Source organism: Phocoena sinus, chromosome 15 (assembly GCF_008692025.1).
Source record: "Phocoena sinus isolate mPhoSin1 chromosome 15, mPhoSin1.pri, whole genome shotgun sequence".
NCBI classification, from domain to species: domain Eukaryota; kingdom Metazoa; phylum Chordata; class Mammalia; order Artiodactyla; family Phocoenidae; genus Phocoena; species Phocoena sinus.
In genome coordinates this window covers 26,436,284-26,499,737 of record NC_045777.1, presented here as the reverse complement: position 1 = coordinate 26,499,737, position 63,454 = coordinate 26,436,284, and the positions used below count along the sequence as shown (strand labels likewise).

The window sequence follows — 63,454 nt, the reverse complement described above, 5'->3', positions numbered from 1 at the left end:
ACATAGGTTTCCAAATGGTGTAGAAAAATTACACTGATATTCTTGGTAAATGTTCTCAGCTAAAAGCAACAAGCAGGACTGGACAGCTCAATTTCCCCAGTGGATGGAAATGGAGAAGGGATGCATCGGGGCTGACTTAAAAGCAGCAAAATGAGGGACTTCCCTGGTGGCCCAGTGGTTAGGACTCCATGCTTCCACTGCAGGGGGCATGGGTTCGATCCCTGGTTGGGGAGCTAAGATCCTGCATGCCACATGACCAAAACAAAACAAGACAAAAACAAACAAAGCAGCGAAATGTAAAACAGAGCATAAACTTTCTACATACCCAAAGTCATACCTGGATTGAGGGAACCTCTAAAATTGTAGTGTTCTGTTATGAGTTCTTCTAATTTAAAGAGATGTCACCAGAAAACTACTAGAGCTAAACAATGAATTTGGTAAAGTTGCAGGATACAAAATTAATACACAGAAATCTCTTGCATTCCTGTACACTAACAATGAAAGGGCAGAAAGAGAAATTAAGGAAACAATCCCATTTACCACTACAACAAAAAGAATAAAATACCTAGGAATAAACCTACCTAAGGAGGCAAAAGACCTGTATGCAGAATACTATAAGACACTCTTGAAAGAAATCAAAGAAGACGCAAACAGATGGAAAGATATACCATGTTCTTGGATTGGAAAACTCAATACTGTGAAAATGACGATACTACCCAAAGCAAACTACAGATTCAATGCAATCCCTATCAAATTACCAATGTCATCTTTCACAGAATTAGTACAAAGCCCAGAGATAGGGGCTCCCCTGGCGGTGCTTCAGTTAAGAATCTGCCTGCCAATGCAGGGGACACGGGTTCGAGCCCTGGTCTGGGAAGATCCCACATGCCACGGAGCAACTAAGCCCGTGTGCCACAACTACTGAGCCTGCACTCTAGAGCCCACGAGCCACAACTACTGAGCCCACGTGCCACAACTACTGAAGCCCACGCGCCTAGAGCCTGTGTTCCGCAACAAGAGAAGCCACCACAATGAGAAGCCCACGCACCGCAACAAAGACTAGCCCCCACTCACCGCAACTAAAAGAAAGCCCGCACACAGCAATGAGGACTCAATGCAGCCAAAAGTAAAAATTAATTAATTAATTAAAAAAAAAAAAAAGAAAGCCCAGAGATAAACCCACACACCTATGGTCACCTAATCTATGACAAAGGAAGCAAAAATATACAATGGAGAAAAGACAGCCTCTTCAATAAGTGGTGCTGGGAAAACTGGAGAGCTACATGTAAAAAAATGAAATTAGAACACTCCCTAACACCATACTCAAAAATAAACTCAAAATGGGTTAAAGACCTAAATGTAAGGCCAGACACTATAAAACTCTTAGAGGAAAACATAGGCAGAACACTCTTCGACATAAATCACAGCAACATCTTTTTTGACCCACCTCCTAGAGTAATGAAAATTAAAACAAAAATAAACAAATGGGACCTAATGAAACTTAAAAGCTTTTGCACAGCAAAGGAAACCAAAAACAAGACGAAAAGACAACCCTCAGAATGGGAGAAGATATTTGCAAACGAAGCAACTGACAAAGGATTAATCTCCAAAATATACAAGCAGCTCATGCAGCTCAACATCAAAAAAGCAAACAACCCAATCCAAAAATGGACAGAAGACCTAACAAACACATGAAAAGTTGCTCAACATCACTAATTATTAGAGAAATGCAAATCAAAACTACAATGAGGTATCACTTCACACCGGTCAGAACAGCCATCATCAAAAAACCCACAAACAGGGCTTCCCTGGTGGCGCAGTGGTTAAGAATCCACCTGCCAGTGCAGGGGACCCAGGTTCCAGCCCTGGTCTGGGCAGATCCCACATGCCACAGAGCAACTAAGCCCGTGCTCCGCAACAAAAGAAGCCACTGCAATGAGAAGCCCGCCCACCACAACAAAGAGTAGCCCCCGCTCGCTGCAACTAGAGAAAGCCTGCACATAGCAACGAAGACCCAACGCAGCCAAAAATTAATTAATTAAAATTTATTTTAAAAAACCTACAAACAATAAATGCTGGAGAGGGTGTGGGGAAAAGGGAACCCTCATACACTGTTGGCAGGAATGTAAATTGATACAGCCACTATGGAGAACAGTATGGAGGTTCCTTGAAGAACTAAAAATAGAACTACTATATGACCCCACAATCCTACCACTGGGCATATACCCAGAGAAAACCATAATTCAGAAAAACACATGCATCCCAATGTTCACTGAAGCACTATTTACAATAGCCAGGACATGGAAGCAACCTAAATGTCCATCAACAGAGAAATGGATAAAGAAGAAGTGGTACATATATACAATGGAATATTACTCAGCCATAAAAAGGAATAAAAATGCATCATTTGTAGAGTCATGGATGGACCTAGAGAGTGTTATACAGAGTAAAGTAAGTCAGAAAGAGAAAAACAAATATCGTATAATAACACATATATGTGGAATCTAGAAAAATGGTATAGATGATCTTATCTGCAAAGCAGAAATAGAGACACAGACGTAGAGAACAAACGTATGGATACCAAGGGGGAAAGGGGTGGGGTGGGAGGAATTGGGAGACTGGGATTGGCACATATACATTATTGATACTATGTATAAAATAGACAACTGATGGGGACATACAGTATAGCACAGGGAACTCTTACCTAATGCACTGTGGTAACCTAAGTGGGAGGGAAGTCCAAAAGGGAGGGGATATCTGTATGTGTATGGCTGATTCATTTTGTTGTGCAGTGGAGGCTAACACAACATTGTAAAGCAACCATACTCCAATAAAAATTAATTTTAAAAAAATCTACACGCAGACGTAGAGAATGGACTTGAGGACACGGGGAGTGGGAATGGTAAGCTGGGACGAAGTGAGAGAGTGGCGTGGACATATATATCCCACTAGATAGCTAGTGGGAAGCAGCTGCATAGCACAGGGAGATCAGCTCGGTGCTTTGTGACCACCTAGAGGGGTGGGATAGGGAGGGTGGGAGGGAGGCACAAGAGGGAGGGGGTATGGGGATATACGTGTATGTATAGCTGATTCACTTTGTTATAAAGCAGAAACTAACACATCATTGTAAAGCAATTATACTGCAATAAAGATGTTAAAAAAAATCTACAAATTTCCTCAATAGGGTTGACCATCAAAATTTTTAGAAACTGGAACAATCAAATAAAAATAAATTTTAAAAAATAAAAGAAAAAAATATTAAAAAATTAAAAGATCAGTTGGTGAATCAAAAAAGTTAAGAAGATTCGGGGGCTCCCCTCCCTGCACCTTGCAGGCCCTCCTCCATCCCTGTCTTCCCAGCTGGTTCCAACTTCTCTTGCACGCCCCTGCCGAGAGCAGCACCCCCCCCCTTTATTTTGTGTTAAGGTCTCCCCAGGTCCTCGGGAGCAGAAGAGAAGCCCTTCCATGGGAAGGGACCTGGGTATGGTCATTCCCCCAAAATGAGATGGAGACAGCCCAAAAAAACTGTCTTAGGGGGTCTCAGGAGTGGGGCTCGGCTAAGCTCCTATACTAACAGGATCCCATGAGGGTTTGGACCCGGCAAAAGGAGAAGAAAGTAGAGTTGGAGCTAAAGTTAGTCTCCAAGAACACAGCACGAAACAAAACAATGTGCTATCCCTGCGGGCCCGGAGCTCCTGGTGTCTCTGCTCAGGGGCCCTGTGCTGTCCCCCGTTGCTGAGGGGGACAGGGCACTGGAGCAGAGGGGGCAAAGAGAGCTCCGCCAAGCTAGAGGACAACCCTCCCTCTCTGGAGACAATCGGAGAGGCAAATTCAACAAGAAAGCCTGTCTCCTCAGCTGTTTGTAAAAAACCTTGCTTCTTCAGTTATTTTGTTTCTGAGCTATCACTTTAAAGAAAATAAAAACAAACATGTGAGATCTCGGCAGGTGGAGAAAGGCCTCACGACCAGAAACACCCCCTCTCCAGCACCCCCAAGCTGGCCACCTAAAAACAAGTGGAGACAGGGGAGTTGGGTTCTGTGTGAGTCCCGTGACTGGAGCTCAGGGAGGTAGGCTTCTGGAAGGGACTCCATTACTGTCCCTGCCTTAAGTGCATGCCCAGATATGCCAGCGTGGCAGAGTTCCTGGGGTTTGGGGAGCTCTTGTGCATTGGCAGGTGGCCCACCTGGGTTCACAGGCAGTTCTTGAGGTCCTTATAAACCTGGGAGCAGGCAACAAGGTCGCTGGCAACCTGGGTGAAACTCATGAGAAGGGCGATGACCAGACACAGGCAGGACACAGACCTTCAAAAGTCAGTAGCAGGGGTAAGAAGAGCAGTGTGGTCACAAAGAATGCACTGCCCACTGCTTCATGTCCTTGACCTCACCCCATGCCCATTCTGCTAGATGCCCAACAGTCCATTAGCCTGGCCTGTGGTCCTGAGGTCCTGGAATGTCCAAGTCTGGCTGACCAAATGCACCCACTTCCTCTTGGGTGACAAGACTCAGCTTGCCACAGACAGGTGTGGGGTCAGCATTAAGTATGAAGCCTGGCATGCTGTGGCCTTGAAGGAGTAGGCCTTAAAGAGGCACTGGTCCTCCTAGTGAGGACCTGTGGGTGCCCATGTAAAAAATGGGTGGTGGGGCTTCCCTGGTGGTGCAGTGGTTGAGAGTCCGCCTGTTGATGCAGGGGACGCGGGTTTGTGCCCCAGTCCGGGAAGATCCCACATGCTGTGGAGCGGCTGGGTCCGTGAGCCATGGCCGCTGAGCCTGCGTGTCCGGAGCCTGTGCTCCGCAACGGGAGAGGCCACAACAGTGAGAGGCCCGTGTACCGCAAAAAAAAAAAAAAAAAATGGGTGGAAGGCCATGATCAAAGACAGGCCCAGGCCATGAAGATGATGGTAGTACCTGTCCACAGCGCTGGGTGCTTGGGTAGACACTGTGGCATGTGACAGTCATGTGGTGCATGGAGCCTACATGGAAATAGAAGAGCATGGCCATGAAGGCCACAATCTTGGAGCTGAGTCCACTGAAGTCCAAAGGGGTCAGAGTACATGGAACAGAAAGCAGACAGCAGAGTGCCATGGCTGGCCTAAGCCCAGGTCCCCAGGAGGCAGAAAGGAGTCTTGTGTAGGGGCCAGGTCCCAGGGCAGGACTTAGCCAGACTGGAACCCATAGGGCCTAGGAGGGGCCTCTGTGGGCCACCTTGCTAGGCCTTGCCTGGCTCTGTGGGGCCTATCCCAGAGCAGGTAGTACTGCAGGGGGTTGGGCCACAGGTCCTCTTTAATAATCTGGGCAACCCTGTCGGCCTCCGGGAGGCTGTGCTTTGAGAACCAGCTGAAGAAGCTGTGGATGGTGTCCCGGTTCCTGTGTACCAGAGTTGGAGGTTCCTGGCCCCAGTGCCAGCAAATGCGACTTGCAATTGACACCACCCGGCCTGAGGATCTGCACTCATACTTCTTCACTATCACCTTGTTCCGGAAGTAGGGGTTGCCCCAAAACTGAACTTGAACTTGCAGCCCGTCCTGGCGTGCCTGTGCTCCCTCACTTCCAAATTCATCAGGTAGCAGAGCATGTCTTCGCCTCGGGGGCTGATCACGGCTGACAGCTGCGGGTGGTTCAGGAAGGTGGTGACCCAGAAGCCAGGAATATTTTGGATGATGAAGCTCCTTCGGGCTAGGTGCAACCGGTGCATGTGCCCAAAGCTGCGCTCCAGCCGCAGGTAGGCCCTGTCTGCCTGGGCACTCACGGCCTCCAGCTCCCACTGGATGGCTTCCAGCGGGTCCACAACTGGGCCACCAAAGTTCAGGAGCCCCGGGCCTTGCTGCGCCTCCGCTCCCACCTCCAGCTTCTCCCCCCGCACCAGCTTCTCGGCCACCTCCATCTCCTCTCCCACAGGCTGCTTCCCCACCTCCCGCTCCGCCTCCTCCATGAAGATGGCGCCCTCCCCACTCGTCACTTCCTCTGCCTTCCCGCCGGCTCCAGCCCGAGCCTCCCACCCTTCTGCGCCACAGGTTTCTGGGCCCCCGTCCCCGAAAAGGCCGTTTTCTGGGCTCAGGCCAGTGGCCGCGGAGGCCGCTTCCCGGCCCCCCGGGGCAGGTAGGGCGGTCCCTGGGCGGGCTGCGGGGTCGGGATACCCGCGTCCCCCAGCCTCTTGGGCCCCAGACGCGGTGACCGGGCGCGCGGCGGTTTCCAGGCCCCCCGCACCCTCGTCTGCCATCACCTGCGGGAGCCTCTGGCCTGGAGGGGCTCGGGGCGCGCGGGCGATACTGCGGGTTCAGCGAAAGGGGCGGCTGGGTGGCTGGCAGCGACCCCAGCGGGACCGCGAGTAGTAGGCAGGGAGGCCCGATTTTCTCCTACGGGGCTCGCCCCGCCCCTTGCGCCCCGACGCTTTTACGGATGTGATTCGCAAGGGTTCCCCGGCTGTCTTGGGACTAGGCGCCTGGTGGAGCGGCAGGGGGCTGCCCGGTGGGGATGCGACTGCGGGCGCCCAGACAGAACTGGGAGTCGGCGGTGGAAATGGGGTGAAGTGCAGGGGTGTACCAAGCAGCGAACAGCTCTGAGCAGGCGCCCAGGATCAGGCCCAACCCCAGAGCCACCGCGCCAGGCAATTACTGTTCCCCGCATCTGCGGTGGACAGGTGGGAGTCGGCTGATGCCCACACGCGACTGTGGCTTTGGGGCAGCTTTCACAGGATAAATTACTCAGGCATATGCAGAGGACTCAAGAGGTATCCTTTGCAGCGGCTGACTAGACTGAAACTTGCATAGTAATTGTCAGGCACACAGAGGTGCTCAAAATATTTGTGGGGAAAGGCAGAAACAAGGTCTGAGTAGAAGGATCTAAGGGCAAGGGAAGATCCCAAATGCTGCCAACCAGGAAGCAAGTGGGCCTCTGCCTGGTTTCCCTGAACGAGCTGAATCTTCCTGGGCTGACAGGCTGAAGGGTGGACATGGCTTCACCTCGTCCTAGGCCTAGGGGCGACCCCTTTCTCTGCTCCAGACATTTCACAAATGTGAACTCTAGTCTGAAGTGCAGGATCTGTGCACAGATAGTAAGAGCCTGGATGGACCAGCCCCTGCAGCCCTGATCCTGCAAGTGCACCTGCGCTCCTGTAAGTGCACCTGCGCTCCTGTGATCTCAGCTCCCAAACTTGTGGCCCATGGAGGTCAATACACCCAATACCCCACCCGCTCACCTGGAAGTCCTTGCCACCTCCTCCAGAAGGCCTCCAGCTTCCTCCCATCCAATGGAAAAGATAGCTTTGAGCCCCCAGACCCACTGCTGGGTATGCATCCCCTAGAGGGCAAGGTGGATTCTCTTGGGGCCCTAGCAGGGATCCAACCCACTGGGGTGGACAGTTAGTCAAGTAAACAGAAGGCCAAAGAGATGAACACCCAGCCCACTGCCTTTGTACATAAAGCACCTGTTACACACATTAACACTTAACGTCCCATAAATTCTTGGGCTGGTCTCTGGAGTGATTTGCACTGCTTGGCTATGAACACTGGCTCCAGACCCCAGAAAAGCAAGCTCAGTCTGAGCCTTGGACAGGAGGATCTCAGTACAGAGCATGGGGCCCGGAATAGTGATGACTACCTTCACTGGAGACTGGCCAAGCAACATCAGGTGAAGCCATAATGGCCTTTCAAGAGTCTGTCTGAACCAAATGGGTAGGCACGAGTGTGGTCAAGGTTAGGTCCTAGCTCTGTCACTTACCAGCTGTGCACCTTGGGCAATGGATGACATTTTTTTCTTGGACAACCAGCATCCATTCCTCATCCTAACACTACCCCAAATTTCCTTTGAGAAACTACTCCAACCCTTGTCTCAGCCTTGTCATCACTGGCCTATAGTGACTGGTTTTGGGATGGCACAGAATGCCATCATGGCCAATGAGACAGGAGACGCTTATGTGAATAAAGGACTCCTCTCTCCCAGAAAGGGTCCCTCTCCAGTTGTGGTCAGCACTGTGTGAAAATGACTGGAATTATGGCAGCATTCTTCTCCTACATAAAGGGACAAACCATTTTGAAGGGCTGGAGGATGAAGTCACAACTGCACAAGATAGGGCAAACACAGGAATGCTAAGGCCAACCATGTTTTAGCTGCTGGATCAATATTAACCTCAAGACTGCACTTCATCTGGCATTTTCAGTGACATGAAATTTCACCATTTAAGCCAATTTGGTTTTTCTGACTCTTGCACCCAAAAATATTAAGTGGTGGCATGATGCCACTTACCTCAAAGATCTTTAATATCAAAGGGCAAAGTTTGTAGGTGCTAATGTGAAAGGTTGTTACTGTCTGCCCTATACTCATCATCCCCTTGGATGCTAAAGATGTCTGGATTCCAGTTCTTCTTCAAGCTCTCTCCTACCCCTTCCCAATCAAACAGGTTCACAACTTCCAAACACATCATTCAGAAGTTTTTAATAAACAACTTCATTATAAAAACTTTTTTTTGAAAATGTAATTCTGCAAAACATTGAAAAATCTACTTTAACAAAGATAGGCCCTGTGCATTTTCTAATGGCACTTATATTTTACAATTAAAAACCTTGTTTTATATAAAGCCAAAAATACTCCAAGAGGTTATTCACTGTGTTTACAAAGTGCTAGAAGGTTTTGTCTTGTATTTTTCTCTTTAAATAATCTGGCGTTCCGAAAGAGTGGCTCCAAAGCCTTGACCACTGGGAAGGAGGGAGGGAGGTGTATGAGAAGTGGTGTTTCAGGAGTTCTAGTGCCAAACAGTAGGAGGTGGAGAGGTGCACTATGGGGAGAACCCGCTAAGGAAGGAAGCTCACACCCGAAGAAACTGAACTGGAATGCTTCTTCCAAACCCCTCCATAGAGGCACTAGATTATGATGGTGGATCCTTCTCCTGTCACACCAGTACACCCCTTTCCCTCGCCACAGACCCTACTCTCCAGTGGTGAGGTTACAGCCAATTCCTTCCACAGCAGGTTCAGAGTTCCAGGAGAGGCCAGGGTGGGGTCCCAGAGGAATCTGGACTTTTCTGGCCAACACCTGCCTAAGGCAAAGTTTCTTATTACATAAATATCCTTGTTAAAAAGCAAAATATTGATCCTGTACAATATAAACTGTTAAAAAAAATCGTGCTTAAAAACAGCTCCTAGGTAAGAGAGGAGGTGGAGAGAGGGTGGAGAAAACAGCTACCAAAAAGAAGGGGGGTGGAGACTTAAAGGGCTACTAGGGGAAAGTTTAGGGCAGTGAGAGAATTTCAACTTAGGACAGTATCTACGAGCAAAAGAAGTAATCACACCTGCTTCCCAGATTTCCATTAACAAAATGCCATTGTAAAAGGGTGAGGGAAAAAACCTCATTGTTATTCCTTTCCCTACCTCTCACATTTCTAAGATGTGCACAGATCCTCTGAGCTGACACAACTGGGCATGCTATCCCCTGGCCCCCAGGACTGCACTCAACCCTGACCAGCTACTGTGCAGAGGGGGAGTTGCCTGCCACTGTTCAAGGCAGCTCATGCTGACAGAGGTTGGAGGTGGTGGGGGAAGGGAACATCACCCCTTTTCCTGGTCCCCGTTTGGTCTCTGCCAACATGCCGTGGCTCCTGTCCTGGGCAGAAACCCCTAGGCTCTCATGGCCTCAGTAAGGGTACTGAAGTGGGTTTGGTACTGAGTAGGATAAAGCTATTCTTATCCTCTGAACCAGGCCAATATGGACTTTTTTCTTTTTTTAAATTTTGGGGAGGTTTAAGAAATGGCTGGGTGTCTATGGTCCAAAAAAAAGGTGAAGGCAAATGTTCCTCTGCACCAGCAAAGTTCACAGTGATAGGAAAATTCCTTGTGGGTGGGAAGGGCACTGAAGGAAGAAAAGAGGAACAGGACGGAAGGAAGAAGTGAGAGGAGGAGGGGCAAGGCCCCAGTTATAAGGTTTTAAATAGTTGCTTTGCCTGTCCTATGAGTTTCCCGGCATCACTAATGGGGGAGAGTATTCAAGGAAGGGACAGGAAAGAGCAGGCAAAGAGGAGGCGACTCTTCTAACAGCCCAAGACTTTATATTCTGTGGCCAGAGGCCCATTTGCCTCTGTAAACGAAAGATGCAGGGAAGGTAGCAGGGCGGGCTGAGGGTTGCTGGGTCTAGTGATGAAGATCAGAGACGACAAGGAGAATGGCAGCAGAGTCCTGTTTGGATCCTCACATACCATTTCCTATATACGAGTCCCAATAACATGCACAGCATGCAGGAGGCGGCTGCGTACCAAGGGGACGCTTTTAAAAGTAAACCTTAATTAGTCCCTGGGACTCACTGAAACTAATTTTTAGAAGCAAATCACCTACTCTGATTCTAATCTTGCCAGACACCTTTATATCTGGTTTTGTCTTTTTGTTTTAAAAGGTATCCCAAACTAGCCTGCCTAAATTAAAACATGCTTATTCACTCCACAATGCTTCCAATCAAGGGCCAGGGAGCTACATTATAAGGCTTTCACCTCAAAGGAACAGTACTGGCCCGGGCTGAAGCAGAAGGCTGGGTCTTGGACCTGCTCAGTTCCTGATGATAAACCAAAGTGATTTCTAGACAGAAGGGGGAGGGGGGGAGGACTGGGAAGAGGCTGAGGCAGTTCCTCGGTAGTTTGTCCTGAAACCCTAGTGGAGAAGCCAGTATGAGGCACCTGCTGAGAGAAGCGCCCAGAAACTGCTGGCTGCATCTGTAGGAGTTAACAGTAAAGAGGTAGGAGTGTGTTTCTGAATCAGAGTGGAAGTGTCTCAAGAGGGCCCCACACTGGTGGTCCCTGAGCTGCCTCCCTTCCACGAGTGGGAAGAGCGAAGCCCATGCAGAACTGAGATGAAGCAGGGATGGGGTTCAGCTGGGCAAGAGCTGTGCTGTCTGTGGCAGGGAGCCCCACAAGTCAGAAGAACTAATCATTTGTTGCAAGAAACTTGCTGAGTACTGGCGGCAAAAGTGAGAGGAAGATGGAAGTTCTTTGATGGAGAGCAGAGAAGCCTAGGCACAGTGGGCCTGAGGCCATGGGACTGCAAAGTGGGAAAGAGGAGGAACACTGTAGAGAAGAAAAAAGTTTGGTATGGGAGGCAATGATGTACACCCAGAGATTAGGACTCAACTATCTGCCCAGTCCTAACTTTCTGAAAACTCTTCTTCCAACAATTCCACAACTTCCTGGAAAAGAGACAGGAGAGAGACAAATGAGGTCTCACCCTCTCCTTTGCTATCCACACCAGCCTAGAACCGGAGTCCCTCGTTCCAAGACTAATGATAAAAGCTCATGACATTCAGGGTGAGGATTAGAGAATTGGGGCGGGAGGTGATGGAAGTGGGCATGCCTTTCACTTCTTCCCCTCTCCAGTTCAAAAGGAGGATGAGGGGGTCATGATGTACTTGGAGAAAAACAGAATTGCAGACCTGTGAGAAAACCGCTCCAATCTTCTTGCCTGTCTCCTGTGGACTCTGCCGAGGAAGGCAGGAACAGACACAGTCATGGAAGATGGCAGAGACTGAAGCAGTCCAAAGTCAGTTTATTTCCCCACAGGGGAAAAATATGACCTCAAGTGAAGAGAAGTCAGTGAGACCCGAATCCGCCTTGTAAACAGGGCTCCAGTTAACACCAGGTACCAAATGGTTCCGGCTGGTGCCAACTGGAATGGACTGGTGGGAATGGATTCACGGTGTGTAAACAATGTTCACTGCAATCATTCTAAGGCTATACAGCTCAGCAAGGGAGGTGAAATGGTGTGTCTGAGGCGACTGTGTAAACGGTACCGTTGCTGGAAAACACTGAAAATGGAGGTGCTAGGACAGGAGGGATGGAGGTGATGGGGAAGAACAGAGGCCCTCTCTCCTGCCTGTTGGTTGGAAGCAGGTGATGGACCCGCTGCAGCAGGGCCTGACCAACTGCTGTGGGGTCTCCAGGCTGGGACCAGAAGACGGGATTCTTGGGCTATTTCTCTAGAGGTCATCCAAAGTAAAACCCTCTGTGTCTCCAAGAGACCTCTCCCTTCTCCAAAGAGGAGGAGGTTCTGATGCTTTGGAGAGGGAGAGGGCTAGGTGTGGCTCCCGATTCAGATTTAAAAAAAAAAAAAAAAAGTAAAAATACCTGAAGTCCTATTGTATGAAATCTTTTCATGGGGTTGGGGCTCAAGGCTCCTCCTGGAACTGATCCTGGAGCCCAAGCCCCCAAACCAAGTGCTCCATACAGATACTGAAATTTTTCTTTTTGAACTCAGCTCTGAAAGCTCAGCTGCCTTCATGGGGGATGCATATGGGGTAGATACTGAGACTCCCTGACAGAGCCAAGACTGAGCTGAGGTCCTCCTTGGGGCTACTGGAATGCCTGGTGGAAACGAGGCAGGGTGGTGGTGCTCAGGCCAGAGGTGAAGACAGGAGGCAAGGAGTGCAGAGGCCCAAAGTTCAGCGGTCCCCCAGCTCCCGGGGAATCTTGAGGCTGAGCTTGCAAAGTGGTGAGCAGGGGCTGCGCCTCGGCCTGGGAGTAGCCCATGACCAGGCCTCCTGTGGCCCCGGGTGGGTTACACGGGGGCAGGTTGAGAGGAAGAAAGCCCAGTAAGTGGGAGAAGTCCACATTAGCAGCGCAGAGGGCCTCAGAGAGGTTGGCGGGGCTCTTGGTGAGCAGTGCTTCATCTAGGAGGGCCGCAGCTGCCGCCGGCTGAGGTGAGGCGGGCTGGGGTTCAGCGGATGAGAGAGAGAGGCTTCCAGGAAGCTCCGCCAGAAAACTATCCACCTCCACTTTGGGCAATTTGTCGGGCAAGTATGAGGTAGATCCAAGCTGGTATTTTGGAGGAAGCTGAGCCGGGGAAGAGATAGGTGAGGACTCCAGAGGGTAGCTCATACCCATGGGCAGCGTGTTGTGCACCAGGGAGTGTGGCACGCCCGCACTGGGCATGGTAGGGATGTGGGTACCATACATGCCCATGGGCAACATGCCAGGGAAGGCCTTGGCCCCCATCACGTCCCGAGAGGCCATGCACAGCACAGGGCTCAGCTCTTCCTTCACGCTGACTGTGGAGCTGCAGCTGAGTAGGCCTAACATGTCCACTGGCTCTGTCTTGATCTTGAGCAGCTCTTGCGAGTGACTCTTCTTGACATGACGTGTCAGGTGGTCTTTGCGGCCAAATCGCTGGGCACAGTACTGGCACAGGAAGTCTTTCCGGCCTGTGTGGACCACCAGGTGCCGCCGCACATCCTTACGGGTATAGAACCGCCGGTCACAGTGGTCACAGGGGTGCTTCTTCTCCTTAGTGCCACCTGCTACCCGGCGTGAGTGGGCCTTCAGGTGCTCTAGCAGGGCCTGGGTACTCTCGAATGTCTGCAGGCACACCTTGCAGCTGAGGTCACCACTGCTGGCGGCATGCATGGCCAGGTGGCGCCGGTAGCCCAGCTTCGTATTGTAATTCTTACCACACTCAGAACAGTGGAGGGCCTCTTTGTTGGGGTCATGGGTCTGCAGGTGGTTCCGCAGATGATCCTTGCGGTGAAACATCTTATCACAGTACATGCACTGGTGGGGTTTCTGGGCTGAGTGAGTGGCCATGTGCCTGGAGATAGGGATGGAGGGCAGAGGAGAAAGAAATGAGATCACAAGGGCTGGCTAGACAACTGAGTTGTCCACTAACAGGCAACCAGACACAAAAACTATGGTACAGCCATGCAATGGAATGGAATACCATGCCAACTGTATTCTATAGATATCCCTGACCACCTGCAAAATCACATGTACTGCTATTCTTTGCAGCACTGATTTTAGTGGCAAAAAATCAGGAACAATCTAAATGTCCATCAATAGGGAATTGATTAAGTTATTCTATGTCCATAAAATGACTCAACTTTTTTTTTTTTCTGGCCATGAGGCTTATGGGATCTTCGTTCCCCGATCAGGGATCGAACCTGGGTCCTCAGCAATGAAAGCGCAGAGTCCTAACCACTGGACCACCAGAGAATTCCCAACTCAACTTTTTAAAATAATGGCAGCTTTATACGTACCACAGGTAACAAGCTCCTAGATACACTTAAGTCAAAAAACCCATGAGACAGAATACTGCCTATGGAATGGTATTATACATATGAAAAGAGGGAAGATATATGTATGTTTGCTTGTATGAGCTTAAAATATTTCTGGAAGGCTACACAAGAAACTGACAACACTGGCTACCTATGGGGGAGAAGAAATGGGCAGCTTTTATGGGTGTGATGGAGAATTTTCATTATATACCTTTTGAATTTTGAATGCATTTCCTTTGCAAAAAAAAGCGTATTTATAAAAATTTAAATGACACAATAAAGGGAAAATGAAATGTATCTAAACTTCCTGATCTGGAACAATATCCGAAGATATAGGGAGCCAAGTCAAAAAAGGAAGTTCAGTATAGTGTGTGTAATACAATCCCCTGTGAAAATAAAGAAGGAAGGGAGTACACGTTTGAATGTCTCAACAAGGACATACAAGAAACTGCCTTTGGGGAGGAGAACAGTGGCTTCGAGTGTGACAATTTGTTTTTCACTGCATGTCCACTGGCACCATTGAAATTGTTTGCCACACAAAGCAGCAACATTCAATTCTAGCATATGTGCTGCCGAAGCGAGCACAGCAGCAACACTGAAAAACTTTTCTTTAGTGATCTGGCACCTCAGTGTCCCTTGGTTTGCTCCTGCTCCTTTCTGTCTGGAAAGCAGCTCCGAATCCAGGAACTGCAATCCAGAGCTCCACAGTACATTCAGAATCAACTCAGCAAGACTTTGGAGTCCCACTGTTGGCAAGCCCTGTGAGATGTGTGATTAACGCTGTTCTCCCTAAGAGGCTGAAACACAGGGCAGCCCCACCCACCAGTCAGTAAGTGGCAGAGGCTGAATTTAAACACAGACCTTCTTGAGGCCCAGGTTCACTTAGGTATGCCACTGCTGTCTCTAGCACAGCACCCAGTGATTCTTATCAATCGCACCCATTACCCTCATGCTATGTGTGAATGCTCACACCTATGAGGGTTACTACTATTAACCTCCTGGGACACAACTGGCATGAAAACGTATGAGAGGGAGATGCTGAGTGATCCACAGTCTATTTCCCTCATTTTGAAGGTGAGGAAACAAAGGCCCAGAGAGGTTTAGTAATTCACCTAAAATACAGTGACTAAGGGTGGAGTCAAGGCTCCTGTCTCCTGGCCCAGGACCTTTCCTGTAGCCTCCCACTGACATTCAGACTGTCACTAAGAAAGTCTAAGAGGACAGCCCCAACTGGAATTCACCTAAGACAGAGGAGCACACAGAATCAAAGCATTCCTGAGGACAACAGAACTGTCATGAGGGCAATCCTGGCCACACGCTACCCTGTTACCTGTTTTAGTTCCTTCCTATCAACTGTTTCCCAGACAAGGAACTGAGGCTTTCTGTGGTCATCTTGTCCTTGTATTTACTCATTTACTGTCTGTCCCTGCTACTAGACAGTAAACTCAAGGAGGGCCAGCACCCCCATCTGTCTGGCTCACTATTCTGTCCGTATCACTGAACACTGTGCCTGGTATGTGGCAGGAGATCAATAAATAATAGTCAAGAGATAAATGACTGTGCATCAGGGAAGTCTACATTTTTGGTAAAGGGCATGTTCATGGTCCTCTGACAGAAAGGCAAGGATAAAATCAAAATTATGTCCGAGCGGGCCCCCCTCCCTTCAAAGCTGCTCTGTCATTATCTGCTTTACACCAGGGCTTTCACATTCCATTTCACTTTCAGTAGGGGTTCTTGGGCTTAGAAGTTTCAGGAAATCTTCCAACCCAGAGGACACCAGGGACTCTACAGAGACATAAGTAATCATCTGAGTGGCATGCTAGTTCAGTAGAAGAGGTACTGTAGGACCTAAGAAGCTGTAGACCTTGGGTGAGTTACTTCTCCACTCTGAGCCTGCACTTTTTTTTTTTTTTTTTTTTTTTTTTGAGCCTGCACTTTAAAATTTACAGATTGGACCTGAGGGTCTCCTTTTCCTTCTAAACTTCTAAAACTGATTCCTAATTTGGAGCTAATATTCTGACCATTACCTGACATAGGTGAGGAAAGCAGCACAGGCATACCTCAGAGATATTGCAGGTTTGGTTCCAGACCACTGCGATAAAGTGAACATCACAATAATAGGAGTCACATGAATTTTTTGGTTTCCTAGTGCATATAAAAGTTATGTTTACACTATACTGTGGTCTATTAAGTGTACAATAGCATTATGTCTAAAAAACCAATGTATATACTTAATTAAAAAATACTTTATTGCTAAAAAATGCTAGCTATCATCTGAGCCTTCAGCAAGCTATAATCTTTTTTTGTGAGAATTACCAAAACATGACACAGAGACATGAAGTGAGCAAATGCTGTTGGAAAACTGGGCCAACTTTCTTGACTGAGAGTTGCCACAAACCTTCAATTTGTAAAAATCGCAGTATCTGAGAAGTACAATAAAGTGAAGTGCAATACAATGAGGTATACCTGTATTGAAAAAAAAAAAATTCTATCTAGTTTGTTCGTGGCTATCCGATATTGTACCCATCAGATTCTAGTGTTTGAATAAAAAATACCACCATTATTTTTCAGTGAGTGACCTCAAACGGCTGACGTTCAGGGTACACTTATGGGACAAATTAACCTCTACTCTTCTGCCACAGATAAAGTCCCACACTCAGTGGAGTCTCTCTGGCTTTATCCTCTGGAAACCTCAGGGCAGGAAGAAGTATGGGAGTATCACCTACCTATACAGCTTGTACTTGGAGGCAAACGCCTTGCCACAGTGCAGCTGAGGGCAGCTATACGGTCTCTGCTCTGGATGGGGGAGGCTCTGAGGCCTCAGCTTCTCCCCATTTGAGAAGGGTGTCCCCGAGATTTCACATTGGCACTTCACTTGACTCTCCGCCTCCCGGCCCCGAGGCCTGGGAACTAGTTTCCAGCCCACTTCCTCCTCCTGCTTTGCATCTTGAATCCAGGGGGGTACGCTGGTGAAAAATGTGGTCATGGCAAGGCTAATGGCGAAGGGCCATGTTATTGAGAAAGCCTCCCCATCAGCTCCACAGGGCTCTGTGCTCTGTCACAGCCTCCAACGCAGCCTTCAGAAAACAATCTCTTCACCTGAAACATCAGAACACCTGGTGTTAGGGAGCCCAATACCATGAAAATATGGGCTCTGGAGGCAGAGAGATCCCCGTTCCATCCCAGCCCTTCCACTTAGAAGCCATGTGACTTTCAGCCAATTACGTATTTCCCTGAGCTGTTCCCTCATTTACAAAATGGGCTTAATAATCTCCTACACCATAAGGATCTTTTGAGGATTAAATGAGATAATAAATACAAAGCATTAAGCAGAAGGCTGGGCACCTAGTGCTTAGTGGTAACTATTATTACAAGTACCACCTAGGCTAATAGGAAAACGGGATAATCAGAGGAAGTAAAAGCCCTAGACTCCAGACTTTCCCTTCTAACTTCACTTTTACATCCTTTCCACTAAATTTAGAAATAGCGGCACCTCCTCCTCCTCTTCACCCTACCTCCTCCTCACTTTCTACAATTCTCCTCATAGAGGTGCTAAGGAGCAATAAAATGCCCAAAAGGCATCAGAGGAGAAAGAAGAAGCCATCACTCAGGAAATTTACACCCTGGAGAGTCAGCCCCTGCGCCAGATGTGTTCCTTAGCAGATGTGTTTCTTAGCAGCATATCAACATCAAGAGGTTCTGTCTGAGGAAGGCAACAGCAAACTCAGCATTTCCACTAAACCAGTACTGGTCCTGTCCCGCCCTCAACCACCACTCTGGGTCTCTCGGTCTCAGGGCCCAAACCATACTTCTTTAGCAAAGTCCGTTGAACACGCAACGTGTTGAGTGGTGCTGAGGATCCCAAAGACCCTCATAGAACACATGCATGTCTCCATTATGAGCAAGTAACACATTTGCATTAGAACTTAGACGCCATCACCAAACTCTGATTCTTTGAGAGTTCAGATCACATCTCTTTCATCTCCACACACCCAGCATCTAGAAAAGGACTTTCAACTTTCTTTTAGATGAATAAATCAGTCATTGAATGCAAGTGGATTCTTATTGGCTAACATGCTCAGGAAGTTCTGGTTTAAACTGAGTTCCAAAGTGGGGAGCCAATATCTTGAAGTCTGATGCTTTCTACTGGGTTGTGGAGTGGGGCGGGGGAGCAAAGGTGACACAACTTCTTTCCTGACTCAACTCAGAGGAAGAGAGAAAGGGCATTACCATACTGATTCTCAAAAGGGGGACAACAGAGCCACATCCACACTCACAAGCTCATCACACGAGATTACCAACCCCAATGCAACTTGCTATAACAGGGGGATTTCCTTTGAAGAGGTCATGCCAAAATTTGGTCATGAGGCTTTTCCATGTGAAGGGAGCAAAAGGGGTATCTGGGGATTGTCCATGAGCATCTGGGGAGGGCTCCAATTGCACAAACTAGCTGTGGGCCAAAGAATGCTGGCTCAGCTCATTAGCACCTGCTGCTTACAGTGACCATTCAACCAACAGGCTGGCCGTGAACAGAGATGATGGGATCAGCGGGTTTATGCCCGAGAGAGCTTTGCTCATCATTAACATAAGCTACGTCCTGTTCAGGAACCATTCCTCTTGTTGAAGAAACACTGCAATGTAATATGATAAACATCTCCCTATCACGAGTGGAGATTTGCCTAGAAAGATCTGCACAAAGGTGGCTGCATTTTGTGTGAGTCACGTGTTAGCACTAAAAACTAGTCCCACTTGAGCCTTCGAGTCATCATGGCATATTTGCCTGCTTCACGATAAACCTCAAAGGCCTCTGATGTCTGGCTTTCATCGTTTAAGTCCCCTCCTTCTTCCAAAGGGTGGAATTACCTGTTTATAATACCAGTGATTACTAGGCAGCTTGGAATTGGGTAGAGAGCGAGCACGAATTTGAACATCTCGTTTGAAGGGAATTTCCCCCACCTTCAAAGTCAAATTCTGCCCCACCCCCCGTCAATATGTGAAATCATGCACCTCAGCCTCCGGAAAGTTGGGAATGGCAGCCGGAGGGAAGCAAGTCACATCACTTTGGCTAATGTGAGAGAGGAGCCTAGCTTTGGAAATTCCACACAAACTCAGAAAGAGAACAGTATGTCCCCCACCTCCCACACGTCCACCTCATCTGTTCTCCTGAACAAGCACAAACAAGACACAGCAGTCTAGTATGCTGCTGCTGGAAGAGTAATGGGCTTCTAGGAAAGAGGCTGATGGTGGCTAAGAAGAGCTCTCAAGGTTGTACTGACAGAACCAAAGAAGGAAGGCAGCAGCCATGTGCTTGCCTTGATTTGCACTTAATGGGGCTATGGCTTTAGTGTTACCTTAGGAACCCTTCTGGAAATCTAGTTTTTCTCCCTCCGTCCCTTGTCTGCAAACTCCTTTCATCCAGGAAGATTCCTGGGCCTCTCCCACATTATCTGAAGGCCTATTCCTTCAGACATCTTCCTCTGCAAACTGTGAAAAAATTCTGCTTCCCTTTCAAAGCTGCTCTTCTGGTCTCATACCCTAACCTTAACAACTACAGAAGCTGACAGAACCTGTTCCCATAAAACAAACACAATCAATCCCTCCCAGTTACTGGTGTAACTCGGTATATTTTCATCCTAAGATTCCTTCTGGAGTCTGATATGAAGAGGGAGGTATTGTGGAAAGAACCTTGGACTTGCTATCAGAAGACTGCCACTTACTGGCTGTGAAACCATGGGCAGGTTATGTAGTTTCTCTGAACCTCAGTTTCCTCAATTTCTAAAATAGACATTTGTTCTCCTTACCTATAAAATTCTCATGGAAGATTCAGTGAAACACTCTTGAAATGTCTGACATAAAACGTGTAAATACAAACAGTGCTGTCTCTGAGGTCTAAACTGTGTCTCCCTCTTTTCCGCACGGGGCCTGAATAGTACTACTTTTTTTTCCTCCCTAGATGAGTCTTCTCAGGCCTCAGAGTGAGTTTCCTTCCCTTCCCAACATCTCCCCAGAATGCAGCCTTCCCCTTTTCCCTCACAATTAACCCTCAGCACATCCCCCGGAGCCAGTCCCCCTTACTTTATCTTCCTCCAGTACCATATCCTGGGCCAGAGTTCCCTCACTGTAGGAATCTCCTCTATTATTAAGGCCCCATACCCTAAATACAAATGCTTGCTAAAAACTCTGTATGGCCCTCTTTGGAAGCCTTTAAAAGAGACAAATCGCTTCCTCGTCTGTCTGTCCTCTGTTGTGTGCCATGATGCCTGCTGCCCTCTGATGAAACTATACTTTTTATGGTGTTACATCATCTCTATAGAGACTGCGTTCTTTCTCCATTATTAGCCTGTTTCCTCATCTGTAAAACTAAAATTACTTACCTCACAGGCTTGTTGTAAGGATTATTTTAGTCAGGTATGCAAAGGACTCAGCACAGGACTTGGCTTGCTCTAAGTACCCAACAAAAGGCAGCTATTATCTTTGCCTTTGTATAGAGTTGCATGTTCCCACCTTCTGCTGCCACAGTTGAATTCTCTCAAACCTCCCCCCAAAACTGTTGAGAAATAGCGCCCCTGCACCAAGGAAAGGGTTAATCTGTAAGTGTTCTTAACTAGAGAGACCCACAGAGGATTAACATCTCCACTTCAGTGACTACCCTAAAATAGCTTTTATCCCTGCTGCCCGAGAGCTACTTGGGGATCTGAAGAACTCAATTCAACACCTGCCGAGGAGGAAACACACCCAGGAACTTTCCTTGCGGTGGATACAATCTTCCCTTAAGCAGAACCCAAAATAGCAACTGGGAAATTATAAATAGACTTAGAGATAAAAAACAGGTCCTGACCTGGGCATCAGAAACGAATCCAAAAGACACTGACTGACTGGAGAACAGTGAGAAGGAAAGGGGGAAATGGGTATAGCTGCCCCCCACAAAACACACACACAAACACACATACACTCCAGAGTGGGGGGGTGGAGAATTAAATTACAGGGAGGCTGAAGCGTCTCAATGACTTGCATCATTCCAGGAGACATCAAACAGGATTAACAGGGGCTGCTAGTTCTTCTATCGGTGTAGATGGACCCTTTTTGGGGTGTCCTTTTGATTCATGATTTCCTCTGATTCCCGCTGCCTCCCACTCCTAAGGAGGCCTTGAGCAAATGGCTGCAACTCACAACAGCCCCATTTTCACCGAGAGGAAACCTGATTAGACACCCCCCCCCCAATCCCGTGGCCTCACCTTGGGCGGTAGGGTTAGCAACCCCAGGCGAGACTCTTTCAGAGTCTCAGGCAGACAGGTGGGAAAACACACAGGCCAGGTCACAGGAACACTTGCTGGTGAAAGTACCAACTCCCCACACCCGATGTCCCCTTATCTTGCACCTTACAAGTCCCTTTCCCCCACCGAGATGGGGCCAGGACAGGATTTGCAGGGGATAGCCTGTCTTCTGGTTCGTTTCTAGACCACCATACTGCCTGGGGGGAAAGGTTAAACGCCCCTGGGCTGGGAGGGCTGGGGGTAGACGGCTGCCAGACCAGGGACAGAAATTCAGGAAGAAGTCTGGAGGTCTCAGGAATGGAAGGGAGGGAGGAGCAAGTTATCTCGATCCCTAAGAGACCCCCACCCCACCCTCCGCAAAGAAAGAGAGACGGTGGGGGGTGGGGGATGGATTACATGGGCTGGAGAGTTAAAGTGGCTGAAGATAAAAGCGAATTCCCTGAATTTCAAGAGTCTCAAAATGGTACCGGGTGGAAGCTGTCTAGAGTTTGGGAGTACGATCGCCGAGGAGGGAACTATAGGTAGAAATTATTTGGGTTCCCCAGAACCAAATAATTGGGGGAAGCCTCAAAAGGGGTTATGTGGTTCTGGGAAATGAAACAGAGGAGAAAGAGCGAACTATTTGGAGCAGGAAAGGGGGTTATGTGGGTCCGGGTAGGCGTGTCTGAGAGAAGAGAGCAGGTGCAGCTTATCTGCGTCCCCCAGACCCGGGTCCCTGGTAAGATCAGCAGCGCGTTATCTGGGTTTCCAGGGAGCCTGCGGGGTCGGGAGTGGGGACCCCCCCCCCCAGGGCTGAGGCTCCAGGTCTCGAAAGGGAGGGGGCCAGCGGGGTTTCTTCAGGTCCCCCAGACCCAGGTATCGGGTCCGGGGAAAGTTTTCGTCACCCTGGGGCCTATCTGGGCCGGGCTGGCGCAGAGGGGGCCTCGGGTCGGGGGTGTGGGCGACCGCGCTGAGGGGCCAGAGATGAGGGGCGCTGCCACTCCGGGCGCCGGGCGCGCGGGTGCAGCGAGACTGCCTCCCGCCCCGCTCCCCGCCGTCCCCCGGGGCCCTCGCCCACACTCACCGCGCTCCGGGCCCCGCGCTGCGGGCCGGGCCGCGCTCGGGCTCCGCCAGGCCCTCTCAGGCCCCGGTAGTGGCGGCGGTCGGGCCATTGTGCGGTGCATTCTGGGAGCCGCACGAGCGGGCGTTCTGCCCGTGGAAGGGGCGGTGCCGCGGGCTCTCTATGGTCCCGCCTGCCCGCCGGCTAGAGCGGCCGGAGCGGCGCGCGGGCGGCGCGCGGGGGCTGACGGGAGCGGGGCGGACGCTCGCGCCCTTCCTTCCCTCCCCGCCTCCGAGCCGCGGAGCGCCCTGGCTCTGGGGCCGATATGGGAGCCGCCGCGTGGGCATCGTCGCCCCTGCCGCCGCGTGTGTCTCTCCTGCTGCTGCTTCTGCCGTTCCCGGGGCTGCCCGTGGGCTCCTGGGACCCGGCGGGTTACCTGCTCTACTGCCCATGTATGGGTAAGGCCTCCCGAGCCTTCTGTCCAAATGGGGAAACTGAGGCCCAGAGAGGAGAAGCAGTTTCTCTGAGGCGCCCAGAGACGCCTTGACAGGTCCAGGAAAGGACCCCAGCGCGGGGCAGGGCCTGCTCCTCGCCTTTCTGCCCCAGTTGCAAGGGCACCGAGGGGTGTCCAACCTTCCGTTTGGCAGATGAGAAAACTGAGGCCGGGAGAGGTTACAATGTGTCTTGCGCAAGGCCTAAGCCAGCCCCGAGTCCAGTAAATGGAGTTAGTGGGGCAGGACTTGATGTCACTGACCCAACGCTGGCTCTGGGCGATTCTTTCATTCATTCAACACATATTTATAGGGCACCTACCTGGACTGTGAATGCCTTGAAGGCAGAGACCTTGTCCTTCTTGCTCACTCCTGTGTCCCAGCACCTAGCAGAGAGCCTGACACATTGTGGCCTCTCAACAATCTTTGTGGAATGAATGAATGGATGCCATGCTGGGGATAACAGAAAGAGTCAGACAGGGACCTTGCACCTGAGGCATTCACAGGCTGAGGAAATAGCCACAGGCCGGGAAATGGGAAAGGACCTTCTAGGAAGAGTGAAGAACCACAAGTAACTCGTATCCAAGGTGGGAGGCAGAGGAGGGGAACTGAATATGGCAGAGGGGTAGTGAAAGGATCCCAGTGAGTGAGGCATTGGAGTTACCCCTTCACATGCAGATGGGAGGAAATAGAAGTAGAAGGTCACTCCTGGCTGATGGAACAGCAAGAGCAAAGGCATGGGGTGGGGATGGGAAGTGTAGAGCATGTTTGGGAAACAGCGAAGAACCTGGAGTGGCTGAGGCAGAAGAGGCAGGGCCTGAAGGGCCTTGACTGTCAGACCCAGGAGTCCAGACTTGATCCCATGCTGCCAGCTCCCCTGGCTCTCATTGGTGTCCTGGCCCTCCACACTCCTGGCTCTGCATCCTTTCTGAGCCTTGCATGCCCCAAGCCCTCGACGCCATAGTCCTCACTTCACCTGCAATATACCATCCAGGGCGCTTTGGGAACCAGGCTGATCATTTCTTGGGCTCCCTGGCATTTGCAAAGCTGTTGAACCGCACCCTGGCTGTACCTCCTTGGATTGAGTACCAGCATCACAGGCCTCCTTTCACCAATGTGAGTACCTCCTGCTGTTGACCCTTGTCCACCTTTCCCTAATCCTGCTCACCTCTGCTTGACCCCAAGTCTTTCTGTAGGCTTTACCTCCCACCCCTCTGAGTTTGCCCTACCTCCCCCCACCCCGCCCCCCACCAGAACTGTCTTCCCTGGCTAACTGGCTAACATTTATCCAGCACCTGTTGTCTGCCAGGCACTGTTTCTGAGCACTGCATCAGGATTAGCTCTTTTCCTTCTCATCACATCCCTATGAGGAAATGGGTTTAGAGAGGTTAGGTAACTTACCCGCACTCACACAGCTTGTGAGTAGTAGACTGGAATTCAAGCCCATGTCTCTCTGACTCCTGAGCCTGTGACCTGAACCTCCAGACTCCCATTTCCAGCCTTGTTTGGTCCCACCCGTTGGTCAGAGGTGATGGTTGCTATTATCAGTTCTGAAGGAGAAACAGAGGCACAAGTTGGTTAATAACATGTCCAGGGCCACAAACCGGAGCAGTCTGGCTCCAGCACTGCCTCTCACCTCATCAAGGGGTCCCTTAGCATGGGAAGCCCAGCATCATGTAATTTCTTGCATGTTCTTTATGTCTTCCACCAGTCCTGTGTCTGTCATTGTTCACAATGTAACTCCAGGGGCCTGGCAGTAGGAACTGAATTAATATTTAGTGAATTGACTTTGAAAGTTTTTAATAAACTTCAAAAAAATTATGTTTAGTATGTACAAAACACTGTACTTTATTCTTACAGCCTAAAACGTAGGTTTTATTTTTTCCTGCACATGCCTGTATTTAGAAAGTTTAAAAGCCAGAGTACCTGAGATCATAGCCTGGCTTGGCCACTTACTAGCCGTATAGCCTGGGCAGGGTACTTGACCTCTTTGTGCCTCAGTTTCCTCATCTTTAAAACAGGCTGGTAATGTTGTTGCTACCTCCCTCAGTGAGTTAGTGATTGTGGAATGCCTCCCTCTTAGGATCAGCTGAAGCCATCAATTGAAAGTGCTTAGGACGCAGGGAGTCCTTAGTAACCGGGAGCTGTTGATGCTCTGACTTTTTGTACTCACTGTTATAGTTTAGACCTGGCCCGTTGGTCTCCCTCTGGTTTGCTTGCCTTCTCTCACCTTGCCTTCTCAGCTAGGAGTCTTTCAGAGTCTCCACTTCTTGCTTTCTACGGGTTACTCAACCTACCCCAGTTGGGCTCCCCTTCCCCACTGAGACTGTTCTCACAGAGGCCACTAAGGACCTCAGAATTGCCAAATCCAGGAGTCATTTCTCAGTCTTTATCTCAACTGACCTCCCGGTGGCACCTGGCCCCACGTGCCTCTCTCCTTCTTGAACTTCCTACTCCCCTGGCTTCCAAGACACAGCCTGTTCCTGCTTCAGCCCAACCTATCCACATTTTCCTCTTTGTGCTGCATCAGGGGCTCCTCTCTCCCCACCCACTGTTTAAATGTTGGTGCGTCTCCTCTTTCTGTTTGCTTATTAGCTGTGTGACTTCAGATGAGTTACCTAGATTCTGTCCACCTGGGTTTCTTCATAAATAGACTGGAGATGGTTGTATTCCTACCTCTTACAATTAGATGAATAAGTCCATGAAACATCATGAGTACAGCACCTGGCGCTAACCCAGCACTCAGTAAATATTAGTTGCTTTTATAACCATTATTTGCTTTGCTATAAGTTTCTGTTGACTCTTGGGCTTTCACTTTTCTCCACGTACCTCCCAAATTTACCTATGGCCCAGACTCTCCTCTGACCACAGGCCTCGTGTTTCTAACTCCTCCGCCTTTGGGTCTATTTGGATGACCCACAGATAATCTGAAGTTCACAAAGCCAGAACTTTCCCCTCAAACCTGTGTAACCACCTATATTTCCAGCCTTAGTTTATGTCACCTCCATTCACCTGAGCCAGGAACCCAGAAGTCATCCTAAATGCTTCCTTTACTCTATACTTCACCTCCCTTTACATTTTTTAACCTGTCCATGCTTCCCCATCTCTCAGACTTGTGGAGATGCTCAAAAATGCATGTTGAAACCAAACAAAGCATACAAAACAAAACAAAAATACATGTTGAATGAACACTTGAACAAGTAAAAGGACCATTGCAGTAGCCTCCTAATTCCTCTCCTTCCTCTTATCTTACCATCAGTACCTTCTTTCTTCTGCCGCCAGAGTGATCTTTCAAGGAAGCAGATCTCACGTTATTTCTGCTTAAAATCCTTCAGCAAGACCTTGTTGCTAATAATTAAGGGTCTCGAAGTCTGTTCATTGGAACATCAATGGCTCGTGCAGGAATGGTGCAGTGGTTAAGTCAGTTTGGGAAATTGTGTTCTCAATTCCTCATTCCCCCCAAATTTGGAGATTCAAAATGCATGTTAGCATATTAAAGGCCCTGAGAAGTTCTGTCATAAAGAAACCTGCTTAACATAGCATTTCCCAGGCCTGTTTATTTCTGGAGCCTTTTTATTGCAGAACCCTTTACCCACCTGAACTAGTGGAACATGCTTGGGAACTCTGACCTATAGGATAAAGTCTAAATTTTATTTCATGGTGTTCAAAGAAATTTTCTTAAATCTAGAAAAATACAGAGATTACTATAATCACCGTCCATGTATCTACCACTAGAAATGATAATCATTAATATTTTCTCATCTTTGCTTCATGTTTTCTTTTTGTTAATAAAAGAAATAAAAGTTTATAGATAAAGTCGTTAAAAGATTGTGTGTCTTGGCTCGAGGCTACTTCTAGTCCCTCCCCCACCCCCAGAGGCACCCACTATCATGGATTTAGTGTCTTGGTATGACTCCTTCCAAGTTTTTTCCTGTACTACTTCCATTGTGGCACTGAGCATCCTTTTATCCATCTCTTGGTACGAAGGGCAGGATTCTCTAAGGCAAATACCTGGAGGTAGAGGGCACCTTTAAAATTCTGTTAGATGCTTGTAAGGGGTTACACTCCAAAGTAGTTGTTCCAAAATGTATACTTCTACTATCAGCCGTATCTTTTCCAGTAATTAGAGTTAAGCTTTTAAATTTTTGCTGGTCTCACAGGTAAGAAGTGGTGCCTTGTTGTCATTGTAATTTTCTTTTTCCTAATTCTCGTGAGCTTGCACATCTTTTGAGTGTGTTGGCTATTTGGGTTCCCTTTGCTGTGAGTTGCTCACTCCTATCCTTTGCCCATGTTTTCTCTTGCATCATTTGTCTTTTTTCTTATAAATCAGTAGGCATTTTTGGATATGAGGTGTATTACTGTTTGTTCTTTAGTTTGCAGATGTCTTCTCCCAGCCTCCGTTCTGACTGTGGTATCTTTTATCAAAAGTTGTTCATTGACATGTAGTCCAAGCTGTCTGGGTCTTAGAGTATATGGTTTTAATGAATGTCTCTGAAACAGCCACTAGGATACTGAGGAGGGGCCCTCGCCCCCTCCTTTTCCTCACTTTTCCTGTAGCTCCATGTGTCCTACCAGAAGTACTTCAAGCTGGAGCCCCTCCAGGCCTACCATCGGGTCATCAGCCTGGAGGACTTCATGGAAAAGCTGGCACCTACTCACTGGCCCCCTGAGAAGCGGGTGGCATACTGCTTTGAGGTGGCAGCCCAGCGAAGCCCTGATAAGAAGACATGCCCCATGAAGGTGGGTCCTGTGGGTCTGGGGGATCCTTTCTGCCTGTTCCAGGTCCTCTAGGCCCCTGAGACACTGTGCGATAGCAGTGTGTGGGAGAAGGCACCAGAAGGGCCTAGAATAGAAAGATGGAGATTTAAGTCCCATTTCTGGCATTTGTCAGCAGTGTCACTTTGGGCAGAGGACTTTGCTTCTTCTGAGCCTTTACTTCTGCCTACAAAGTAAAGACACCAGTTCCTGCTGTGTCTTGCTCATAAAGTATCAGTGAGGGCCAGGTGTAAGAGTGCTTGTAAACTGTAAAGTGCCACATCAGTAATAATCACTAATACTCACATAGCACTTACTACACACCAGTACCATGTTAAGAGCTTTCCACATATTATCCCACTTAATCCTTAAACTGTTCCATGAGGAAAGTACTATTAATACCCCATTTTATAGAGAGGACACTGAATGCAACAAAGAGAGGTTTAATATTTTGCCCAAAATCATAATAGCAAATAAGTTGTGGTAATATGGCTCCATTGTCCACCCTCCTAACTTGTATTTCTTGCCTCTCAGCACATAAATGAAAAGCTGTTATATTTATCAGTAGAAGGTTGTAAATTTCTGGCACTTTTGGAATAAGACAGTCCCCAACATGTGTTTCAGTGCTTATGCTACAGTCTGAGGAGGGTGGTTGGAGGAGCTGTGAAATTTGAGAAGGGAGACCTTGCTTACAGCCCCAACATTGCCCTCACTTACTCTGTGAGCTTGAGCAAGTGTCTTGTCTGGGTCCTGGTTTCCGTCTTGAAAATAAGGGCATTGGATTAGCCGGGTCTTGAAGGTCTCTTGGAGCTCGTAGTCCATGGTCCTAAATCCAAGGTTGACTTGCTCCCCAGACCCCCACCAGAGCTGCAGGGTCAGCGGCATATGGCACACGAGCAGGAAAGACTCCTTCAGATATTGTGGTGAACGTTGCCTGCTGAAAACCAGACTGGAGGCCGAGCTGCCCTCCTCAGCACCCAGCCCAGAAATTACGACGTGATATTCCTACTGGCCCATCCTGTGAGAGTATTTCAGCCTGAGTCAAATCACCCAGGGTTCCCCCATCCACAGCCCCTTGGCCCCATCCCCAACTGGCCTTCCCTCCTGCTCAGTAAGCCTTTTCCCACTCTCTTTCTCTAGGAAGGAAACCCCTTTGGCCCATTTTGGGATCAGTTTCATGTGAGTTTCAACAGGTCTGAGCTTTTTGCAGGCATTTCCTTCAGCGCCTCCTACAAAGACCAGTGGATCCAGAGGTATGTGGAGGGGGCAGCATTGCTGGGATTAGGGGAGAGGTGGGGGGCCCACGGGCATTCAGCACCTTCCTGGCCCTCTTCCCCTCTACCACACCCTGATGTATGAGACCAAAGGTGCGGCTGTTGTGTCTGTTGAACTTGGGATCCTATGTGATCTGTTCCCATCTCAATGCCTGACACGGTGGGACGTTGACCTGCCACAAGGTTGAGCAAGAGTTTATCAGCCAATAAAGGATGTCATAAAAAGAATATTGTGCAGTCACATGAGTCTCAATTTCCTCCTCTAGGCGTGAGAATCACTCCCCTGTTACCTTCCTCTTCACAAGGTGAAAATTGGAAGCTGCTTCTAGAGAAAAACAGCTTCAGGTGCAGACGGAGAAATGATGTCATCCTGATAGTAATTGGATGTGCTTTATTAATTGTGCTCCAGTAAGCCCTATTAAAGAACAAAAACTAGGTTAGCAGGGCATAGGCACAGGCTGTGAAATATTTATAGAGCATCCGTCACGTATGAGACGTAGTGCTCAAAGGCCAGAGGTGATGCATAAAAATGAGGAAGACCCAGTCTCAGCCTTCAGCGGGCTACAGTCTAGATATAATGATGACACTAACATAGTACATTTGCCCCTGATGCTGTAGTGTGGCAAGAAAGAGCATGGGCTTAGATGTCAGACCTGGGTTAGAAACCATGAGGGGCTTATGAATTCTTGTGAGGTCCCAGCGCTTGGCATTTAGTTAGCCAAAGATAGACTGATGCAGAGGAACGAGCACAGGCTCAGGATAAGACAGCCCTGAGCTCTGACCCAGCCCTACCTCTTTCTCAGATGACCCTGAGTGAGCCACTCCAGCTGTCTGGCCTGAGTTTCCTCCTTGGTTTAATGGAAGGAGCACTATGGTATCTGCCTCCAAGTGTATAAATCACATGGCACATAGTAGAGGGCCAGTCACTGTTACCTGTTACTATTATTCACATGCTTTATTTTATTTAAGTCTTTGAGAAATTTCATGAAATGGGTATTATGATCAATTTCCATTTGACAGGTGAAGAAACTGAGCTCAGTAAGGCTAAATAACTTGCCCAAGGTAATGCAGCTATTGACTGGGCAGCAGGGGTCTGTGTGTAAGGCTTTCATAGGTAATAAGAACTAATACTTATTTAGTGCTTACTTGTGCCAGTTGCTGTTCTAAATCTTCACTACCTAAGTCTTCTAAGGTAATAGCTCATTTAATGTTTCCATGAGTCTGGGGGACAAGTGTTACTGTCATCTCTGCTTTACAGGTAAGGAAATTGAGACAGAGAGAAGTGAAGTCACTTCCCTAAGGTCATGCAGCTTGAAGTGGCAGAGCTGGGATTTGAATCCAGGCAGCCTGACTCCAGAGCACCCATTCTTCATCAATGTAGAGAAAAGAGCTGCGCCTTTAATAGCTGCCAATTCCTATTTGGGACTTGCCTTCAGAGCTAGTTCATGAGCTACTGAGGATACTCAGTCCTGGCAGAGTCTAATCCCCCTCATTGTTGATCCCAGATAGGGAATTGTTGACTCCCATTTGATCACCTGCTTGGTTCTCCCCATTCAACTCTGAATGACCCAGAGCTATTGCCAGACGGCAGACCTGTCCTCAAAGGATGGAGATTTGCCTCTAAAATGCCAGGGGGAAAAAAAAAAAACATGATACCAGCTCTAAAAGCAGCTCTAAGAGCAAATTCCAAAAAGCACACAGTCCTGGTTGGAAGAGAAGGGACAAGGCTGCATGGATGCATCAGTCAGACGATGTTGCTGAAACACGTGTTCATGGCTGCATGGTCTTGCTTCAGATCATTGAGTCGTGGGAATTGTGTAAGGGCTTGGGGAAGCTTGTGCCTCACAACCAAATTTTTGGGAAAGGAAGACTAGTGGGGAAGATGAGGTCCCTGGAGGCAGTTGGAGAGAGCTAGGACCACCTGGGCAGCTGCCTTCCTTCCACACACATGTAAGAAGCACCGCCTGAGTGTCAAGCACTGGTGTGGATGCTGGGGAGACAGGCAAGAATAAAGCAGATAAGGCCCCTGCCCTGATGGAGCTGAGTCTAACAGGGGAGACAGTGAATACATTTTTACGTAAGATAGTCCCAGAAGACATAGTGCTGTGAGGGACATAAGCAGGTGATGTGTGATTGGCAGGCAAAGACCTTGTCTTTGTCAGCTTGGACTGCTATAACAAAATACCACAGACTAGGGGGCTTAAACAACAGACATTTGTTTCTCATGCTTTTGGAGGCTGGGATGTCCGAGATCACAGTACCAGCGTGGTCAGGTCCTAGTAAGGACTCCTTGACTTGCAGTTGCTGCTCTTACTGTATCCTCACATGTTGGAGAGAGAGCAAGCTCTCTGGTCTCTTATAAGGGCACTAATCTCATCACGAGGGCTCTACCCTCATGACCGTCTAAATGTAACTGCCCCCAAAAGGCCCACTTCCTAATACTATCATATTGGGAGTTGGGGCTTCAACATATGAATTGGTGGTGGGGCGGGGGCGGGGGCACAAACATTCAGTCCATAACGGATCTGAAGGATGAGGAGCCAGCCGTGCCAAGAGCTGGAGGGAAAGGTAGTTCTTCATGGTGGGAACATTGCAAGCTCTGAGGCAGGACAAGCTTGGTGTGGTCAAGGGGCAGAAAGGCCAGAGTGGCTGGCGTGGAGCGTTTCGGGAGGAGAAGGGTAGGGTGTTCCCATCGTCCGTCACAGTGTAATAAACCACTGTAACACTCAGTAGCTCAGGAACAATTGAGAACGATTGCTCAGAGTTCTGTGGGTCGACTGGGCTTAGCAGGGCAGGTCTTTGATTTGGTTTTTGTTTTTCCATTTTCTTTATGGAATCCCAGCTGTACAAAGTTCCAATCCATGTTAAACATCTAATTTCTTAAGATGAATACTCTTTGGAATACCCACCACATTTGGTGTTTTTTTTTTTTTTTTTTAATAAGAAAATTAAACTTACTTACACTCCCATCACCCCTCCAGAAAAGCATTAGAATTTTGATATGTATACTTCCACCCTCCAAAATGGGTGTATTTTTATGTACATATACAATGTATACCTATACATATTAACTTAAAATGAAATTATTACATATAGTTCGTAATTGAGTAACTATCTTTTCTGAGGAGTAATTTATCAGGTTAGTAAATAAATATCATTGGCAAGATCAGTTCTAAACATGTAAAAACATGAGATTTCAAAAAATGGTTAACTGGTGTGTATATGTGTATTCCACTCCATGCCAGTGGAGTGTATTGGGTAGGGTATGTGTGTGGGATGTCCATTCATCTGTTGATGGACACTTGGGTTAGCTGGGCACTTCTTGCTTGTGGTCTCACATGGCTACAGTCAGCTGTCGGCTGGGACTGGAGCCATCTGAAGGCTCAACTGGGCTGCATGTCCAAGAGGGCTCACTCATGGCTGGCAGGTGGTACTGGCTGTCATCTGGGAGCTCACCTGAGGCAGTCGGCTGGCATGTATACTCTTGACCTCTCCGTGTGGCTTGGATTTTGGACAACGTGGCAGCTGGATTCTGAGAGGGTGCATCCAGGGAGTGCGTGCTCCAAGAGACAGAAGGTGGAAGCTGCTGGCCCCCTAAAGCTTGGGCCTGGCATCCGGGACACTGTTACCTCTGCCAAATGCTATTGGGAGGGGACATAGAGCCCACCCAATGGGAGGAGACTTGAATTAACCTGCCATATAGAACAGGAGATTGGAGAAGTGGGCAGGGGTCAGACTGTGCAGGGCTTTGTAGGCCCTGGTGAAGCAGTCTGATAAGAATCCTGTGAGTGTTTGCAGGAGTGAGTTTTGAGAGTTTAAGTATTTTAAACATTTTCTTAAAGAGTGGACACTTTCTTGCTGTAGAAAATTGTCCTTTGGGGGCAGGGGCATGGGTGTAGGGAGAATGGCATTAGAAAGGGTCAGCCGCTTCCCTGGCTCACTGTGTAACTGCAGATTGCTTCCCTTCTCTGGCCACAGTGCTCTATCTATAAAATGAAGGGATTGAGCAAGATCAGTCACTTTCAAACTGTTCTTTGAGTTTTAGAGTTCTGGAGAAGCGCTGTGTGCTGTGGGGACAGCAACGGGGGCCAAGTTGGAACTGCTTGGTTCCCCTCCCCCACTGCCTTTAACCAGTAACCCTCTTGTATATCAGCTAGAAGTGCTGGTGGCCACAGGTCCGGGTGCACCAGGTTTAACTTAGCTACATGTAACAGAAATCCCCAAATAACAGCAGACTAGCAAGATAAAAGTTCATTGTTTTCTTAAGTAAAAGGATTGGGCCGTGCAACCCAGGGCTGCATGGCAGCTCCCTTGTGTCTAGGAGTTAGGCTCCCATCTCTGCTCAGCCATCCCAGTACTGGCTTTTTATTTTTTTTGGCTACACTGCACGGCATGCGGGATCTTAGTTCCCCAACCAGGGATCGAACCCCTGCCCCCTGCAGTGGAAGCGTGGAATCCTAACCACTGGACCACCAAGGAATTCCCCCAGTACTGGCTTTTATCCTTAGTGTCACCTCATGGGCCAAGATGACTCATGAAGCCCCAGGTAGCTGGAAGGACAAAAGGGGCAGAAGAAGGGCACATCCTCACCTTTTTAAGGAGCCTTCCTTATAGCTTGCTTACATCAGCTCATTGGCCAGTACTTAGACATGTGGCCATACGTAGCTACAAGAAGTACTGAGAAATGTCTTTTTTGGGGCTTCTGTGTGTCCAGCTGAAAACTGGCTTCTAGAAAAGAGGATAAGAGTTATTTCTCCCCACTAAGTGATTTCCCGCTGAGGATCTTTCCAGCTCTGCTGATTCTGAGTCTGTGAATACCCTGATGGAGACTTAATTGAGCAGACATTTATTATTTATTGCACATTTACTGTTGGAAGGCTGTGAGCCATTCTCTTGGTATGAAGGCAACAGGTGTTTGAGCACGTGGCTTATCGTCCTCCCAGGCTGCAGCCTCCTTGGGAGGACATAAACAGGTGACATGTAACTGGCAGGGCGGAGACCTGCAGGATGAGAAGAAGCCAGGCATGCAGAGAGCTGCAGGGAAAGGTAGTTCCTCATGTCAGGGACATTGAGAACTAGACTCTGACTCTTTCATGTCCCTGCACCCTCTGCACTCAGCATAGTATCCATCCACTGGTGTATCCTGGGCTCACATGTGGGTGCTGTGCATGGAGAAACCCCAGCTTGGTAGGGGGATCTCAGTAGTGTCAGTGTGGTGGTGAAGAACCCCAGAGGTTCACTGCACCCAGCAGCAGGAAAGTGTGCCTTCTTCAGCTGAACAGTGACCAGGCTAAGGGCCTGACTTAGGGTCAACCATCAGGGTTGTGAACAGATGGACCTGGTCAAGCTTTCTTCCCAAACAAGACCCTTATTCCCCACTTTCTTTCCAAACAACACTCTCCTCCCTCATTGGGAGCAAATGAGCACGTCAGTCTTGGCCTCTTGCTGCTTGTCACGGCAGAGCTGATGTTGCACTGGGACAGCTATATGTGCTGATCCAGATCCATGTGGAGGGGCTGCATATTCCAGATTTGGAATTCACCAAAGGTCAACAGCAGGTACTTTCTAAGAGGTCAAGGAGGGAACAGATTCTGATTTTATCCTAATGTTCCAGCCCCCTGGGAGATCACAGCTTTGAAACCCTTTAAGGTGGCCTATGAAAGTCTCTTAGCTGAGGTCCTAGCCCATAGTAGGTACTCAGTTACTATTCACTTCTTCCTCTGACCCCTGACATCCTGATCTGGTCTTTCTGGTGAGATCCCTGAATTCTCATTCATTCACTGACATATTTATTGTACCTACTATGTGTTGAGGCCTGTGTCTAGGCTGGGAATCAGAAGAATAAGTCACAGAATCGGCTTTTGAGGTGCTTATTGACTGGGTGGGGGAGCTGGGAGTGAGGTATAGTAGTTAAGAGCAAAGGTTCTGGAGGAGATTGCCTGGATTCACATCCCTGCTCCGCCAGTTCCTAGCTGTGTGACCGGGAGCATGCTACTTAACCTTTCTGTGTCTCAATTTCCTCATCTGTGAAGTGAGACTAACGGTAGTACTTACCTCACGGGGCTCTTAAGAGGATCAAGTGAGTTAATGTACACAAAGTAATTGGAACATTGCCTGTCACATGTATGTACATGTAAAGTCTGACAAGACGAGGGTTAGATAGAGCCAAGCTGTCCATGAACACTTGCTGTGGCTTAGTTGGCACAGGCCTTGCACCAGTGTGTGTGGGAATCATGGTGAACAAGAGTGCCTGGGGCCTACCCTCATGGCAGTGGACAGGGAGGGTGGTTATTGAGCACATCAGCGTGCAGAAGGCAGCAAAGGAGAAGTGGTACAGAGCCCTCTCCTAGGAGCTGAGGCTTGGGAGCGGCAACTGGTCTTGGAACTTTGGAAGGTGTTTGTGGAGCGAGGTGTTTGGTTGGGTGTGAAGAAAGAGTGGCATGTCCATTGCAGCGCTGTTGTATGGGGAAAGATCGGAAACAGCCTCACTGACCAGCAGGGGGGACTAGATAGGTAAACTGCAGTTTATTCATGCAGATGGAAACCTTCAAGAGACACTAACACGATCACGTGACCCACACCATCAACATGGCCAAATCTCTAAAACAGAGTTGACTTTTTTAAAATACATTTATTTCATTTTTTATTTTTGGCTGCATTGGATCTTCGTTGCTGCGCGCAGGCTTTCTCTAGTTGTGGCAGGTGGGGGCTACTCTTCGTCGTGGTGCGCAGGCTTCTCACTGCAGTGGCTTCTCTTTGTTGCGGAGCACAGGGTCTAGGCATGCAATCTTCAGTAGTTGTGGCACACAGGCTCAGTAGTTGTGGCTCGCGGGCTCTAGAGTGCAGGCTCAGTAGTTGTGGTGCACGGGCTTAGTTGCTCTGCGGCATGTGGAATCTTCCCAGACCAGGGATCGGACTTCTGTCGGCAGATTCTTAACCACTGCGCTACCAGGGAAGTCCCTGAGTTGAATTTTTTAAAAGTTGAAATAGGTTACATGCAATATGGTGATGATGATGGTGGTGATGGTGAGAGAATTTTCTGAGAGCTTTCTACATGCCAAGCACTGTTCTAAATGCTATGCTTATATTAATCCATTTGATCTCAACAGCCCTGTGAAGTGGGAACTGTTATCAGCTCTATTATACAGATAAGGAAACTGAGGCACAGAATGGTTAAGTCACCTGCCCTAGTTAGTAAGTGGCATAGTCAACATTAGAGCACGGTCATCTGGCTCGACCATCCATGCTTTTACCATTGCACTGTGTAAAGAGCACACAGAATAATACCCTTTAATAGAAATAGTAAGGTGTAATCATGCATGAAACCACAGTATCTTCTGGAAAGATGAGGAAGTGGAAAAGAGATCATAGGATAGAGCTTTTATTCAGGTGTATATTTTTTAAAATCTGAAACAAAGTAAAGTGTTAATATTTGCTAATTTGGGTCACAGCTCTGTGGACTGTTAAATTATTTTCAGTATTATCCTGTATGCTCTGAAATTTTAAATAATTTTTTTTTTTTTTTTTTTTATGCGTTACGTGGGCCTCTCACTGTTGTGGCCTCTCCCGTTGCGGAGGACAGGCTCCGGACGCGCAGGCTCAGCGGCCATGGCTCACGGGCCCAGCCGCTCCGCGGCATGTGGGATCTTCCCAGACCGGGGCACGAACCCGTGTCCCCTGCATCGGCAGGCGGACTCTCAACCACTGCGCCACCAGGGAAGCCCTTAAATAAATTTTTATTGAAATTTTTATTGAGATAACTGTAGGTTCACAAGCACTTGTAAGAATTAATACGGAGAGATCCCATGTACCCTTTACCCAGTTTCCCCCAATGTTAACATTTTGCAAAGCTATAGCACAGTATCACAACCAGGATATTGACATTGGTACAGTCCATCCATCTTATTCAAATTTCCCCAGTGTTACTTGTACTCACTTCTGTGTGTGTGTATACTTAGTTCTATTCAATTTTATCACGTGTGTATGTTCGTGTATCCATCACCACAGTTAAGATATCAAACAGTTCTAACATCACAAAGGTCCTTGTGTGGCCAGTTTATAACCACACCCACCTCCCTACACACACACACACACACACACACACACACACACACCCTAGCCCCTGGCAATAAACGAAATCATACAGTATGTGACCTTTTGAGGCAGACTTTTTTCACTCAGCATAATTCCCTTGAGATCCATCCCAGTTGTTCCCTGTATCAGTAGCTGGTTCCTTCTTACTGCAATAGTGCTCTGTGGCATAGATGTACTGCAGTTTGTTTAACCAGTCACTTTTTGACTATTATGAAAAAAGCTGCTGTGAACATTCGCATACCGGTTCACGTGTGAATATAGGTTTCCATTTCTCTGGGATAAATGCCCAAGAGTACAGTTGCTGGGTCATATCGTCATTGCACGTCTAGTTTTATAAGAAGCTGCCAAACTTTTCCAGAGTGCCTGTACCTATTTCATGATTTCAGGAAAAGGATTTTGGCTGGCATAGGGAAGGCGTACCAGGTAGAGGGGAGAAGTCTGCAGAGATCTGTACTTTGAAAGTGCATTGCAAGCTTATGGAAGAGCGGGGCATTTCATGTTGCTGGAATATAGTCTGGGCTTAGCTAATGAGGGAACACAGGTTTGCTCCTCACTCGATTCAGTCAACAGATCTTTACTGAGCGCTTCCATTACTGTTCTAGGGGCGCAGAGATACTGACTTCTGAAGCCTGAGTCCAGCAGACTTTTCTGGACTCAGGGGTAAAATAATTACAAGGTGCATTGTGAACAAGGGGGAGGGAGAGCCTTCGGCAGGGTATGTGGGGGGCATCTACAGACCTCTAGTGTTTTCCATGAGAGCAAGGACCATGCCTGTCTCATTCTCCCCTGGCCCCCAGCACATAGTAGGCAATCCATAGATAATGTGTTAAATGTTGAGTGAGTGGTCTCATCCAGCGTACACATTCCCTGGGAGTGTGACCTGTCAGCAGCTGCACTTCCCGATCCCACTGTGTGGGTAATATGGCAAAGACTCCGTCTAGACACCCCAACCTGGAGTGAATTACCGCACCACAGATTGGAAGCCAGCATGACATACAAAAGGTTGGAGTGCTCTACTGTAAATTTTAATTGTTAAACAATCAAAGAGAGTTGTAAATTCCGTGTGGCGGGACGGTATTGCATACTGTGCCTCTTGCCGCTGCCAAGGTCTCTTATCAGCCCGTTGGGGTTTCACAACCTCCTGTGCTTCTTGCAGGTTGCAGGGGCCCCTCCGCAGGGTCTCTGGGGCATGGTGCAATGCCGTCTTTTCTCCCATGGGGGTGGCGGCTGGACTCGCTGTGCGCTCTCTGTCTGACTTCTTCTCCTTCTGTCTCATGCCTAGATTTTCTCCAGAGGAACATCCAGTGCTTGCCCTGCCAGGGGCCCCGGCCCAGTTCCCTGTCTTGGAGGAGCATAGGCCGCTCCAAAAGTACATGGTGTGGTCAGATGAGATGGTGAGGACAGGGGAGGCCCAGATCCGTGCCCACCTCATCCGACCCTATGTGGGCATCCACCTGCGCATTGGCTCCGACTGGGTAACTTCCCCCTTCCTCTCGTGGCCGGGATGGACACATCTCCGAGCAGGGCCCATGCCTATGGGGGTTGGACACTGAACCCACTGCACCACGTCCTAGCCAGGGTAGAGAGGTCTCAGTTGGCCGAGTTCACGGGACTGTGCCCCACGATCCCACTGCAGACACGTCAGAAATGTAGCTCCAGCGCACTTGCTTGACGGTTTCCATTTTAACAGTTGCCATTTTTATCCTCATTTCACAGATGGATAAACTGAGGTATCAAGCTAGGCTCTGGGTCAGACAGCAAGCCAGCAAGAGCCCCATAGCCCACAGTCCTCTGTCCCAGTTCAGTGTTTAGCCAGTAGACTCCTTGTTGAAAAACAAGCTCTGGAGGTTGGGTGGGGCTCCCAAGAAATGAAGATGTCATCCTCCAAGTTTGGCAGCTGCTTAAATGTGCAGAAAACTCATCAGCTTATCCTCCCTGTGGAAATAACTGGAGTAATGTAGACAATCTCCTTAGTTTACAGAAGAAGATACATATGTATGTATGTGAGAAATACTCATCGTTGAAAACTTGAAAAATACTGAAAAGTATAGAAAGTAGATCACAATTCATTCAGTGTCAATTGAGGAAGCAATCACACATTTACCCACTAGATTCCCTTCCTGCCCCCCTTCCTGCCCCCTTCCACAAAGTAAAGGAGCCAGGCCCAGAGTATTTTGTGAGTGGTTTCAGATAGTTCCCATTTATGCTTCCCTAGAACATAAGAAGATATAAGATGCTTTCTTGTTTTATAAAGCTAGCGTAATGCTAATACCAAACTCAGATAAGGTCAACTCTGGAAAGTACAGCCCATTCTCATAAAGAACATAGATGCCCAGATCCTAAGTAAAATATTACCAACTAAAATCCAGTAGCATATTAAAGAACACAAACAAGTAAAATTTATCCCAGGAATGCAGGGAAATTCACTATATTAACACCCAAAGAAGAAAAATCATATAATCATCTCAATGGAGGCCAAGAAAGCACTCGATAAAAAGTCAACAGTCATTTATGATTTAAAAAAGAAGAAAAACAACTCTTAACCAACCAGGAATACAAGGGACCCACCTTACCTTGATAAAGGCTATCTCTCCGAAACCCACAGCAAACACGTACTTCTTGGGAGCTATCAGAAGTGTTCCCACTGAAGTCAGAAATCAGACAAGGCTGCCCTTCGTCACCACCACAGTTCAGAATTCTGCTGGAAGTCCCAGATAGTGCAGTTATACCAAGAAAAAAAATTGTGAAAAGCCAATATCCCACTACCCAGAAATAACCACCGTTAACTGTTTTGAAGCATTTCCCTCTTCCCTCAATGCTTTAAAAAAAAAAAATAGTTGCGCTCCTCCTGTATTGCCTGCCTTTTTCCCCTTCCCGGCTCTTGCTTCTGGGGTTGCGGGCGGTGACCGTCTTTAGCTCTGTCCCCACCCGCCCCACAGAAGAATGCGTGCGCCATGCTGAAGGACGGGACCGCCGGCGCCCACTTTATGGCCTCCCCGCAGTGCGTGGGCTACAGCCGCCACACCACCGCCCCGCTCACCATGACCATGTGCCTCCCCGACCTGAAGGAAATCAGGCGCACCCTGAAGCTCTGGGTGACAGCACTGAACGCCCAGTCGGTCTACATTGCCACTGACTCTGAGAGTTATGTACCCGAGATCCAGCAGCTCTTCAAAGGGAAGGTACACATGGGGCGTGGGCCTGGTGGGAGGGCAGCAGGAAGGGAATCAGAGGAAGCACCAGGGTGGTCTGCCCGCTCCCACCTCATGCTTCACGTCCTCCCACCACCAGGCTTTTACTTGAACATCAGGTTCCCTTCCAGTTCCTACCCTTCTTTAAACCCCAGCTCAGACACCTCCGCAGGTGCTCCGCAGATTTCCCTCCACTCCTGTCGCTAATGGATCCCTACTGGGAGCTGTAACAGCACTTTATCACATCTCCTCCTGAGACACCTTCTAGACTGTGAGACTAGTGTAGAAACAGGTCTTATTTCTTCCCAGTTGTGACTCCTTGAAGGCAGGATCCAAGGTGGACTCACTGTTCTACTCCTTAGGGTGTAGCCTGTTGCTTTGACCTCCTCCAGGTCTGAGACCCCGCCTTGCCATTTCAGTGTCTAGGACAGTGCCTGACACGTGGTAGACACTTGGTAAATGTTTGGTGAATAAGGCCATAAAGAGTGGGCCCTTGGTAGGGGTCCAGTGCAGCAGAGGGATTAAGAGCATGGACTCTGGAGCCAGAGGACTTGGGCTCTACTCACTGTGCAGCCTTACACAAGTTACTTTACCTCTCTGTGCTTCTGTTTCCTCGTCAATAAAAGGGGACTGAGAGTTGTGCCTACATCTCATAGTGTAATTGTGAAGATCAAATAAAAAGAAATTAAAACAGGTCCAGTAAAAAATAAGTGCTGAATAAAGTTAGCTGTCACTGATAGTAGAAGTAGGTGGTTGATGAATACAAGGAAGGCTCTTTTGTGCTTAGTAAATGATTAAAGAGGTGGTGAATAGTAGGTGTTCAGTATATGAGTAAATAATAGAACAGGCTTGTTACTGTATGAGCGAAGAATAGATAATAAGTTAAGTAGGTATCGATAAAATGACGGAGTTAATAGTGAACATTCAATAAGACTTTTGAGTGAATGAAGGCCCTAAATGCTTGTGCAGACCTTAAAAGACAGACATCCGCTTTCTAGCAGTGGGTGCCCTTGGCTTATGTCAAGGGGCTCCCTTTCTCTCTTTTACCGGCTTGTAGAGGAAGTGCCGAGTCAGAGCATTCTGGTCCCCACCCACCCGCTTTATAGAAGAATATCAGAGCCGGGAGACCTTGGAGTGCCTCTAACCCAAGCCCTGTGTTTTATAACTGAGAAAACCAAAGTCCCATGAAGGAATAGAATTTACCCAGGAGGTCTCGGGGCTCATTTTAGTGGGCATGACACAGAGCGGGTAAGTTTCAGGGCGTGGGTGGAATTGTTCAGGGGATTTTGGCCATGGTTAAGCTGCTATTATTTTTATGCTGCAATCCAAATAGCAAGATGATGATTTTTGTTACATCAGAAATCTCTGTGTGACAGCAAAGCACTTTCAGCCCCAACTCTGCCCACACCCCCATTTGGAGAGTCCCAGGGAGTTTTTTTGTGAGTTTCTAGAGTTGGTATGTTTGTTATACCTTGAGCTTCTTGCCATTTTCTATTTCCTTTTCCTGTGCCACTGTTTTTGCCCTTTTCCACCACTCAGCCCCCTTCTCCGTAGGCTCAGCCCACCCTTCCTCTTGAACTAAGCCTTGCTCATCTGTTAAGCTGGGCAAGTGCTGAGCCGGTGATACTGATAAATAAGATGTGGTGCTGCCTTCCAGGGCTCACAGTCTAAACTCAGGAAAAGAGATTTGCAAAGAAATATAAGATACGCCACAAGAGAGGGCCAGGCTTGGGTGTGGAGGCTCATTCACTCACTTGTCCAGTCAACAGATGCATACTGAGGCAGACCCCAGCCAGCAGCGACAAGCAAACTGACGTGGCCCCAGCCCCAGTCAGGTGCAGGAAACAGACGTTAACCAGAGAATCACTAAGGAGTGAAAGCTACAAACTGAGATGTGTACTACAAAGTAAAAGAACGTGGTTCTGTGAGAGTGTAGAGCAGAGGAGCCTGGACTAGATGGGGGAGCCAGGGAGGGCTTCCCCAAGGAGGTGTGACTTGAGCTGCAGGGTGAGAGTTAAGTAGGAGTTAACCGAGCAAAGAGACAAGCACTCCAGACAGAAGAGCATGTGCAAAGGTCCTGAGGTGGAAGGGAGACTGGTATAGTGGCTGGAGCTCAAGGTGGAGAGGCAGCTGAACAGGCCTTATAGGCCACATTCAAGATTTGTCATCTTTATCTGAAGAGCAGTAGGACACCAGTTAAGGGTGCTCAGCTTGGGGTAGAGGGAGGAGTAGGCGGGTAGGGGAATCTGAAAAAGTTTCCTTTGGCTACTTTCATTTGGTGAATAGACCTGGGGGAGAAAAGATTATGGTGACTGGCCAGGGAGTAGTAATCCATCAAGAGAAGGGTTCACCTTTGGGGAATATCTCGGGGATAGATTGGACAGGACTTAAGTCTTGGGAGGCATCCAGGCAGCAGAACCAAGTGGGTGGGGTGCGCTTTGGTCAGATCATGGTTTGGTGGGAGAAGCCAAGCCCCTCAGGTGACCTTGAGCTGAACCTTAAGAGTATGGTCAGGACTGTGATGGATGGGAAGAGGCGTTCCCGACAGAGGGAACCAGCAAGCAAAGGCAGAGTGTGAATGAGTGGTGTGTCTGCAGCTGAGGGGCTAAGGCAGCTGCTGGGCAGCACTTCCCTCAGGTGCCCCGACCCTGCATTTTAATCATCTGTGCGCTTCCTTGTCTGTCTGTGACTTCAGCACAGGGAAAGAAGGTGGCAGGTGGCTGCAGGCCTTGGCTGAGCTGGCCACTTAGGCCTGCACCCTGGCTAAAACACCCTGCCCTTCCTCCTGCAGGTGAACGTGGTGAGTCTGAAGCCTGAGGTGGCGCAGATCGACCTGTACATCCTCGGCCAAGCTGACCACTTTATTGGCAACTGTGTCTCCTCCTTCACTGCCTTCGTGAAGCGGGAACGGGACCTCCAGGGGAGGCAGTCCTCCTTCTTCGGCATGGACAGTCCCCCTCAGCTGCGGGATGAGTTCTGATCCTACCTGGAGCATACCGCCTGTCTGAGTTGTTCCCTCCAGCCAGGCCTGGCAGCCAGAGGTGCTCCCAGGATTGATCCCCAAGGATCAGAGAACAGAAAAAAGTACCAGGGACTTCCTGGAGGAGTAGGAAGACAGTCCATCTCCCAGGGCACGGGACTTCCAAGCTTCTAGTGGCCAGACCATCTCCCTTTCTCATGTGCTCCCTGCTGCTTCTCCTGGGAATTTCTCACACCAGCAAAGCAGTCCAGCACCTGTCTTTTGGTCTGCCCTGCTCTGAGCAGCCTGGGATGCTGAACTGTATTAGGGGAGATTTTTTTATAGAGAGATTTTTATAGTTTTGATACAAGGCCATGACTCCCCTAGAACTCTCCCTCATTTTAAAAAATCAGTGAAGTTCATTAACATAGGTACCTGAAGTGACCTTAACAGAATGTGGATAAGGCCAGGGGTGGGTGGGTGTATTGACCGCTTTTCCAGATGACCCCCAAGGTGGCCCTCAGACTCATCCCCACTGCCTGGCCGGAGCCATTGTCAGCCCCCCTTTCCTAGGCCATTGCCAGGCTTTGGGGCACAAACACTCTTCTCCATTGTACACACTATGCAAATAGAAGTTATCAATCACAGTGCTGTCAGTACCCCGAAGACGGCTAAGTGCTGTTCCCACAGCGCATTCCCGGCAAGGAGCACCTGCCGTCAAGCCAGACCATCATGGTATTGCTCTCAAAGTCTCTTGGTAGTTGGTGGCCTGCCACAAACCTGGCACCGTCAGGGTTTCATAACACCTCACCAGGGCCAGGACTTGCTGGCCTGGCAGGATCCTTCTGAAGTCTCCTCTTCTGATCTCATGTCCCAAGCGGCCTGGTTGTAGAATTTTGCCATTAAGCTGCTACCCAAGGCCTGTCCTCCCAGCCTTCCTCCTGCAGCTGGAGCCCTCAGACTATATTCTCACAAGGGAGTGTTCACTAAGCCTCTGACCAGATCAAAGATGCTCAGTTCCCAGGAGCCATTGGATTCCCAGGTTTTTTTGCCCATCTCATCCAGTATAATCTCAGCCAAGCCCATGAGGCTTAAGGTGTTAACAGTCTTAAGTTTCTTTGTCTCTCAGATGCTGTAGTTGTAAAAATTCATGACTCCTGAGAGTCTGATTTTTTGGCCTTGTGGTTCTAAAATTCATGTCTAACACCTGCCGATCACTTCCCCGCCATCTGACCTCCCTCAGAAGGCCACAGTCAATCCTGGTAAGGTAGAGGAGATTGATGAGAGCCAGGCCCAGAGCTCCATGCAGCGGTGTCCCTTGGGTAACCTTTGGGAAGAGATGCTTTGTTTTCATGGCAGACTGAATCAGAGGCTGCAGGGCAACAAGGATCTCAAACACCAAAGGTGGCATTCGCTGCTTAGAGCTGCCGCCCAACTCTTGGCAGGAGAAACTGTACAGAAAGGACATTTGAATTTTCCCTCTGGGGGAAATGTTTTAAATCCTGGGTGGACTCTGAGAGATGGTTTATCTGTTCAGACTTGTTCACGAGCCTCACTGTGGGACATGGGAACCCCTGCCTCCATCCGGCGGTTGGGGGCGTGTGGCTTTCTGCCTGACGTCATTTGCTGCCCCACACTAGGCACACACCTTAGAGTCTGGGGCTCTAATGGGCCGGCCAAATCCTCGTGTCTCTGGAGGTGAGGGTGCTGGAGTTGCAGTCAGATTCAGTGTGTTTTGTAGGCGAGTACTTTATTCCTTTGACCCAGTTTCCTCACCTATAAAATGGTGATAAAACTGACGGGGTTGTTGAACAGCCCCAATCACATAAAGCATGTATAAGAGCCCGTTGTGAACGTGAAACAGACAAAGGCAAATACATGGCTGTTGATAATTTGACTGCCTCTCGTTGCATGCCTCCTTTGCGCCAGGCACTGCTTGCTAAGTGCTTTGTGGACATTCTCTGGTTTAGCCCCCACCTCAGCCCTGGGAAGTAGGAACTTCTGGGCAGGGCAGAATTTGTTTTTTTTTTTAAATTATTTTTGGCTGCGTTGGGTCTTCGTTGCTGCATGTGGGCTTTCTCTAGTTGCGGCGAGTGGGGGCTACTCTTCATTGCGGTGTGCAGGCTTCTAATTGCGGTGGCTTCTCTTGTTGAAGAGCACAGGCTCTAGGTGCACGGGCTTCAGTAGTTGCAGCACGGGCTCAGTAGTTGCAGCGAGTGGGCTCTAGGGTGCGTGGGCTTCAATAGTTGTGGCGCATGGGCTTAGTTGCTTTGCGGCATGTGGGATCTTCCCGGAGCAGGGATCGAACCCGTGTCCCCTGCATTGGCAGGCGGATTCTTAACCACCGAGCCACCAGGGAAGTCCCACAGGGCAGAATTAATGCTCAGAAGATTCTCAGTTTCCCCATGACCACACAGCCAGTAGTGGTCAGCCCGGATTTGACCTCCAAAAGTCAGTGCTGTTAGCCAGCATGCTCTGCTCCTCCAGTTCACAGGATACACTTTATGCTGTGTGCTGTGGAGGCTTTGGATGGAGAAATGGTCAGCCACCTTTATCCCCATTGGGCTGCAGCCGTGGGTCTGCCACTGCCAGGAGCTTTCAGGGAGGGGGGATCACCCAAGAAACAGAAAGCCCACATGAAGCTTACAGTTCTCTTGGGTGGTTGCTTAATTCAACATGCTTTCATTCAGCAGGTGTTTATTGACCCACTGTGTGCCAGGCTCTGTGGGATTCAGCAGAGGATCAGACATAAAGTCTTTGTACTCAAGGAATTTGCATTCTAATAAAGTAGAAGACATAATAAGCAAATGTACTGTGGGAGGTGTTAGTTAAGTGCTCTAAAGAAAAATAAAGGGCGTGGTGGGTGCAGATGGGGAGTAGTCCTGGTTTAGATGAGCTCAGGAAGGCCTCTCTGAAGAGCTACTATGGAGGGCGGAGGGGCGCACTCATCCAGAGATCTGGAGGCAGTGCTTTCCCGGCAGAGGAAACGGCATGTGCAAAGGTCCTGAAGCTGGAGTGAGCGTTTGAAAACTAGCAAGGAGGTCAGTGTGGCTGGAGTGGCAGAAGCGAGGCAGGGAACAGAGTAGATGAGAGCAGGTGACGTGACCCATCCTACAGCCTGGAGGGCAGTGTAAGGTCAAGACTTGGCTTTTATTTGGAGAGATATGGGAAGCCTTGTTGGGTCTGAACAGAGGAGGGTCATGGTCTGATTTACTTTTTTTTTTTTAAGTTTTGGTTATTTTTTTTTCGTTTGGCTGCATTGGGTCTTCGTTGCTGCACGCGGGCTTTCTCTAGTTGCGGCGAGCGGGAGCTGCTCTTCATTGCAGTGCGCGGGCTTCTCGTTGCAGAGCACGGGCTCTAGGCACGCGGGCTTCAGTAGTTGTGGTGCCAGGGCTCAGTAGTTGTGGCTCGCAGGCTCTAGAGCACAGGCTCAGTAGTCATGGCACATGGGCTTAGTTGCTACGCGGCATGTGGGATCTTCCCCAAGCAGGGCTCAAACCTGCGTTCCCTGCATTGTCAGGCGGATTGTTAACCACCTCGCCACCAGGGAAACCCTGATTTACATTTTTGAAGGGCCTCTCTGGCTGCCACATGGAGAAGAGATGGGAAGGAGGAAGGGTAGCAGCAGGGAGACCAATGTGGGGCTGTCACAAGGATGCAGGCGAGAGAGACGATGGGGCTTAGGCAAAGGTTATTGTCTTGAAGGTGGTGGGAAGTGGTCAGATGCTGCATGTATAAAATCATTTAAAAATTTCAGTCTTTTTTAAAGATATAAGTCTTTGCATAGTTTTAATCATGCAGTATTTACAACTTAATGTCCTGGTTTTCACTTAATAGTATATCATGTTTTCCATGTTGGTACATGGCCTGAATAAATGTTTTTAATGATATAAAATTCCATTGAGGGGTGTCCCATAGCTTATTGTTGTCCTATTATGAGAACTTACTATGTTCCCAATTTTTCACTGCTATTATTTGGAAAATATTTTTATTTGTCTTTTTCTATATCTAAAATTTTCATTAAGATAAATTCCCAGAAGTGGATTTGTTAGATCAAGACTTAAAAATAAAAACTTTTTTTTGGAAAAGATTCAAATATACATAAAAATTGTGAGTAATAAAATGAACTCTCAGTTTCAACAATCCTCAACGTTTCACCAGCCTTGTTTCATTTACTGTCTCATTCCCAAATCCATGTGCTGGAGACTTTTCAAGCAGAGGAAACGGCATGTGCAAAGGTCCTGAAGCTGAAGGTCCAGATTTCAAGAAAATCTGAATGTTTCAAAGGAAGAGCCTATAGGGTTTGCTGACACACTGAAGTGGGGTTAGGAGAGAAGAGGGAAGTCCAGAATGCTCTGAGGTTTAGGGCCAAAGCAATGGGGAGGAGGAGCTGTCCCTGATTTGCAGAGTGACCTCGATGCGGGTCACTCACCTCTCCACCTCACCTGTGAGTTCCAGGTGTTAATAATGGTGGTCTCTGGAGGCTCCTTGGAGTGCTGGTTGATATATCAGATTCCGGGCACCCACCCAGGTCTGAGGAATCAGTGTCTGGTGTGCAGTGCCCAAGAATCTGCGTCTTAAGCACCTACAAGTGATTGTGACGCCCAGTAGCCCAAGACCTACTTAAACTGTGGTCCTTGGACCAGCAACATCGACATCATCTGGGGCAACTTGCTAGAAATGCAGGCTCCTAGGCCCCACCCCAGACCTGCTGAATCAGAATCTCTGCGGATGCAGCCCAGGAATCTTTTAACAAGCTCTCCAGCAGCTAAAGTTTGAGCACCACTGATAACAAGGTTGTGGGGATGGCGCACTGTGGTCAGCCAGCAAGCACTTATGCAGGGCCTTCACTGAGGTGCCTCTCTGGCACTCCTCGAAGTTTCCACCGAGCGTGGTCAGCGGCGTGGCTGTGCAAGGTGCCCAGTAGTGCTCAGTTTGTGTTGTAACATTGACTTTTTTCTCTTTTTTGTGCACTGGGGGAAATATACAGCTAGATAGTCAAGCCCTTCAGTTAATGGATCTCATTGTTTTAGGATGGGGCCAAACTTACATAAGCAAAATGATGGGAATTACGTTTTTTAAAAATTAAGTAACTACCAGTAGAGGTGGGTTGTGGATGAGGCAGAAATGGAGAAACTGGTGTTCAAAGGAACCAAAGCTGGGAAAATGCTGTCCTTATAGATCCTCCAAAAGTATGGAAGGGAGTGGACAGGAAGGGGGCAAGGAAGGTGAGATGGGATAGAGGACGGAAGAAAGCTGAGCTCTCATGTCCACATTCTGTTCACTTCAAGGAAGCTTAATGGTAATAATAGCAATAATAATAATCTCTCCCTGGCCTGAAAATAAAGATCCTTTGCTTCAATTTTCTCTTTATCCTTAGTGAGGTTGACAGAAAAAACCCATAGCCTGAAGGCAAATCCTGCTCTCTGGATTATGTTGTCAGGAGTAATTCAAATTCTTACTCGAAACCTGGTTTATTTCAGGATTGGGAACTTTCCCTTGAAATAACATCTTTTTTTTTTTTTTTTTTTTTTTTTGCGGTACGCGGGCCTCTCACTGTTGGGGCCTCTCCCGCTGTGGAGCACGGGCTCCGGACGCGCAGGCTCAGCGGCCATGGCTCACGGGCCCAGCCACTCCGCGGCATGTGGGATCCTCCCAGACCGGGGCATGAACCCGTGTCCCCTGCATCGGCAGGTGGACTCTCAACCACTGCGCCACCAGGGAAGCCCCTGAAATAACATCTTTAAGGATGAGGTTTGGTTTGTTTTTACAGCTAATCCTTTATGGATCATCAGCCCAGAATGCCAAGCCCAGTCAGGTAAAGAGTGGGAAGGGAAGGAACAAAAGGCATTTCCCAGAAACTACCTCCTTTCCCACAAGCAGTGACTCAGCAAAATGGGGACTGATGCCCACCCAAGGGGCAGAGGGAAGCCTGGGAGGACACCCCATCCCTCTTTGAAGATCCACCTCTAAAAAAAACAGGTTGGGACTTCCCTGGTGGTGCAGTGGTTAAGAATCCGCCTGCCAATGCAGGGAACATGGGTTCGAGCCCTGGTCCGGGAAGATCCCACATGCTGCGGAGCAACTAAGCCCGTGCGCCACAACTACTGAGCCTGTGCTCTAGAGCCCGCGAACCACAACTACTGAGCCCACGTGCCACAACTACTGAAGTCAGCGTGCCTAGAACCCGTGCTGCTCAACAAGAGAAGCCACCTCAATAAGCCCACGCACCGCAACAAAGAGTAGCCCCTGCTCGCCGCAGCTAGAGAAAGCCTGCGCACACGAAGACCCAACGCAGCCAAAAATAAATAAATTTGTTAAAACAAAACAAAACTGGTGACACATCCATTCTCTACAGCGTGGGGGCTATTTCCCCTCTTAACAGTGTACAAGATGGTTTAGGAGGCCCAGGGCACTAGCAGAAGGAGAGAATTGTCTTTTCAGCGTTTTCTCAGTCCTGCTAGCAATGCCTGAGAGAAAGTCTCTGTTTGGTGCCAGCAGATCATTAAGTCCTCTACCACCTGCTAATCCATCCTGGTAAGAGAGAGAGCAGACCTGGAGTCAGAGTTAGCTATCTAGAATTTAGTAACACTTTTGCTTTCACTATATTTATTTTTTGGATATTTTGTATGTTTTCAATTACAGACGTGATTTAAAGTTTCCTTTTAAGTAATTTATTTAGGTTACAAAAAGTGATTTAATTTAGAGAAAATATTAAGTAAATGATATGGTGTGAATGATGAAGATGAAGTTTAGGAGACCCTCACTCAGCCTTATCTTTATGCCAGGCCCCGCAGACCCTCAGAATAAGACCCATGGGGCTGTCGGGGGAGGGGTATTTAACCTTTGTGAGACAGTTAAGTTTGATGTTTTCGGCCATCAGGAACAAAGCCACAATGAAAAACATGGAACAGGTGCCATTTCCCATATGTGCAAATACATCAGTAGGATAGATTTCTGACAGTGGCATTGGTGAGTCAAAAGGGTGTGTACATTTGTCACTTTGATTGGCATGGCCACACTGCCCTCCAAAGAGCTTGTGCCAATTCACCCTCCCTGGCATAATGCCTGTTCCCTACACTGTCTGGTTTCACTGGTTTTTCATGTGGCTTAGGGAGAAGCCACTTATCTTGGGTCTAGACACTGATTTCTGTCCTGGTGCTGCACTGTGCTGGCTCTACACAGTCGAGGAGATTTGGGTTTGAATCCCAACTCAGCCACAAACTGATGTGTGACTCAATCAAGTTATTAGCCTATCTGAGCCTCAGTTTTTGCATCTGTCAAATGGAAATAATGTCTTCAGTTGAGTCTGTCTTACTTTAAAGTCAGGTCCTAAAGTATAAAGACAAAATTTACTCTCTTTGTGCCCTAATTTGTTAAACCCATATGTGGTATAACTTCATCCTACTTTGTAGGGTCATTGTGAGAATTTAAGGAGCTACTATTGCCATAGTACCTGGCACATCATAGATGCTTGATGATAACAGTGTTATCATTTCATGAAATTGCAAAAGCATCTTTCTGAGGCTCAGTTTCTTCATCCAGGAACAGCTGGCATGGGGCTGCCACAGAGATTCCAAAGTGCATGAAAATGTTTTGCAACTATTACGAGGGCCCCAGATACAGGGGTTAAGCTTTACTGGGGCTACAGCAGCCCTGCCAGGCGCCACCTGCTGTAAACTTCCTTTACTTCTCTCCTTGGGCATTTCAGTGCTGTGTTAGCTCACAGTGAGACCATCTTCTCCCAGCCATTGCCAGTAAGCGAACAGGAGCTGAGCACTCAGCCCACTTGGGAGATGGGCTGGCGGGAAAGAACCGCTCCTGCCTCTGGGGGATTAAGCTTCTGAGGAGTAGGCCAGTTATATACAAGGGGAGGGTACAGAGAACTGTTTCTTTGTGGCAGGAAAGTCCCCAGCCCTCTCTGAACTCGTTTCCACTTCAACTAGAAAATGAGGACTTTGGATTGGGTAATTCTATAGAAAAGGCACTAGGTTTGGTGTCCCAAGATTTGGGTGCACAGCCTACCCTAACATTAATCTAGTGTGTAATCACTGGGACTCAGTGTCGTCATCTGTAAAATGGGAATACAAATTAAACCATTGAACCGTTATGAATTGAGTCCCTCCTGTCATGGAGCTTGCTTTCTAGTGGGGAGAAACAGCTAAGGAAAAAATATATAAAGTGTGAGGAGATGATGAAGACCATGAAGGAGAGTGAAATAGGGTAAAGGGAAGGAGAGTGGCTGAGGTAGTCAAAGAAGGCCTCTGTGTCCAGGTGGCATTTGAGCAGAAACCTTCAGGAGGTGGGTGAGTGTGTGGATACCTGGGAAGAGCATTCCAGGCAGAAGGAACAGCAAATGCAGAAGGCCTGGAGTGGGGGTAAGCCTGGCATGTTTAAGGGACAGGGAGGAGGGGAAGAGGGTGAGGTATGAGGGGGGCACGGGCCAGATCAGAGTGGACCTCACTTCTGGTTTTTATGTGAGTGAGGTGAGAAGCCACTGGGAGATCTTGAGCAGGGGAGCGACATGATCTGACTTATATCTCGGGACTGTAGTTACCTATTGCTATATAACAAGTAATCCAAAACGTAGTCTCTCTTTTTTTAAAAATAAATTTATTTACTTATTAATTTATTTAATTTTTGGCTGCATTGGGTCTTCACTGCTGCACGCAGGTTTTCTCTAGTTGCTGAGAGTGGGGGCTACTCTTTGTTGCGGTGCACTGGCTTCTCATTGTGGTGGCTTTTCTTGTTGCGGAGCATGGGCTCTAGGTGCACGGGCTTCAGTAGTTGTGGCACATGGGCTTCAGTAGTTGTGGCTCGCGGGCTCTACAGTGCAGGCGCAGTAGTTGTGGCGCACGGGCTTAGTTGCTCTGCAACATGTGGGATCTTCCGGGACCAGGGTTCGAACCCGTGTCCCATGCATTGGCAGGCGGATTCTTAACTGCTGCGCCACCAGGGAAGCCCCCAAAATGTAGTCTCTTAAAGCAACAATAATCAATAATCATATATTCTCTCTCACAGCTTCTGTGTGGGTCAGCAATTTGGGAGCAACTTGGCTGAGCCGTTCTGGTCTCTCATGAGGTTGCAGTGAGTATTGGCCAGGGCTGCACTCATCTGAAGGCTTGACCGTGGCTGGAGGCTCCATCTCCAAGGTGGCCCACTTGTGTGGCTGGCGAGTTGGGGTTGGCTGTTGATGGGAGGCCTCAGCTCCTTTCCACAGGCTTGTTTGGGTGTCCTCACAGCATTGTTGCTGCCTTCCCTCAGAGTGAGTGACTCAAGAGACCAAGACAGAAGCTGCAGTGTCTTTTATGACCCAGCTTCAGAAGTCATACACCGTCGCTTCTGCCATTCTTATTTGTCCCACCCACCAGCCCTATTCAATGTGAGAGGGGACTACACAGGGGCATAAAAACAAGGCAGTGAGGATCTCTGTGAGCCAGCTTGAGACTGACTACCACAAGTTTTATTTTATTTTATTTTATTTTTATTAGCATATGGTAAAATGTACTTCTTTTTGGTGTATAGTTCTACGAATTTTAACACGTGTAGATTTGCGTAACCACCACCACAAACAGGATGCAGAACAGTTCCATCACCTTTCAAAAAACCCTCCTGTTTCCCTTTGTAGTGACACGCTCTTCCCACCCTTAACCTGTGGTAACCACTGATGTATCACTATAGTTTTGTCTTTGAGAATGTCATGAAAGGAACCGTACAGTAGTACCTCAACCTCGGAAACTGGCTTCTTTCACTCAGAATAATGCCGCTGAGACTCATCTAGGTTGCTGCAAGTATTAATAGCTCATTTCCTTGTATTGCTGAGCTGCATTGCTTTGTATGGCTATACCACAGTTTGTTTATTGATTTATCCATTGAAGAGGTTATTTCCAATTGGGAAGTGTGGATTATGAATAGAGCTGCTATAAACACTCATGCACTGTACTTTTTCTTCCATCCTTCTGCTACTCTGATGACCTTTTGATATGGTACCACAGGTCTCATGGCCCCTGTTTATCTTTTTTCTGTTGTTCAGATTGGGTAATTTCAATTGCTCTGCATTCAAGTCCACAGATTTTTTTTTTTTTCCTGTGCCATCTCCATTCTGCTGTTTAGCCCATCCATTGAGTCTTTAATTTCAGTTTTGGGACGTTTCAGTTCTAAAATATCCATTCGAGATGGTCTGTTATGAAAAAGGTAGAGAAAGCCCAGAATCTTCATCCTTACGACATGGAGTATTTTTGTAAGATCGCGGTAAAGCATACATAAGATTTACCACTTTAACCACGTTTAAGTATAGTTCAGGGGCGTTAAGTATACTCACGTCGTTGTGCAACCATCACCACTTACCCGTCTCCAGAACTTTTTCTTCCTTCCAAACTAAAACCATACCCATTAAATACCCCCCATTCTCTCCTTGGAGTATTTTTGTAACAGCTGCTTTAAGGTCTTTTTCAGATCATTCCAACATCTTGGTGTTGGCATCTTTTCATTGACTTTTCCCATGTGAGTTGAGACTTTCCTGCTTTTTTGTATTGCAGGTAAATTGTCCTGGACATTTTGAATATGATGTTACGAGCAATGGGTCTCACTTAAATCCCATGGATATATCGATATTTTTGTCTTAGCAGGCAATTGGCCCAGTGGGTTCGGCTCCACCTGCCTTCTGTGGGTTTAGTTCCAGTGTCAATCCTGTTTTCAAACCCTCAGCTGTGCTATGTGCATCTCCTCTGTTTGCGTGCCACTCATGGGCCAGTCTGGAGCTCAGGCAGCGGCCTCTCATTATTCAGTTCTCAGAGTCTGTGGTACGCTGTTTAGGTTAGATCCACTGATATGCAGCTAGCAGGTGAGCCCAGAAGCCCATTGATAACTTTACAGGGCCACTTTCCCAAACTCCTCCCTCAGTGCTGTCTCCCTGGGACTGGCTCCCTGGGGCTTTATTTACGTGGCCCTGATGTGCATTTCCAACAACTGAAAATCAGTAGGGGTTCATCCCAACGTCTCAGGACACAGCTCCTCCAGTTAGAGAGGAAGTTTCGCTTTCCTCATAGTTTCAGGCTCCTGGAAGCACCTGCCACCATCGCCGCCGCCATGGATGGCCTGGGGACTAGGACACAAGAAAACGGAGAAAAGAAAGGAAATAGGAATCCCCCCCAACCCTCCCGCCAGTCTTTCTGAGTGTTAGGAGACCTCTTTCCTGTTTCTGGAGCTAGCACTAGAGGGTTTCTCCTGACACTGTCTCTGTCATGCTGACATCCACTTCTAGGTTTGGAACTGCATCGAGAGAGCCCAAGGAATACAGAGGGGGAAAAAAAGTGTAAACTCACTGCCAGTTTGGTGGTACTTTGATTGCTGGTCTTCCCCAATCTGCCTGCTACTGCTGACTTTTCTGAGCCCTCAAGAGCTGCTCAATATCTTCTGTCCAGGGTTTGGAGTTGCATTCAGCAGCAGAGGCAGGGTGGAGACTGTTTCTCCAACTCACTGGAAGTAAGCACTACCTCAGGTTTTGCACCCATCCTCCTGGCTGTCAAGTAGACCATGGACTGACGGGGGTGGGGGTGGGGGCCAGGTTGGAAGCGAGGAGGCGTGTGAGGATGTTTGGGGAAGCTTCACGGAGATGGCCCCTGGGTTGAGTCTCAAAGATACGTGGCTGTTTTCAGAAGGGTGGGTTGGGGGCAGAGCATTCAGGGCAGAGGGATCAGCATGGGCGATATCTTGGGAGCAGACTGGGCTGTCTGGGGTGAGGATGCCAGGCTGGGGCAAGATGAAGGGTGGGTCCCCTCAGCAAGAAGGCCAGGGACTAGGCTGAGACTACATGTTCGGAAGTGAGTGGTTGATTTCTGATTTCTACGGGTTGAAGAACAAGGCCAGGTAATGTTTTCCACTGGTGTGCAAGGAGGGGAATCCCCCGCCCCCAGACCTGAGATAGGATGTGGGGACGCTCGTGGGAGACTGAGGCCTTGGCAGGGAAAGGTGGCATCAAGGCTGAAAAGGCCCAGTTCCTGTGGAGAAAGAAGGGCGTGATTTTACAGCTGCTGAAAGAGAATGCCGTATTGCTGCAGCCTTTCTTGGGTCAAATGATCTATAAGAGGAGCCAGGAAGATATCTGCTTCTGTATCCCGGATAATAAATCTAATGCTTCCCAAGGGCTTTCTATAAGCTAGCTGGGGGATTTGGGAGAGGATAGGGGACCAGATGTTTAGAGGTAGGAGTGACAAAGAGCTTTTGCTATATTCTATTTCTTATTTTTAAAAATTTCAAACCTCTTGTACTAGTTATCTGTTGGTGTGAAAAAATGACCCTAAAACTCAGCAGCTGAAAACAACAAACATTTATTACTTCACCCAGTTTCTGAGCGTCAGGAATCTGGAATCAGCTTAGCTGAGTGGTTCTGGCTCAGGGTCTCTCATGAAGTTATAGTCAAGATGTCAACCTGGGCTGTAGTCAGCTGAAGTCTTGACTAGGGCTGAAGGGTCTCCTTCCAAGATGGTGCACTCACATGGCTATTGGCAGGAGGCCTCAGTTCCCCAGTGACTATTGGCAGGAAGTCTCAATTATTCCCCACGTAGGCATTTCCATAGGGCTGCTCCTGATGTGCCAGCTGTTTTCCCCAGATCCAAGACATCAAGATGGAAGCTTCAGTGCCTTTTAAAAACTAACCTCAGAAGTGGCACACCAACATTTCTGCCATATCCTATTCTAACCCTTTTCTAACCATACAAGCCATTGTTGGTTCAGGGCGGGAAGGGGCTACACAAGGATTTGAATACAGTGGGTGTCGTTGAGAGCCATCTTACACGCTGCCTACCACAGTATGTGAATAGATCACCAATTCAAATTCTTTTGTAAATTTAAAGAGATCACTGAGATATTATTAATAGAAAAAAAGCAAGTTGCCTTTTATAATTGCACTTAATAAAGAAACAAAATGTACATATTCCTATTATATATATATATGTGTGTAAATGGATAGAAAAAGGTCTGGAAGGATACATTTGACACTGTTAAAAGTGTTACCTCTGGGAAGGGAGATGGAATGAAATGTTGTGAAAGGGAACTTACCATTTTTACACTATAGTTTTCTTTATAGTTTGAATCATTTGTTGCGTTTGCTGTTCCAATTTTCTGTTGCTATGTAGCAAAGCACCCCAAATTTAGTGTTGTAAAATAATAATCCTTTTATTCTGCTCACAGATTCTATGGGTTGGGAATGTGGACAGGGCATAGCAGAATTGGTTTGTCTCTGCTCCAAGGAGTCTAAGGGCCTAAGTTGGGGGACGAAAACAGCTGGGAGTGACTACATTTGTGGTGCCTGGGCTTGGATGGCTGGGATGTTGGCTTCAGGTAGGGCCACTGACTGGTACACCTACAAATGGGCCCTCGCTGTGGCTTGGTCTTTCTCATAGCATGGAAGCTGTGTCCCAGGAGGAATATCTCTTGGAGAGAGGATATTCCAAGAGAACCAGGCAAAGCTGCACGTCTTTTTATGACCCAGTCTCAGAAGTCACTGAGCATCACTTTGCCACACTGTATTGTTTAAATCGTCCACAAGCCTACTCAGATTCAAGGAAAGAGGACACAGATTCTCCCTCTTGATGGGAGGAATGTTAAGGAAACTGAAGTAATTTTTTTAAACTGCCACAATTAGTTATATGATTTTAAAATCTGTTTTAGAGCTTCCCTGGTGGCGCAGTGGTTAAGAATCTGCCTGCCAATGCAGGGGACGTGGGTTCGAGCCCTGGTCCGGGAAGATCCCACATGCTGCGGAGCAACTAAGCCCGTGCGCCACAACTACTGATCCTGCCCTCTAGAGCTCACGAGCCACAACTACTGAGCCCAAGTGCCACAACTACTGAAGCATGCGTGTCTAGAGCGCATGCTTCGCAACAAGAGAAGCCACCGCAGTGAGAAGCCCGCGTGCCGCAGCAAAGAGTAGCCCGCACTCGCCACAACCAGAGAAAGCCCACACACAGCAACGAAGACCCAATGCGGCCAAAAATAAAATAAATAAATAAATAAAAAATTTAATCTATTTTAAATAGAGAATGGAGAATAAAACATTGGGGATGCCTTTCCTGAGGCAGTGGGCTGGGACCTCCTAGGCACGTGCTCACAGCTGCTGCGTCCCAGACTCCTAGGTCCTTATCTCCTTGAGCCCAAACATCTCAGTGAAACTGAGGTAACTTGCTGTTACAACTTCTAATTCTTTCTTTTTCCTTTTTTTTCTTTTCAGTATCTGGAACCAAGCCCTTTATGTAAATATTTATGTCTGGATTTGTTTGTTCCCCATGCCTTGTTCCAAAAAGGATTTGAGGAAGCTTATTAGAATTGATATAATCATATGATTAAAATATATAAATAGATCAAGAAACCAAGGTGAAGGGAAGGAAAGTTTGAAACAGTAAGTTGAGACCAAGGGGGAAGTTAGTTCTTAACAACATACGCTGCAAAGTCTTAAGTAAATATTTGGCATTGCAGGGCTGGAGGGGATTATATACATTACCTGATCTAGTTCTCCAGCTACCTCTTGAAGTCCCTTTCCAACACCCATACCGAACAGCCAGCTAGCCTCAGTTTGCACATCTCCAGTGATGGGAAGCTCATTACACTGCAAGGAATTTACAGCTATCAGAGAGTGTGGACCCAGGAGTACAAACTCACATGCTTCCAAGGGCCAGGCAGGCAATGAAAATAAATGAGGTAGGTCTGCAGGTGAGTGGCGAGTATATGGAAAAGTGGAATGCACACATCCTGATTAAGGGGGACAGTTGCTACTCCTCCCAGCCAATTATTGCCATGTGGGAACCCAGGCCAAGTGTGGCCAAGTCTTTGTATATTTCTTTCCTCTATTTTTTTTTTTTTTTTTTTTGGCCACCCTGCATGTCTTGTGGGATCTTAGTTCCCTGACCGGGGATTGAACCTGAGCCACGGCAGTGAGAGCACGGAGTCCTAACCACTGGACCGCCAGGGAATTCCCTGGATATTTCAACAGAAGCTGAAGATCCCAACTGATATGTGAATTCTCCTAGTCTTTAAATGTCGGCAGTTAATTCTCTATTTTTTAAAACATGGAGCAGGCCAGATAAAATGCAACTACAGGCAGATGCTCCCACAGTTTACCAGTTTGTGGGCCCAGAGACACCAAAGTCATGGGCTTTGAAACTGGATTACAACAGACTGACTCTGGCTCTGCCACTTACTGGGTAATGGTTTGAAGCCTCAGTTCTCATCTGTAAAATGGAGATAATAATAGTTCCCACCTCTTAAAGACATAGATGTGTGAAGAGAAAGATAAACTGTAAAGTATTTACCACAGTGCCTGGCATAAGGAAACACCCAATAAAACCAGAGCTATAAATAAATAAAGAATTTATAAATAATAAATATTTATAAATAAATATGCAGTGCTAAATAAATGCAATAAATAACTAAACTATTATGAGGGCCTCTCTCAGGCTTCCATGCACTGTTTGCAGCTCTGCCTATGAAGGTAATTTTTTGTTTGTTTGTTTGTTTTATAAATTTATTTATTTATTTATTTATATTTGGCTGTGTTGGGTCTTCGTTGCTGTGCGCAGGCTTTCTCTGGTTGCGGCGAGTGGGGGCTACTCTTCGTTGCAGTGCATGGGCTTCTCACTACTGTGGCTTCTCTTGTTGCAGAGCACAGGCTCTAGGCTCACGGGCTTCAGTAGTTATAGCACGCGGGCTCAGTAGTTGTGGCTCACAGGCACTAGAGCGCAGGCTCATTAGCTGTGGCGCACGGGCTTAGTTGCTCCGCGGCATGTGGGATCTTCCCGGACCAGGGCTCGAACCCGTGTCCCTTGCATTGGCAGGTGGATTCTTAACCACTGCACCACCAGGGAAGTCCCTATGAAGGTAATTTTTGATAAGGGTGGTTGAGGTAAATTCCGAGGTTTTCAAGGGGGACTTTGGTTTTAATTGTTAGATGCGCAGTTCACGTTTTTCTCTGAGGTGCCAGCACATACAGCATTTTCCTTCGTGCAAGGTTGAAACAAAACCCAGCTGAAAGAGGAAGTTTGCAGGATCCTATTTTGAGGCGGGGTGGGGGGTGATGAACAGATGTGAAGAGAGATCTGTCATGTGTGCATGGGAAGAGGGGTCCAGGGGAGAGGGCATTCCAGGGGAGAAGGACCTCTGGAAGAAAGGAACAGAGAGGCCAGTGGGTTTATGGAAACTAGCCAGAGAAACATGGGAAATACGGCCAACAATGAGGTTGTCCGTGTTGGTGGGAGGAGCCTCGGAGCTATGTGCCTGGGGGGAAAGGGGAGCCATTGGAGAGTTACAGGCAGGGCAGATCTGCAGATGTAGGGAAAGGGATAACTGAAAATCATCACTGCTTGCTAGTCAGTGATGCGCTGAATGTGCTTTCCCAGGCCTCATCTCAAATCAGTATGAGTTTGTGTCTCCTCTCCACAAATCTGGGAGTTGCGGGGGAGGAGGAAAATAGGCTATTTTTTAGTCTTGCTGCTGTAGAGACATCCCCAGTATTTGCAGAGAACTTGAGAGAAGTGCAGGGATGAGCTGGGGCCACCTGGCTGTAGGCAGAGGAAAGAGTGTGGGCTCTGCGTTCATGTGACAAAAATGTAACCTTGGCCAGTTTTCCTACCTGTAAGGTGGGGATGATAATAGTACCTTCATAATAGGGGACTGTAAGGATTGATGTACTTGACTCATTGTAAATGCCCCATAAATGTCCTTTCAGCTTTCCCATGCCCTTCCCCTTGGTCTCCTTACCTTAGGCCACCACCTTGTACCTGTGGATTATCTGTCTCCCTCCTTAACCTATGTGCTCCCTCTATTTTCATCCCCTGATTCCACTTTCCTTACTGGTCAAGAATGTGCCTTTGAATTTCTTTACTTCTGATTCTCCTTGGGAAAAGCCAGAAGATCACATGTAGCTGATAAATGGCAGAGTTGGGTCTTGCATTCAGGTCTGACTGACTCTCAGGTTCCTGAACTTTGATATCACACCATGCTCCTTGGGCTCGATACTCACTGGCTGTGAGCAATCAAGTGTCTTGTTCAAGGCCTCATGACCATCAGTGGCAGAGCTGAGATCCAAACCCAGATCTGCCTGGCTCCAAACCTGGTGATTCCCCCTTACCCCCACTCCGCAATCCTCTTATGGCGTCTTCAGTTGCCCTTTAGAATAATCACCCTGCTTCTCCCATAGGGCCATTAAGTAATGAAGCATTTCACTATAGCACTTCATTATCAACTCTCCCACAGGAATTCTATAAGCTCATACAGCAGGAGTCACGCCCAATTTGTAGATGAAGAAACTGAGGCCCAGAGAGGGAAAGCAAGTTATCCAATGCCACACAGAATTGGTATAGCCAAGATTCCCCCTGCTTCCAGAATCCTAGCTCAGTGCAGATGCTACATCTTAGCCATTCTCAGGTGTCTTGTTGCTCCTAAAGTGATGCCCTGCCCAAAATCATTTCAGTAAATGATTTTCTAATGGGTTGCCCACCCCTGTGTCGGATGCTATCTTTGTGCAGAGCCTGAATCTGGTTGTTCCCAGGGCACCAGAGATAGCCTTGCTGCTCAGGGGAGGGAAAGGGAAGCGATAGACCTTCATGACCATACAAGTGGTGGCCACCCCAGGAACTGTAATCACCAGGGCCAGGATGGTGGGTTGCCAATGATATCCTTTAAGACCGCAACAGCTACTTAGTTTATTTTTTAAGACTTTTTTTTTTAGAGCAGGCTTTTAGGTTCACAGCAAAGTTGTCTCCTGTCCCCATCAACATCCCTCACCAGAGTGGTACATTTGTTACAACTGATGAACTACATGGACACATCATTATTGCCCAAAGCCCATAGTTTACAGTAGGGTTCTCTCTTGTTGTACATTGTATGGTTTTGGACAATGTATAATGACATATATCTGCCATTATAGTGTCATAGTAGAGTATGTTCACTTCTTTAAAAATACTCTGTGCCCTACATATTCATCCCTCCCCACTAACCTCTGGCAGCCACTGATCTTTTTACTGTCTCCATACTTTTGCCTTTTCCAGAATGTCACATAGTTAGAATCATACATTATGTAGCCTTTTCAGATTGGCTTCTTTCACCTAGTAATACACATTTGAGTTTCCTCCATGTCTTTTCATGGCATGACAGCGCACTTCTTTTCCTTTTTAAAAAAAATATTTATTTAGGGACTTCCCTGGTGGCGCAGTGGTTAAGAATCTGCCTGCCAATGCAGGGGACATGAGTTTGAGCCCTGGTCCGGGAAGATCCCACATGCCACGGAGCAGCTAAGCCCATGCACCACAACTACTGGGCCTGCGCTCTAGAGCCCATGAGCCACAACTACTGAGCCCGTACAACACAACTACTGAAACCCACGCACCTAAGAGCCCATGCTCCGCAACAAGAGAAGCCACCGCAATGAGAAGCCCGCGCATCGCAACAAAGAGTAACCCCTGCTCGCCGCAACTAGAGAAAGCCCGCGCACAGCAACGAAGACCCAATGCAGCCAAAAATAAATAAATAAACTTATTTATTTAAAAAAATATATCTATATATTCATTTGGCTGCATGGGGTCTTAGTTGAAGCAGGCAGGATCGTTTGTTGCAGTGCACAGGCTCAGTAGCTGCGGCGTGCGGGCTCTCTAGTTGTGGCATGCAGGCTCCAGAGTGCACGGGCTTAGTTGCTCCATGGCATGTGGGATCTTAGTTCTCTGACCAGGGATCGAACTTGCATCCCCTGCATTGGTAGGCGGATTCTTAACCATTGGACCACCAGGGAAGTCCCGAGCATTTCTTTTCAGCACTGAATAATATTCCATTGTCTGGATATTCCACAGTTTATTTATTCATTCACCTACTGAAGGACATTTTGGTGGCTTCCACGTTTGGGCAATTATTAATAAAGCTGCTTTAAACATCCGTGTGCAGGTTTTTGTGTGGACATAATTTTTCGGCTCCTTTGGATAAATACCAAGGAGCGTGATTGCTGGATCATATGGCAAGAGTATGTTTAGTTTTGTAAAAAATTGCCAAACTGTCTTCCAAAGTGGCTGTACCATTCATTTTACATTCCCACCAGCAATGAATGAGAGCTCCCACTGCTTCCTGTCTTCACCAGCACTTGGTGGTGTCAGTGTTCTGGATTTTGGCCATTCTAATAAGTGTGTAATGGCAGCTACTTAGTTTTCACGATAAATATAATTCCTGCTTACTACATAAAATTTAGAAAATACGAAAAGGTGTTAAGAAGAAAATAAGAATCAACTATCATGCCAATACCCAAAGGTAATGACCATTGTAAATATTTGATGGGTATCCCTCCAGCTTTTTCTATGCCTACACACACACACACACACACACGTATTTCTAAACCAAATGTGTGATCAGACAGAGTAGCATACCTGTAGCAGATACTGTTGGTCTTCTACTCAATACACACACCCTTCTCCCTTGTTCACAGAACTTCAGTTTTGTTTTAAGGCTCTGGGTTTTTTTTTTTGTTTTTTTTTTTTTTTGGCTGCACTGGGTCTCCGCTGCTGCACCCGGGCTTTCTCTAGTTGAGGCGAGTGGGGGCCACTCCCTGCTGCGGTGCACTGGCCTCCCCTGTTGCGGAGCGCTGGCTCCAGAGCACAGGCTCAGCAGCTGTGGTGCAGCGACTCAACTGTTCCGCGGCATGTGGGATCTTCCCGGACCGGGACACGAACCCACGTCCCCTGCATCGGCAGGCGGACTCCCAACCACTGCGCCACCGGGGAAGCCCCTCTATTGTATGTTTATACTGTATTTTGTTTATCCATTCATTCATCCATGGACATCTGGGGTGCTTCCACCTTTTGACTATTGTGAATAATGCTGCTATGTACGTGGGTGTACAAATACCTCTTTGAGACCCTGCTTTCAGTTCTTTTGGGTAAGTATCCAAAAGTGAAATTGCTGGATCATATGTTAATTCTGTTTTTAATTTTTTGAGGAACCCAATACTGTTTTCCAGAAAGGCTGCACGATTTTACATTTCCACCAACAACGCATAAGGATTCTAATTTCTCCACATCTTGACCAACACTTGTTATATTCTTTAATTTGTGGTCTTGATTTGCATTTCACTAATGATTAGTGACATTGAGCATCTTTTCGTGTGTCTGTTGGTCATTTGTATACCTTCTTTGAGGAAATGTCTATTCAAGTCCTTTGCCCAATTAAAAAATTTTTTTAATTATTTTTTTATTATCTATTTTTTACTGTGCTGGGTGTTCATTGCTGCGTGCAGGCTTTCTCTAGGTGTGGTGAGCAGGGGCTACTCTTCGTTGCGGTGCACGGGCTTCTCATTGCAGTGGCTTCTCTTGTTGCGGAGCACAGGCTGTAGGC

At 47.9% G+C, this 63,454-nt stretch overlaps 3 protein-coding genes across 6 annotated transcripts; 1 reads left to right on the top strand and 2 right to left on the bottom strand.

Moving 5' to 3' along the window:
* Nucleotides 1-4,757: 4,757 nt before the first annotated feature.
* On the bottom strand, nucleotides 4,758-6,427 carry LOC116739464 (putative testis-specific Y-encoded-like protein 3). The gene is given in 2 exon segments (XM_032603756.1): nucleotides 4,758-5,500; nucleotides 5,503-6,427. Coding segments are annotated over 2 exon segments (1,062 nt in total). The 5' UTR covers nucleotides 6,218-6,427; the 3' UTR covers nucleotides 4,758-5,153.
* A 1,985-nt stretch (nucleotides 6,428-8,412) lies between these two features.
* PLAGL2 (PLAG1 like zinc finger 2) lies at nucleotides 8,413-22,481 on the bottom strand. Of its 2 annotated transcripts, XM_032606544.1 has the most exons (3): nucleotides 22,351-22,481; nucleotides 16,740-17,112; nucleotides 8,413-13,550 (listed from the first exon to the last, which is right to left on the bottom strand). In XM_032606544.1, the coding sequence occupies exons 2-3, from the start codon at nucleotides 16,997-16,999 to the stop codon at nucleotides 12,320-12,322; spliced, it is 1,491 nt and encodes a 496-aa protein (XP_032462435.1). In that variant the 5' UTR covers nucleotides 17,000-17,112; nucleotides 22,351-22,481; the 3' UTR covers nucleotides 8,413-12,319. The 2 variants fall into 2 exon arrangements, with proteins under 2 accessions (XP_032462435.1, XP_032462436.1); XM_032606545.1 differs by lacking the exon at nucleotides 16,740-17,112 and having other exon boundaries at nucleotides 22,351-22,470.
* A 93-nt stretch (nucleotides 22,482-22,574) lies between these two features.
* Nucleotides 22,575-47,235, top strand: POFUT1 (protein O-fucosyltransferase 1). Of its 3 annotated transcripts, XM_032605542.1 has the most exons (7): nucleotides 22,575-22,784; nucleotides 23,812-23,933; nucleotides 27,375-27,557; nucleotides 28,713-28,825; nucleotides 38,223-38,415; nucleotides 39,880-40,122; nucleotides 42,923-47,235. In XM_032605542.1, the coding sequence occupies exons 1-7, from the start codon at nucleotides 22,652-22,654 to the stop codon at nucleotides 43,109-43,111; spliced, it is 1,176 nt and encodes a 391-aa protein (XP_032461433.1). In that variant the 5' UTR covers nucleotides 22,575-22,651; the 3' UTR covers nucleotides 43,112-47,235. The 3 variants fall into 3 exon arrangements, with proteins under 3 accessions (XP_032461433.1, XP_032461435.1, XP_032461434.1); XM_032605544.1 differs by lacking the exons at nucleotides 39,880-40,122; nucleotides 42,923-47,235 and adding an exon at nucleotides 38,915-39,515 and having other exon boundaries at nucleotides 22,590-22,784; XM_032605543.1 differs by lacking the exons at nucleotides 39,880-40,122; nucleotides 42,923-47,235 and adding an exon at nucleotides 38,657-39,515 and having other exon boundaries at nucleotides 22,590-22,784.
* Nucleotides 47,236-63,454: the final 16,219 nt, after the last annotated feature.

Bases quoted from the DNA above. Each gene is read 5' to 3' on its own strand.
- PLAGL2 (XM_032606544.1), bottom strand. From the start codon at position 16,999: ATGACCACATTTTTCACCAGCGTACCCCCCTGGATTCAAGATGCAAAG. The intron at 13,551-16,739 runs GTAGGTGATACT...CCCTATCTCCAG, and splicing joins TCCAAGTACAAGCTGTATAG to GCACATGGCCACTCACTCAG.
- POFUT1 (XM_032605542.1), top strand. From the start codon at position 22,652: ATGGGAGCCGCCGCGTGGGCATCGTCGCCCCTGCCGCCGCGTGTGTCT. The intron at 22,785-23,811 runs GTAAGGCCTCCC...TATACCATCCAG, and splicing joins GCTCTACTGCCCATGTATGG to GGCGCTTTGGGAACCAGGCT. The intron at 28,826-38,222 runs GTATGTGGAGGG...TCTCATGCCTAG, and splicing joins AAAGACCAGTGGATCCAGAG to ATTTTCTCCAGAGGAACATC.